This window comes from Lolium rigidum, chromosome 7 (genome assembly GCF_022539505.1).
Source record: "Lolium rigidum isolate FL_2022 chromosome 7, APGP_CSIRO_Lrig_0.1, whole genome shotgun sequence".
Lineage (NCBI taxonomy): Eukaryota > Viridiplantae > Streptophyta > Magnoliopsida > Poales > Poaceae > Lolium > Lolium rigidum.
Window position 1 is genome coordinate 75,807,099 of NC_061514.1, and position 61,755 is coordinate 75,868,853.

At 48.6% G+C, this 61,755-nt stretch overlaps 4 protein-coding genes across 6 annotated transcripts; 1 reads left to right on the forward strand and 3 right to left on the reverse strand.

The window, feature by feature from the left end:
* Positions 1–14,355: 14,355 nt before the first annotated feature.
* LOC124671556 (putative serpin-Z8) lies at positions 14,356–15,752 on the reverse strand. Its single transcript, XM_047207917.1, has 2 exons — positions 15,041–15,752; positions 14,356–14,912 (listed from the first exon to the last, which is right to left on the reverse strand). Exons 1-2 carry the CDS (start codon positions 15,750–15,752, stop codon positions 14,356–14,358), a joined length of 1,269 nt encoding a protein of 422 aa, XP_047063873.1.
* A 13,533-nt stretch (positions 15,753–29,285) lies between these two features.
* On the reverse strand, positions 29,286–30,662 carry LOC124671557 (putative serpin-Z8). Its single transcript, XM_047207918.1, has 3 exons — positions 30,555–30,662; positions 29,977–30,479; positions 29,286–29,898 (listed from the first exon to the last, which is right to left on the reverse strand). Exons 1-3 carry the CDS (start codon positions 30,660–30,662, stop codon positions 29,286–29,288), a joined length of 1,224 nt encoding a protein of 407 aa, XP_047063874.1.
* Positions 30,663–31,208: 546 nt separating this feature from the next.
* Positions 31,209–34,825, forward strand: LOC124678863 (probable metal-nicotianamine transporter YSL11). Its single transcript, XM_047214718.1, has 6 exons — positions 31,209–31,647; positions 32,674–32,837; positions 32,927–33,024; positions 33,109–33,243; positions 33,457–33,646; positions 33,722–34,825. Exons 1-6 carry the CDS (start codon positions 31,209–31,211, stop codon positions 34,823–34,825), a joined length of 2,130 nt encoding a protein of 709 aa, XP_047070674.1.
* Positions 34,826–36,407: 1,582 nt separating this feature from the next.
* On the reverse strand, positions 36,408–38,125 carry LOC124678167 (large ribosomal RNA subunit accumulation protein YCED homolog 2, chloroplastic-like). 3 transcript variants are annotated; one of them, XM_047214081.1, is made up of 7 exons: positions 37,932–38,125; positions 37,659–37,847; positions 37,404–37,493; positions 37,140–37,226; positions 36,957–37,037; positions 36,837–36,882; positions 36,408–36,752 (listed from the first exon to the last, which is right to left on the reverse strand). In XM_047214081.1, the coding sequence occupies exons 1-7, from the start codon at positions 38,097–38,099 to the stop codon at positions 36,667–36,669; spliced, it is 747 nt and encodes a 248-aa protein (XP_047070037.1). In that variant the 5' UTR covers positions 38,100–38,125; the 3' UTR covers positions 36,408–36,666. The 3 variants fall into 3 exon arrangements, 2 of the variants coding, with proteins under 2 accessions (XP_047070037.1, XP_047070036.1); XM_047214080.1 differs by having other exon boundaries at positions 37,659–38,125; XR_006994362.1 differs by lacking the exon at positions 36,408–36,752 and having other exon boundaries at positions 36,957–37,042; positions 37,659–38,125.
* Between the last annotated feature and the right edge of the window lie 23,630 nt (positions 38,126–61,755).

Consider the following 61,755-nt stretch of genomic DNA (forward strand, 5'->3'; position numbering starts at 1 on the left):
AACGGAGGAGATAGCTGCCAGTTGTCGGAGGCGTCGACAGCTGGAGGTGGGCCCACGTTCTGGAGATTTAACTTTTGGAAGCCAAATTGTAATCGAGCGTTGGCTCTGATCTCCTTCCTCCCTTGCTCCTCTCAACCCAGACTACTGCTTCTATTCTCCTTCCCTTTCTTGGATTTGAATCTTGTATCTGAATTCGTGGTGTTTCCCAATGGATTAATGAGGTTATAGATCGGGTGCGTATCACAGAAGGTCAAGTTACAAGAATTCTGTCGAGACAGCAATTTCACTGTAAAGCAAGGCATCTTAAACAACAATTTCACTATTCATGTCTCAATCTATTGTGTCCCTGTAGTTTCTACATTAAAAGTTCCACAAGAATTTCCATACAACTAGAAACTTTTGAAGTCTTACTCCCTCTTTTCCATAATGTAGTATGTTATGGCAAACTAAAAATATACTAATATTATGGAATAGAGGATGTACTTCATATCCCCTAGACCTTTACTGAACAGCACCCCAGAACATGTGCAGTCATGTGTCATTTTGCTGAATTCCTACCAGCATATATGGAAAATTTCTAGAGGATGAATTGTGTATACAACTGATGTATAAACTGTTTTTGTCAACCTTGCTCTCACGGCACAACAGTGAGATACTATGATTTTCATCATGAATGAAAGAGTCGAAGCCAAAATGTACCAATAACCTCGATTGTCGTACTCTAGAACGGGTGGAACTATACCAAATTCAGAGCCCAAACCCAGCATTCACACGCCTCTGTTTACTACATGAACTGACTAATTGCAGTGATTACACAGACAACCATAACCTAAGCTTTAAGCCAAGACTGAACAATGGTTGCGCAGTTGATACTCCTGTCCTGTCCAAACTGACTGAAGACCAGGTCGATCAATTTCTACATGTTGTGGCAGAGAATCTGGTGCATGCCGATGTCCCTCTTGTTCCTTCCTGTGACCCAGCAACCTGTTTTCTTGCACACGTGGTCCCTCCTCTTGATATTGTGAGCATCTTTTAGATGCCGGCTGGCCTAAACAGAAGATAAAAGGATTAGATTCATTTCATATTGTGCTATTAGTTCACAGAATATAACGGGGAGAGAGAGAGAGAGAGAGAGAGACCGAGAGACATCATTCTCTGTATTGGCAATTTCAGGAACTTTCCTCCCTCTGCTCCAAATAGCAAATGAGGCACAGAGTTGTATCCTTGCCCTTCCCCCTGCCCCTGAGCTCCTTATTTTTGATCCAATACTTGAGGTGTAACTCTTCTTCCTCTTCTCTTTCATTATCTTCCTTCTGAGCTACTTCTTGTCCTTCAGGTTCAAACATTTTCTTGATACCGAAACCATTGTCTTCTTGGTCTTCACTTTCATCACCCTACAAAATATTATTGATTCAGAACTTGCATGGCTGTAAACAGGGCCGTGTAACTACCAAGAATGTGAGGGCTCCCATTTTGTTAATTACTACAGTAATACTTTGTATGTATTGCTAATGAATGGATTAATGAAGCAGTAGCTGTTTGCGTAAACAGAACACTCCTCTTTACCGGCAAACTAACACATCAACCTCATGATCTTTTACTTTTCAACCAGTGCTCTTTCCATCAATCAGCTGGTACGTTCTAGTACACTCTAATTAACATACGTGTGCAGTGAGTGTTTTGGTTCACATTTTTATTTTGTTCTTTTGGCCAATTGTTTTGTGTGCTATATCAATTGGACTCTTGTCCAAATCGCACCTAGCTACTAGAATAATCTCATGTGGCTAGAAGATACCAGATTAACAGTAAAGAGTTCCAATAATCTTTTTTTTGCAAGATTTAGTTCTTTGAGAAGGTTATACTACTACCATAATGTTCGATAAAAATGACTTTTAGTTGGATACTTGACAGTTAGGGCCTAAATTTTAGTTTCCTACCGAGCCCTGGCTGGCTCTAAACCTCTACTTGTGAACTGAAAGCCGTGAAACCCCAAGTACATAAACTGAACAGAGTATTCAAAATTCAACAAATCATCAAAAGCATAATCATGGATTGTGAAACCACAAGTTTCTAAATTGTGCAGAGTACTCAAGATTGACCAGAACATGCAAACCATGATGAGGGATTGTGAAATTCCACGATTCTGAACTGAACAAGTTTGAACAGAGCATCTAAAGCAGAATGAGGGATTGTACCTGAAGCACAAAAGCTGGCGGCCGAGTCGGCCTGGCGGGAGGCGAGGCACGGCGCGCAGGCGTCGGGCGAGGTAGGCGCGGCGGCGGGGGGACAGGAGTCCAGCGCGCCCGCGGTTTCTTGGGCTTGAGCCACCCATTGGAGGGGTCGGGGTCGGGGCAGACGGCACCCAGCCTTGGCTTGGGCGTGGGGACGGCGTCCAACGCGCTGGCCGGCCTTGGCTCGTTGACGGCGGCATTGGGCGCGCGCTGTTGCTCGGCGATCGTCGGCCTGAGGGCGTCGTGCTCGATGACGATCGGCTCGAGGGCGAGTTCTTGGGCCGCCCGCTCGGTACCTCCGCCATGCCGTTTCTTGGGCGCGTCTTGTTGCCGGCCTTAGTGTCGGTCTCGGCGACGACGGCGGGCGCGGGCGCGGGGCGTCGGGCGTGGGCTCGTGAGCGTCGACGACGACAGCCGCGGGCTCGATCTTCCCGTCGGGCTGCTGGGACGAAGAGGTGTTCGCCGCCGTGGGCTTCTTGTTGCGCAGCCTGCGGCGCGCTTCCTTGACCCGTTCTTGGTCTGGTTGGCGGGGATGACGAGCTCGGACGCCGACTGGTGCGCGGGGACGAGTGGCGGGGCCGAGGAGTCGAGTGTGAGCTCTTGGGGGAACTTGGCCGCGGGTGCTTCCCCGTCTTCCGGCATTTCCCCTTTCTTGGCTTCTCCCCGGTTCTTGGTTTCCGCCACCTTGACCGGCGCGAAGTGCCGCTGCAGAAGCTGGAGAAGCCGGCGCAGCCAGTTGGCCCAGCCCTCCGGTGGCTCCTGGGAGGACTTTGCCGCGGATCCTTCGCCGTCTTCCAGCCTCTTCCCTCTGCCCCGGTTCTTGGTTTCCGCCACCATGGCCCGCGCGAGGTGCCGCTCGAGAAGTCGGCGCAGCCACTCGGCCCAACCCTCCGGTGGCTCGCCATTCGCCATCTTGGCGGAGAAGCGGGAGGAGAGGAAGAGAATCGAGGAGGAGCGAGGATGATCGGTGATTTCTTGCAGGGAGACGGGCGAGGAGGAGGGAGGACAGAAGGGACAGGGTGGAGCGGGACGGTTTATAAAATCTCTTCGGGTGCTAGCCTTTGTTTGGGCCCGGCACATTTCAGCCCATTCGTTGTGTCGTTTTTTTTTTTCTGTTGCTGCCAGTACGTATGGTCGTCTCTCCGTGCTCCGGCGGCGGCGACGGCCGTGGCAGCAGGTGCGCGGCGCGGCGCGGCGATTGTTGTTTAATTTCGTGTGCTACCGGACATGTGGGCCAGCTGACTAGTTGGTCCGACCGAGCCAGCATCAGTCCGACCGAACCGAACTACCACTCCGATCGACCCGCGGCAAAAGCCCTAGAGAGATATCTAGCTACTACCCCTGCATGCTGACAAAATATTTATAGCAAAAAATTATACGAAAAATTGTAGTGCCATGAAACATGTCCCTACAACGTCCCAAGATTTCATATCAAAATCGACATGGACACTGAGAAACAAAAAGAAAAGCAGCATGAATAGTGCTACCTGCTTTTCTCTTTTTTTCTCAATGTCCATGTCGATTTTGGATATGAAATTTGGATGTTGTGGGACATGCTTCATGAGCCACTCGTATAATTTTGACATGATAAAATACGTTTTTGTACGGTAGCGTACCACCCAAAGGGGTGGTAGCACTAGATATGTTCTCAAAGCCCTAGCCTCGCGCCGCCTCCCTCCAGCTCGAGCGCGTCACCTCGCCCCCGGTGGCTGCTAGCGCCGCCGGTCCGTTGCTCTCTCCTGCCGAAGACACACGCGGTGGCGCCGGGCCCTGTCCCCAAAGGCGGGCGGGGGTGCTCTGCCCGCGGCACCCGCGGGAGGGACCGGAGGCCAGGGCGGCGGCCCATGGTGGTTGGAGATGCGGTGCTGCGGTCAGCCGCGCGAGCGGCGCTCTTGGGCGGCAGGTCTGCGGGCGCCGGGCCAGCGGCCCCGGGATTCATGGCTGCGGTAGCGGTGCACCTCGACGGCGCCGCTCTGGTTTGGTGGAGGCGGTGTTCAGCGGCTGCAGGTGTGCTGGCTCGTAGCAGGCAGCGTAGCTCTGCACTCGGTGGCCGGAGGCGTCGAGTTGGCTCCGGCGTGTGGTCTGTGGCCGGGCAGGACGCGCCGCGCATGGAGCCAGAGCGTTCTGGCGCGCAGAGCAAAGGCCTGAGGGCAGCCGGCCTGTCCTTCCTAGGTGGTGGGTGGCGTGGTGCTTCGGATGCAATTTCTTGGCTGCTGATTGATGCAGTCGGTGTATCTCTGCCCTCGTGCAAGGCTTCAAGCCCGTGGGTTTCTGGCCGGCATCGCTGAGGCAGTGGATGCCATGACGGTGGTCCGGTCTTGTCGTGGTCGTCCGGCCAGCAAATTTGGCGGCCTGATGGAGGATCTTGCTTGGTCGAGCGACGAATGGAAGTCGAGGCAGCGATGGTCTCGGAAGGCGGTGAAGAAAACCACGCAGGGTGTGGTAGTTCCTTGGATGCCGGGGCGGCGGCCACTGGCTGGTTTGTTCGTCAGCGTCTCCCCTGTGGCCGGTAGTCTTGCTTGCCTGGTGGTGTGGGCTCTCCTCGAGATAGTTCATTGGAGGCAGTGGCCATGGGTTTTCGGACGCGAGTCTTGCTCGACTTGGTCGGTACCGGCAACGGCGGCGCTTGTGGGCAATGTTTTCCTCCTTGGAGGTGTTTCGTGGAGTGTCGACACCCCTCCGTCCATCATTCCAGGGTGAAAACACAGATCCGGATGATGGCGGCGCCTTTGGATGTCGTATCTCCTTTGAGGCGTCATATTTCGGAGTGTTATGAGCCACTCTTGGCGATGCTACGGCTACAGGTTGGGTCGATGTCTTCGGGTACTGTTGGTGTGCTAGTGCTGCTGGTTTGTTTCTTGCGCCCTGCCTCCCCCACCGAAGCTTGAAAGGCCTAGCGAGTGCCGGTGTGTGTACATGTTTGTGAACTTAACTGTTACTGTACTCCTTGAGACAAACCTGCTCCTAACTTCCTATACAAATGCTATTGCGGAAGGTTGCAGCTTTTTTTTTTTTGTTTCTCTAAGTATTGATAGTTGACATCAAAATAGTTTTAGAATGAAAATGACAAACATACATATCTGTTCCAAAAAATCATTTCCTTTGGTATTACTAGTTCATAATATTGCCATTCTTACTCCATGTTAAGTGTTAACTTGACTTCAATTTACTTGACCTGTCCAAGATTGCAGAGAAACTAGCATCCAGACAGTATAAATGTTTGATGCGTGAAAGGAGTGAATGATACTTCTGCATTCATGAGACAAGATATGCAAGAGAATACATAACTAAAAACTGAAGGTACATTGGCTTCACTATCTTTGGAATGGATGCTCTCCTTTTATTGTCTTACTGCATTTGAAGGTTTGCCCTGTTAGAATGAGTTTGCCTCAGCTATGCTTGTAGTACTAGTACCTTGTCTGAATTGGTGTCCCTAACTCTCGTTTTGGGTCAAATGATCAACTAAAATAGCAGGATACAACATCAACGTTCAAGTGATGGTGTGCAAATTTGGGTTTTTTTTTTTGTTAGCTCTTAACTTGATCAAGCTAGATGCGAAGAACTGAACATGTATTCCTATGCTGTTTGACATAAGTTATGGTTAGCAAAGCATTTGGTATCATGTGTAAGTTCTCTCATTTTTCAGTATGCTGTGTGATGTATTAATCAATTGTGTGACCAACAGTTCCTTCCTTTTGCTTATTCTAGCTCATTTTCTTGCCATCTTGGCATCGACAGGAATATACGTTATCCTGCAGAATCCAAACTTGACAGAAATTTGCTTTTATGTCAGCTAAACATCAGAGGTACATGACAGGAACATTAACTTTCAGGCATAGTTTTCTTTTCCTGGGATGCTGTACCTGACGGTTATTTTACTGTCGAGTCGTGGTGCACAGACTTAGTCCTTTTTATCGTGCCACATTTGTAGACTCATATCAGACAACCGCACATCTTGACATTTGTAAACATGCATTCTAGTTATGAAATATGACTTCAGATATAGATACTTCTATGAATCAAACCTACTACTTCAGCTAATTGTTCAAGTTTCAATGTAGTAGAGTAGATTTTTGTATCTCTCTGACTGTATTTGAAAAGAATTATTCATGCATGCTGCCTGCAACTCAAACTTACTGCTTGCTGTTTTAGAACTACTCTCTTGCCTCAGTTGCAGTACACTACTGTTTTTGATGTATAAAAGGGTTCTCATAGTTGAAATCTCCTGAATGATTCTTGTAAGATATATATTTTGTGACACCAACGTCGAACATAGCTTGTGCAATCTGTGGGTTAAGCCTGAACTGAATTTATGGTTTACAAACAGAAGCATGTGTATGCAACTCCGTAAAATTCTATTCTATTAATTGCAAACAGAATTTGAGTACTTGCATCATTATGTTATCTCATGGATGAGTTTGTGAGATGGTAGTTTACTAATTTACAGTTTTTAATCAGAATTTTGTGACAATTCTGTGCTATACATGGTGGTTCTCCTTTGCATGCATAATGTACTGGTGGTTCTCCTTTGCATGCATAATGTACCAAGTTCCTTCAGTTTTGTATTACTGGACCTAACCAGATGGTCTTTTTGTTCTGTTGTTACGTAACCTGGACTGATCACCAGCAGAAGTTGGAACTAAGATCTTCGACACTTGGTGCAGGCATACATGCTTGGATGGAGAACTAACCTGAATACCTGATGCATTGTTTCTATAGCGAGTTATGTGTGTTAAGTTGCTACTCTTTTGCACGAGAGCTTTCCCATGTGTCCATGTATGTATCTAAGAGTTATGTATCCATTGAGCCCCTACCTATTTTTACTTTGTGCGGAAGGGTTTTCAGCCCTTATAACACATGCTGAAGAGCAAGGAAATTTAATTGGAGTTAAAGTGTGCCGCAATGCACCATCTGTGTCTCATTTGCTATTTGCAGATGATTCATTCATTATTCATTCTCATGGAAGCGGATGATGCTAATGCCACATGTCTGAAAAATATTCTTGATTTATATTGTGCATCGTCGGGGCAGATTGTGAGTGATGGAATCAAGTATTTTCTTTAGTCCAAATACACCACTAGACAGGAGAGTGGAAGTTTGCACAAGACTGAATATAGTAACAGAGGCTCTCTCAGATAGATATCTTGGGCCCCCTCTGTTGGTTGGTGCTGAAAGAAGTGACTCTTTCCAATATTTAGTGGAAAATCATTGCATGGAGTTCTCCCATGTCTCGGCGTATTGGCAAACAGACATATACCCACATCGGCTCAGTGCCCAATATGCAAGATACAGTGTGAATATATAAAACACACCTTATTTCAATGTGAAAAGGCAAGATTTTTTTTTTTTTTTTTTTTTAAAGGGCGATTTCATTACTTTTTAAAAAGTAGCACACCCGGCCTCTGCATAACAAGATGCACACAGCCGCACACACAGAAAGTTACATAGTATCACACACACAAGATAACAAACCCAACACTGAAGAACTAAAACACGGAAGGACAGCTAGGACACAGAGGACTCTATCCTTAGATTACGCCGCCATCCATGTAGGGTAAAAATATCCTTCGCCACATCTTCCAATCGTGTAGAAATACTACATAGAATGGGTGTCTTACGGTTCGATCTGGCTTACCACATGGAGCGAGGACCATCGAACTTGGCAGCAAACGTGAGCGGATCGGTAGGATAACACTGCATTGAACCATGATTAGAATTAGTATCATGGAGAAATGCTTGTCATTTCTAGCATAGCCAAAGATTTTCGCACGCAAAATAATAGCATGGAGTTCGCCCATGTCTCACCGTAATGGCAAAGAGTTTTATACCCACGATCGACTCCAGTGAGCCAATATGCCAAGATACATTGTGCAACACTCTGAAGCACGCCTGATTACAAGGAGAAAAGGCAAGATAAGTATGGAGATCTGTATGATTGGAGAAATTGGTGGTTGAAGCAATAGATACAGCCAGAGCGGGAAGTGCAATTTTTGAATATATGATCTGCTACAGTAATTTTATACAGTTACAGATTTCTGAACCTGACTGTAGGGAACTAATATTGATGACTGCCTGGTATATTTGGTGGATGCGAAGAAATGTGGTGAATGGTGAAAAGGAGCAGCGGATAACTGATGCAGCTTTGTCTATTAGAGTACTAACTGCAAATTTTACCATATCATTGAAAAAAGGGATCCAAGAGAAGACTAGTTCCTGGCAGAAACCACCTGAAAATTTCGTTTCAGTAAATATTGATGCTGCCTTGGACTTATTGACTATGATACAAGGAGTGGGGCTACAGGTGTAGTAATTCTGGATAGTATGGGGAAGTTCATGGCTGCAAGCAGTAGAAGAGTGAGTTTTGCATTTGATCCAGCTACTACTGAAGCCTTGGCGTTGCGTGACGGAATTGCCCTAGCAAATCAGATTGGGGTTCACAGATTAATTATACAGTCTGACTGCAAGGACGTTGTGGACACAATGGTGGAAGGTTGAGGTTCAGCGTCAGCTGCCTGTGCAATATATCAGGATATAGCTATTCAAGCATGTTCCTTTGTCAAAATTTGCTACGTTTATTGTCCTAGGGATTCAAATGTGGTAGCCCCATACTTTAGCTAAAGAATCAGGAGATCAGTCTGTTGTGTGGGTAGACGATCCACCTAGTTTTATTGTTCAAGCTTTGATAAACGATGTAATTACTATTTCATTGTTCAATAAAGCTTCCCATGGTGGCTTTTCCTCAAAAAAAAAAAAGAAGAGATTATGTGTTAAGTTGCTACTCTTTTGCGTGAGAGTTGTCCCATATGTTCGTGTATATATCTAACTGGCTGTGAAATGTGAATGGAAATAGATCACTTTCAGGTACAAAAAAGACATGGTCTTACCCTTCTAAAGCAACAGTGAATTTTGGTGAGACAATGGTCACATGGACAAAATATTATAATATACACTCCGAAACAAACCTTGACCCGACGAAACATCATGTATCAATCTAAAATATGGGGAATGGCACCTGAAATTACTGGAGTATATGATGCGACCAGGGAGCCCCCCACCTTCCCCGCCTCAGAACCCTCCCTCCTCTCCTTCCCCCGTCGGCCAAAGGCCAGGCGGTGCTGGCGGCGGCGGTTTCCCCTTGCCCCCGCGCTTGGAGGGGTCGACGAGGCGAGCCCCTTCCTTGCGGTGGGGAGGCTCGCCGGCTCCGTTCTGGGTTGACGCTACTTCGGCCATTGGGGGCCGTGAGGGCGGCGGCCATGGCGTGGTTGGGGCTTCGCGCACGGTGCTGCCTTGGCTGCCGCCGGCCGCGTTCGTTGGGCTGCCTAGAATTTGGTTCTTGGCTTCCTAGGGTTAAGTTTAGAGCCCAGCATGGCTCCCGCCATGCATGGTCGCGGCGAGGTGGGCGGATGTGTCGGGGTTGCCTGGGCGGCGCCCTGACCGCCGGTGTGTGGGTGGGCCCACGGGCCTAGATATGGGCCAGGATTGCCCAGTTGCCCCACTGCCCCTGTCGGCCATGGGTGGGTGGCCGGAGTCCATTTCCGCCACCATGCCCGGCCCGTTGCCAGCCGTGCTCGCTCTGAGCTGGTTGCTCGGGTGCTGGTGACCTGTCCGCTCAGCGCTGTTGGTGCCCTGTTGGCCTTCGTGCAGTTCTGGCATCTTTCTGGTTCATGCCCTTGCTGGCTTTCTGGGATGGGGTCCCTAGGCCGGTGCGTGCTTGCCGGGTAGGCTGCATGTTCAGTATTGCACGTACTCTCGTGCTTGCTACGCTATGTTCTCCCTCTGACTAGTTTGGTTGTGCTACTACATGTGCTTGCCCGCTGGCAATGTTGTGGTTGTCGCGGTGCCACCGAACTAGCATCGTGGACGTTTAGTTCGGGTCCGGCCTGGCCTTCCCAGCCAGCTCTTGCGTTCCTCTATGGACGAGTCTAGTTGGGGCTAGTTCATAGTGCGGTTTTGGTTGGTGGAGCGGTGGTGATTTCTGCTATGTTCGCTCTGCGTCCTCGCGATGGCGAGCAGGTTTTGGACCAGGTTTGAACCTCGGCGAAAGTCGCGCACGGCCTTGGTCCATGCCGGTGACGGCGTCACCTGCGGGTGTCCTTTCCTTGTTGAAGGCGTCCCGATGATGTCCCTACTGTTTGAGATGATGAAATCCATCCCTTCGCCTCAACCTGCTCCCCCTAGGGGGCTTGCTTCGTGCTACTCTCTCTGGTAGTGTCTTGTGGATCACCCTGTGACCTCTCGTTGGTGTCGTATCCCTCTCGCAACATCGGCCTGGCTACATTTACACGGCTCTGCTGCGATATCGCCTTGGGGGGCTTTGCTAGGTTGGGGTCTGGTTGTAGCTCCTGCCGGCGTGCCTATCCCAAATGTCATGGGAAGATGATGTGTTTTTGGTCTGGTCCTAGCCCGAGCTCCAGGGGTGGTGGTTCTCGGATCTGGGTGAAAACTTTGCAGCGTCTCTGCCGACGACAATGACGCGTTCTTGCGCCATTCACCTTCTTGGAGGCGTCGCCGCGTCTCCTTTGGTTCCTCAAGCTATGCTAGGTGGCCGACCCGTCGTTGAGTTCCCCTTGGGTTGTAGTCTTGGTGCGGTGGAGGTTTGTTGGTGTGGACACGGTCGTGATTGCTCCGGTGCAACAGAAGACAAGGCTCCCTCTTCATGGGTCAAGCTGGTGCTTCGGCTTGACATTTTTTATGTTGTCTTTTGTTGTGGTTTTTCGGCGTGTGCTTGGCGCGTGTGTGTTTTGTAACTCATGGTGTAACTTCTAACCGGTTGATAGCTTCTTAATTCAAAGCGGGCTCATTTCAAGCCTTCCATAAAAAAATCTAAAACCTGGCAAATTTCAGTGGATCTTAAACATCTTAGTAAGTGATGCAGTCCGACCTTCGGTCTTATCCGCATCATGGTCGTCATCAAGAACTACGCTCAAGTCCGATGTCACGGAAGCATGGAAGAGGAGACGGAAGAAGACTTGGCGAAACCGGCGCACAAACCGGCGCCGCCGGCCCCCACGCCGATCCCAACCGGCACACCGAAACGCTCGCCGAACGAGAACCGGCGCCCAGCCCGGCGGTCTTATGGCCGGAATGCCCCGGACATGCTACTTTACCCCCTATGCTATTTGTATGCCTAAACTATCCATCCTTTAGTGGCTCCCTATATATAGGCTCCCACCTCCCCTTCATGAGGTTAGACATAATTTGAGTGAGAACTTGGCTTATGCCTCCACAATCCTTTTGGGATCAGGGAAACTGTAACACCCCGACCACCCCTGGCCGTGCCTATTACCCCTGGCAGCTCTCTAGGATCTCTAGACTAGCCCCACAGATCAACACATGCCTTTCTTGCGCACTTTGTCATCACTCATGCGCACCCGGGAACTACTTCCCGGTCGGTCACCCATCCTCAAATTACTCCGGGCCAAGCACACTCAACCTCGGAGTTCTTTGCTAATAAGCTTCCGGAAAAGAAGTTGCAACTTGTTGGTATGGGTATCCTATCATCCTATTAAGCCATGGGCCAGGATGTCACACTCATCCCCCTTTAGAAGATCGACGCTCTCGTCGATCAGCCCCAAGCCAGGAACGTCCCCTCTTGGCACACGTATGTGCGTCCAGTGCCGTCACATGTGCCATGCCGTGTGCCACGACGGGCCACACCAGTAATGCGCCACATGCCCGAACCCCTGACCCGCACACGCCCGTGTAACCGCGAAGGTCGGCTCTGATAGAAAATGTAACACCCCGACCACCCCTGGCAGAGCATGTTACCCCTGGCAACTCTCTAGGATCTCTAGACTAGCCCCACAGACCAACACATGTCTTTCCTGCGCACTTTGTCCTTACTCATGCGCCCCCGCTGGAACTACTTCCCGGTCGGTCGCCCATCCTCAAATTACTCCAGGCCAAGCACGCTTAACCTCCGGAAGCTTAGAAGTTGCAACTTGTTGGTATGAGTATCCTATCAATCCTATTAAGTCCTGGGCCAGGATGTCATAGAAACCCCCTCCTTAGATTACCAAATCTATTGTACAAGGCACTCCTCATATGATTGATCTTTCATACTTGTGATTCTACCTCGATCTCTCACTCGTGTGACTCTATCGATCGTATACCGGTCTTTCTCTCGGGGATTCAACCTCGTGTCTTTCTCTCGAGAGATTCTATCGGGATAGTGGTTCGGGCTATCAGGAGTAAACCGGAATTGTATCGGGTTGCTGTGCGTTTGCGTGTGTTCATCGTCTTCTTCGCCGTGTTCTTCGCTGTGTTCTTCGTGTTCATCCCTCTCCTCCTCGTGTTCTTGGTCAATCGGGCAACCGATGTGGCCTTAGGCCCCATCATATGGTATCAGAGCGTTTTGACGAGCATTTCGGCACCGGTTCTCGTTCTGCGAGCGTTTCGGCGCGCCGGTTGGGATCGGTGTGGGGGCCGGCAGCGCCGGTTTGTGCGCCGGTTTCGCCAAGTCTTCTTCCGTCTTCTCTTCCATGCTTCCGTGACGTCGGAGTTGAGCGTAGTTATTGATGATGACCATGATGGGGATAAAACCGAAGGTTAGATTGCATCAGTAAGAACATCCAGATCACCTTCATCCGTGTCGTGTACACTCTATGTCTCTGGATGTTTCGGAGTTACCTTGTATAATTTCTTCAGTGTGTAAAGACTGAACTATGTAAAGCACAACGGAACTGACTTCTTTGAAACTTTACCTCTATTGTCATACGAAGCACAATTTCTCTTCGAATTACATTCAACACAAGGGAATATAGATAGGAAAATGATCTAATCCCCCCGGGGGACAAGACGCGTCGCAACCCCCGCCTCCGTGGCCGTCGGATGAGTCTCATCGTGCACGTGCACGCCCCAGCATCCCAGCACGACGCCTCATGGGTGGGCCCCCACCACAACCTTATCTCCTACGACTATTCTCTCTCCCGCAACACTGCTCGCCAGACCGAGAAATCCCCATCAAGCTCCACCGGAGCGCCCAGCCATGCCATCGCGCTCCGCCGTCGCGCCATCCTTCGCCTTCCCTCCGCGCGTGGGCCGCCTCCCCTGACCTCTTTATCAGTCGCCGCGCCGTGCTTCGCCTTTCCTGCGAGCGACCGCCGCCTCCCCCGGCCTCGCTCCCCGCCGCCACGCCGTGCTTCGCCTTCCCTGCGCGCGTCCACCGCCTCCCCCGACCTCGCTCTCCGTCGCCGCGGCCCGTCCTCGTCGGCGCCCACGGCGAGCCTCCCCTGTGCACGGTCATCGGCTCGCCTGACCCCTCCACGTGCAACTCTTCGAGGTCAACGCCGTTGCTTCTCCGATTTCGGCGCTGCCCAAGGTCCCGTCGGCGCCGGTGGTGGTGCTGGTGTGGAGATGGCTACTGCTACAAGGGTCGGCTGGGCTTGCTACAAGGGCGGACGGGCTTCGCTACAATAGGCGTCCGGCCTTGCTACCGGTGGTGGGCGGCGGGAGCCGTTGCTACAAGGGGAGGGAGGTCTTGCTACATGGGGTGCAGGGCCTTGCTACCTTGGGTGCTAGGCTTTGCTACAAGGGGGCGGCCGGCCTTTGCACCGGCAGTGGCTGAAGTTGCTACTATGGCGGGAGGCCTTGCTACAATAGGCACCTGTCTTTGCTACCTCTGGTGGATGACTTTGCTGCCAGCGCTTGGGGTCTTCTCCGGCGACGGCTCCTCCGGCCACGACGCCATTTTTGCTGCAAGCAGTGGGTCGCTCGATCTGCTACCAGCGGTGTAAGGCGCTGCTACAAGGGGTGTCCAGCGTTGCTACATAGGCGACGATGTCTTCTCCGGCGGCGACGACGACGACTTTTCCGGCGATATCGTCTTCTCCAGCGAGCACCTTCTCCGTCGACGATTGGGTTGGAGAAAGGCGGCCAGGATAGGAGTAGACGACGGTCAAAGTTTTCTATGTGAGAGAGTGGGGATGGTTCGTTCGGAACGAATCGTTCCTTGACCAAGTGCAAGGGACACGTGTCACCTCCTGGATCCGGGGGCTGAAAATTCTAATCCCCCGGGGGACGCTCAGCATCTTCCATATAGATATCTGATAAAAACAAACGTAGCATGAGAATATCATTATTTATACTCCAACAAATATCCAAATCAAAAGAAAATCGAGACGGCCTAGTTCTCTCTAGATGGGTCGAGGACATGCCCTGCAAACACAACTGCACCGGTCGTCTCCTCCACTATGAAGTAGGCAAACGGATGGTCAGCGACAAAATCTACTTGGGGAGGTGGCGGCCGTGGTCTCATCGAACATCCTATCCTTATGCTCATCATGGTGACAGCCGCAGCTTGGGTGCCTTCCTCGTTTACCTCGATAATTGCCTTATGAAAGACATCACTCAGGACCAATGGCAAGCCGGATTCATCAGGCTCTACCATGTCAGACAGGTCGGCTTGGTCACTGAATGGCAACTGAAGCCCCAGCTTTTTTAGAATGGTGACGACGCTGTTTTCGAAGGACAACTTAAACTTTGGGACCCGGAACTCGTCGACTTCGACCTCCTTCTTCGGCAGGTGCTCGTGCAGGAAGTCGGGCTGGGATGCTATCATGTCAACCAGGATCGGCAAGCCGTCGCGGGCATCAGGGAGGAAGATGCACATAGAGAACTGTGTAGGCTTGACAGAGGACACCTTGGTGCGCTTGTTACGATCAGAGGACTCCTTCGCATAGCCTGTCAACACTCAGCAGGTCAGCATAATGTAGTAATTAAGATGTTGGAGAAATACGGATGGCCTCCCAGAGTATGCGATGAATGTATTGGAGGTAGAGATCGACACGTAGTGTGGCCTGATGGATTACCTTGCGCTTGTGCCATCTGGTACCGGAGTTTCAGCACCTTGAATCCGTCGTGCACCGCGATGAACTGGGACGACCGGCTCTTCATGAAGGGCACATCGTCGACGGTGCCGCCGTCCAGGCGGTAGAAAAGCTTGTTGGTTGTGCGCTTCTTGTCGAAGGGCCTTTCCCACTTGCCCTTGAAGTATATGGCGTTGCCGAGCACGACGCGGGTGAGCGGGGTGATTGATCGCGGACCGAAGACGGATCCGATCAGATTGCTCGTGGCTTGTGCGACCCACGCATTGATCTGGCCCCGTGCTGCCTCCGGATCATTGATGAAGTCGACGGTGCTAGCCTCGGCCTTGTAGGTGCCCAGGACGGCCTCCCGGAAGGCTGGCTTCAGAGGGCGCGTGAGCTCGCTCCAGATGCCGCACGCGAACGCGACGCACGGACCGCCGGAGTCGGATTGGTCCTTGAGCGCGTCCCCCGTCACACGGGCGACGATCTCCTCGAGCTGGCCGCGTGATCGGGCGCCGACGACGCGGAGGATCTCGTCCAGGGTGGCTCCCCGAGCGCCGGCGCCTAGGAGCGCGAGCGCGGCGTAGATGGACAGCGGCGAGAACACCAGGTTGTTTTCAGCGTTCTCCTCGGCCAGGGACCTCGCGAGGCCGGCTGAGAGCGCCGCCAGGCCGACAAAGTCAGTCTGCGCCATCGGGTTCCTCGTCGCTTCCATCGCTGACTCTCGAGACACAGAAAATCTCGTGGAGAAAAGAGTAGGTGACCACTTCTTTTCCCTAAGTACACGCTATTTCCCCTAATAAAACTCTAACAAGAATCGGCTTTATTTAGGTCGGTTCTCAAGCGAGGTAAATTTGGGACAAAATGGAAACAATTTAACATTTTCGTAAATTGGAAACAATCTATATTGGCTGGTTTTTTTTTTTTGAGAACACAGTACAACGCAGACGCTCACAAACACGCACGCACAAACACCCCTATGAACGCACACACGCACACCCTACCCCTATGAGCACCTCCGAGGGACTGAGCCGGCATATTTTGAGGTTGACGAAGTCACCACTGGCGCCTCGCTGTTGACGGGCACGTCACCTACCACTGAAAGCATAGCGCCGGTTAAATCCTGGAATAAATCCAGGTAAATGCAAACACCCATGTCAAGTCTAGGACTTGAACCTGGGTGGGCTGGTTCCATCACAAGGAACCTAACCACCAGAGCCAAGCTCTGTTTGCTATATTGGCTGGTTTTGTTTTCTTCTCTGAATCTTTTGGCTTTTAGTTTCCTTTCGTGCTTCGTATCTCTACTACTCGTAGTGTGTTGATGAAGGACATGTCTCGGACAGAGATTTGATGCTCATGATGATCTCTTTTCAGAAAACTAATAAAAATCATATTTTTTTAAGTGTTATAAAAATCTGAAAATAAATCATGATGTAGTCACTATTGTATCCCACAAACGTGTAAATTTTCAAATAAAAATGATATGTATTTCGGAATGCACAAAAATAACAAATATGTGAATTTGAGTATAGTGATTTAAATCTCCAAAGAGATTCAGACTTTGTCATTTTTGTGTAGCTCAAAAAATAAAACGTTTGTAATTGAGATTTTATACATTAGTGGAATACATAATTATCTACTTTTAGAATTTTGTTACATGATTTTTTGAAATACATAAATATAATTTTCAATTTTTTTAATACAATAAGAACAGTGTTGCCCATGATCCAAAAGGACTTTTCGATGTCTCTCACGTTATTGCCAGTGGTGTAGTACAAAGGCAGACGCTTACATACACACGCATACACTAACCTCTATAAACGTATACACGCACTACAGCTGGGCATGGGCAGCCCGGCCCGACCGAACCCGACCCGAAAATCCCGGGCCGGGCCGGACTTTTGTTAATTCGGGCCGGGTTCGGGCCTGATTTGCAAGTCCGAATGTCGGGCCGGGCCAGGTTCGGGACTAGGAAATTAGGTTCGGGCTTTTTCGGGCTTGGCCCAAAACCCGGCCCGGCCCGAGGAATGCCTAGATGTAACACGCACACACTACCTCTGGGTGGACATCTTTAGGCTTACCCTGATGCAGTCCAAGATTTTCTTACTAGTACTTGTACACTAATTGAGTGTAGTGCATCATGTTAGGAATAAAAAAGTGCACCAGGGGCATAAATTCAGTTAGCAAAGGCTGCAAACCTAAACATGCATCAAGGAAAAAATTTCTCTAGCTCTGCTCCTACCTATGAGCACTTCTGAAAGACTGAGCCGACGAATCAGATCTTAAAATTGACGAAATCATCTCTTTTTGTTAAATTTTTTTGTGAATGGATAATTCCTCCATAGGTCACTCTTGCATGGAGAAGACTAACTAAAATAGGGAGGCCGCCAATTGTTTTTTTGATTTGCTGCGTGAGTGGCTGGAGGACAAGAAGAGGGAGGAAGAAGGTAGTAATCGGCGGAGCAACGATAAATATAAGAAGCTCGCGCAATGGGTCCGCCGGAGAAGATATGTGTTGTTGACATGTGTTCTGGCTATGCTAATGAACTATCTTCGTATAACCCATGTAGGACGAAATGGGGAAGCGAACTTGGAGCATGTTGCAATACTTGTTCGACCATATGAACATAATCAAATTTCAATGCCCCTTTTCATTAACTTTTTTATGGAACTATTCATCTTTGCTTACTCTTGCATGTAGAAGATGAAAAGCAAAAAAAAAAGAAAAAAGGATGTCATGAATGGCTTCCGATTCATTGGGTGAGCGGCTAGGGAAGAAGAATATGGAGGGTAAAGGTAATAATGGAGGGCTGAAGAAGATCGTCACCTGTATGACAAAGCCTTTACCCTGATGTAGTGCAACACATGTATGACAAAGCGATGGAGGGAGAGAACTCGGAATGTTAGCTATACTCGCTACAAATTAAAGGGATCGCATGAACTCAAGGAAAAATCAGGTATTGGATCGGGCAGCTTGGTTAGCCATAAAAGTTTAAAAAGAATGCTTACATATACAACTTATGCATACGCAGTCTCCGCAAAAAAAAAAAGTTATGTCCTTCGTTCCATTAAGGAAAAGTCGGCAAATACTCAATTAAGAGATTTTCTGATTCAAGAGGATTTCTTAGTATTTTAGATGACGTGAACCTTGCAATTATTTATGTGAATGTTACTAAGAATTCATTTGCACTATATATAATATGAAAATATGTTCTATTATGGCTCTAATATTGATTTGATATTGTAGATTCTTATACCTTTTTATGCATAGCTTGTGAACTTTGCGACATTTGACTCTGACTAAACCTAATAGACCAAGTAATATGGAACGGTGGAAGTATGCATAACACAGATATAAAACTAGCTATGGGGTTGCCATTATTGGGATAAAAAATCTAAGCAAAACCACACATTCGGAACAGACTAGCTACCACGGTATGTCGCAGTGGGAGCGATCCACATCCCGTTCTAGACGGGCCACGGTGAAGATTTGGCCTGTTGTTTGGTACCTGGTCGAAGTTTTTAGCCCAGCACAAATGTAAGGATCAGTTTATTTGGTTTCATACGAGCCCAGCTTTAGCCTCACCACTTATCCACATGGTGACCTTACCTCTCACCTCCTCACCTATCACAAAGCCTCCCGCCGCTGTCACGAAGCATGGCACCACACCGGTGCGCGGAAAGACCACCATGTCACTCTCGCCGATGGTGTCCAAGGCGGGTTTACGCTACCTAGGCGCAAGACTGGGATAGACCGGAACTTTCGGTGTAGCACAACAAGAATATCGCCGCCACTAGCTACACCTACACGGTTACCACCATGGATTACTGTCTATCACATACCATAACCATCACCACCATGGCACCGCCGGTCATGCCCGTGACATGCATCACCACGTCGCCGAACACGAAGACGAACACCGCCATGACACTATCGTTCATGCCCCGTCAGACGCATTACCATGTCGCCGACGACGTCGCCGAACACCACCATGAGACCGCTGGTCACGCCGGTCACACGCATCACCACATCACCGAACACGAAGACGAACACCACCATGACACCGCCGTTCATGCCTGTCACGGGCATCACCATGTCGCTGACAACAAAGCTGAATATCACCATGACACCACCGGTCATGCCGGTCACAAGCATCACCACGTCACCGACCGCAAAGACAAACATCACCATGCCGCCACCACCATGGATTATCATCTCTCACTTCTCACCTATCATCACCACTGATAAGGGGTGGCCCGATCTTCTCAGTAAGCAACGGTGGTGATGATGATCACGGGGTGATGGCAGCGGAGAAACACGACGATGTAGTGGATGATAACTTGTATGACGCAACGAGATCTCTCGATTGGTCCTCGTCGCCGGATGCAACAGCTCTCAACCCTGCAAGATATTCGCAACTCCACACACTTGCGCACGTAGCCGCCGACCACGAAGCGGTAAGTTGCAACCGTCTAATTCCCAATGGAACAACGAGATCACACAAGACTTAAACGGGATCTACACAATATCCAAGCAATATGGTGTAGGGAATTCAATAGTTTTGCAGAGCAAACAACTAAGAACTAGGGTTTATCTTAAACGTGGTCTAAAGCAGCTAGGGGGCGTCCCGGGCACTTATATAGGTGTCCGGGACGAGTTCTGGTCGAAAAGATACAAAAATAACCGACCCGGAATAGATCTGGTCGAGACGGACTCGGACTGGTCCGGTCTGGGATCCGGTCGACCGGGCTGTGGACCGGACGGTCCGGTTTGTGGTCCGGTCAACCGGGCTGTGGACCGGCCGGTCCGGTCGGTGGTCCGGTCAACCGGTCGGAAACCGGGAAGCTGCGAAGATTTCCGGTCTCGCCCCGGTACGATAAATTTCCTCCGGTTGGTGGCCGGTTTACGACCGGTCGACCGGGCCGAGGACCGGGCTGGCCGGTCCGGGGGCCGGTCGGACCGGGTTCCGGACCGGCCTGGACTTCTTCTTCTCCTCTCGCGCATTCCTCCCGCTCCTCCCTCGCGCGTCCATGAGATATCTTCATGTCCAGCTCCATGTCCGGCTTCACGGCCTTCTTGACGTCCGAGCCTGCTCCTCTCCTCGTGCGATGCATGTCTCCTCTTGATACCCGATGATACATAAGTAATAGGACTTAGGCAGTATAAAGTTCTCATCAATCAAAGTACCGTTTAGAAACAAGTTCACCTGTTGTTTAAGTAGCTTCGCACGAGCTCTTGTAATTGGTCCAATCCGAACTTCATTGGACTTGAGCTTCACGAGCAGGTTCATCTTCATTTGTTAATGACGGAGGTAGTAGTGAGGTAGGGATGTCCTCATCATCTCCCCCCTTCAAAAGGCGTCGACCCCGACGCTCCAAGGTCTTCTCCGTCATATGGTGTCAAATCAGCAACATTGAAAGAATTACTGACACCAAACTCATCAACTGGAAGATCTATCGAGTATGCATTATCATTGATCTTGGCAAGCACTTTGTAAGGACCAGCACCACGAGGCTTCAACTTAGACTTCCGCGGCTTCGGGAACCTATCCTTGCGAAAATGTACCCAGACCATATCACCAGAGTCGGAACAACATCTCTTTGCGCTTCTTGTTCATCCTTGCAGCATTGCTCTTGCCTTTCTTCTCGATCAACTCTTTAGTCTTCACATGGATCTTACGCACAAAATCTGCCCTCTTGGATGCCTCCATATTAACTCTCTCATGTATGGGTAAAGGCAACAAGTCAAGTGGAGTAATGGGTTTGAAACCATACACCACCTCAAAAGGACACAACTCCGTGGTAGAATGTACCGCCCTGTTGTAAGCAAACTCTACATGCGGCAAACACTCTTCCCACTCCTTCAGGTTCTTCTTGATCATGGATCTCAACAGTTGTGACAAAGTTCGATTTACCACCTCAGTTTGACCATCGGTTTGAGGATGACAAGTAGTACTGAACGGTAGCTTTGTCCCCGGCTTTCCCCAAAGTGTCTTCCGAAGTAGCTCATGAACTTCACATCACGATCGGAAACAATAGTCTTCGGGACTCCATGTAATCGAACAATCTCCCCGAAAAACGAGGTTAGCAATATGCGACGCATCGTCGTTTTTGTGGCAGGCAATAAAGTGTGACATCTTAGAAAATCTGTCCACTACCACAAATATAGAATCATGGCCCCTTTTAGTACGCGGCAAACCCAACACAAAATCCATACTAATATCTTCCCAAGGTGTAGTAGGTGCCGGTAACGGAGTATACAAACCGTGAGGCTTCAGCTTGGACTTGGACTTGTTGCAAGTAATGCACCTCTTCACATACCTGTCCACGTCCCGCCTCATCTTTGGCCAATAAAAATGATCAGCGAGCATGAGTAGCGTCTTCTCACGCCCAAAGTGACCCATCAAACCTCCGGCATGTGATTCCTGCAATAAGAGCAAACGCACAGACGATTACTGGAACACATAGTTTGTTAGCTCTAAACAAGAACCCATCATGTATGTGATATTTTTCCCATGCTTTACCAAGAGCACATAAGCGATATGGTTCAGCAAAATCATGATCAGTAGCATACAAATCACATAGTATCTCTAAACCAGGAATTTTAACATCAAGTTGAGTTAATAGCATATTCTTCCTAGATAAAGCATCGAGCAACAATATTATCTTTTCCCTTCTTATGTTTAATAATGTATGGAAAAGACTCAATGAACTCAACCCACTTAGCTAGACGCTTATGCAAAGTAGATTGGGCTTTCAGTGTATTTTAAAGCTTCATGATCGGAATGTATGATAAATTCTTTTGGCCACAAATAATGTTGCCAAACCTCAAGAACTCTAATTAAAGCATACAATTCTTTATCATATATAGGATAGTTCAACTTAGCACCGAGATAATTTCTCGGAAAAATATGCAATTGGGCGACCCTCTTGCATCAACACACCACCAATTCCAATACCACTAGCATCACATTCAATCTCAAATTGTTTATTGAAATCAGGAAGTGCAAGCAACGGTGCAGAAGTTAACAATCGTTTCAGTTCATCAAAAGCATGATCTTGGGCAACGCCCCACTCAAAGACAACACCCTTTTTAGTCAATTCATTCAAAGGTGCAGCAATAGTAGAAAAATTAGGCACAAAACGGCGATAAAACCCAGCTAGACCATGAAAACTTCTAACTTGACTCACATTCATGGGAGTAGGCCAATTTTGAATAGCTTCAATTTTAGACACATCTACTTCTACTCCATGCTTAGAGACAACATAACCCAGAAATATGACCTTATCTTTGCAAAATGTGCACTTCTCAAGATTACCATAGAGTTTATTATCACGCAACACTTGCAAAACATGTCGAATATGTATAGTATGATCAGATTCATTGCGGCTGTAGATTAATATGTCATCAAAGTATACAACCACAAATTTGCCAATAAATTCACGCAAAACATGGTTCATTAGTCTCATGAAAGTGCTAGGTGCATTAGTTAACCCAAAAGGCATTACTAACCACTCATATAAACCAAATTTTGTTTTAAAGGCTGTTTTCCACTCATCCCCTTCTTTCATCCTAATTTGATGATAACCACTACGCAAATCAATTTTAGAGAACACAGCGAGCACCACTCAATTCATCTAGCATATCCTCTAAACGGGGAATAGGATGACGATATCGAATAGTAATGTTGTTTATAGCTCTACAATCTACGCACATACGCCAAGTACCATCTTTCTTAGGAACTAGAATAACAGGAACAGCACAAGGACTAAGGCTTATGCGAATATAACCTTTGTCGAGTAGCGCTTGTACTTGCTTCTGTATCTCCTTCGTCTCTTCGGGATTAGTGCGATATGGCGCCCTATTGGGCAGCGATGCTCCGGGAATCAAGTCAATTTGATGCTCAATACCTCGCAATGGTGGTAGTCCTGCGGGTACCTCCTCCGGAAACACGTCGCCGAATTCCTCGCAAAACACTAGAAACACCAAGAGGAAGAGGGGTCATGTCGTTAGAAACCAAAACCGTACCCCCTGTACAAAAGCACAAGAGGCATGGCCGTAGGATCCTCACTAAATTCTCTCATGTCTTCTTTGGTGGCTAATGAGACTAAGGAATTCACTCTCTCACTTTTCGTTATATCACTCACGGCATTACAATTCTCTCGCCTATCTATGGATGCATCCTCCAAATTCACTTCAATCTTCTGACGAGACTCATTGACAATCCGTTGTGGTGACATAGGCCGTAAGTTAATTTTCTTGCCCTTGTACTCCAAGTGATATGTATTGGCTCGGCCATTGTGTTGCACAGAACGGTCATAGAGCCAAGGCCGACCCAATAAGAGGTGACAAACCGTCATAGGAACCACATCAAAATCAATGCAATCCTTATACGGTCCAATCTCAAACTCAACACGCACCATATGGTTTACCTTCATCTCACCATTGTCGCTCAACCACTCGAATATAATATGGATGCGGGTGCGGTAGGTACTTCAACTTCAGCTTGGTGCATAACTCCTTGCTTGCTAAATTGCGGCAACTCCCGCCATCAATAATGACCTTGCAAGCCTTGTCAGGACCAACCAAAGCTTTGGTTTGGAACAAATTGCAACGCTGAGTAGATGCACTAGGCAACACATTAAGAGCACGCTGCGACACAACAATGGTACGAGCATCAGAAGGATATGCATCTTCACCATCAGTGTCATAGTCATCATCATCTGGAGCATTTGGATCAACATCATCTCCGAGTCTCATACTCATTGTCCTCATTGATAAACATGACTTTGCGGTTAGGACAATCTCTCTTGAAGTGACCCTTGCCACCACATGTATGGCAAAGCATATCGCGGTTGCGCGTTGTAGACACACCGAACCACTCGTACTTGCCGCAGATTCGGACTTCTTTGCATTAGATACATTGGAGACCGGTTTGCTAGGCGGAGTAGAATAAGGAACGGAGCGCGTCGATGGTGCCGGCGTCGTAGAGGGCGCGCGGGGTGTAAACGCCCAGCTCCCGTAGCACGTCCTTTAACCTTTGCTTCTTCAACCAACCGTGATTCAGCTTCTCTTGCATGATGTAACAATTGATTCATATCGGTGTAGGTGTAATGACGAACAATGCCTTTAACGTCATACTTCAATCCATTGAGAAAACGCTGCATTGTCATCTCTAGAGACTCACGGACACGACCACGCTGCATAAGCATCTCCATCTCCATGTAGTACTCATCAACAGTCTTCACACCTTGCCTCAATAGTGTTAGCTTATCAAATATATTCCGCATGTAATTGGTAGGCACAAAACGAGAAGTCATAACCTCCTTCATCGCACGCCATGTACGGATAGGTTGTGCACCATCTTCGTCGCGGTTACGAATCAAAGAATCCCACCAACGCAATGCATAACCATCAAATTCGGAAGAAGCAAGCTTGACCTTCTTATCTTCGTAGTAGTTGGGATGTAAGCTCCATAACTTCTCAATCTTGAGCTCCCAAGTGAGATATTCTTCAACATCAGCTCCTCCTTCAAACTTGGGTATGGAAAACTTGGGCTTACCCAATCCATCTTCTTCATCTTGCCCACGACCATTACGGCCAAGTGGAGCCCGACCACGTGGACGATAATCACGAGGCGCACCACGAGCATTGTGTGCGTCATCGGCAAGCTCGGGATCTTCATCATCGTCTTGTTGTTGTTGTGCGGTCAAATTCTCAATAGCGAGGCGCATATCGGCAAGATTGCGCCGTATATCGGTCATTTGATCAGCCAAACCGAGTGACGGTGACATTAGTAGCATCCAACGTCTGTTTGATCTCGTCAAGCTGTACCCTTAAGCTCATCATCCTTAGTGCGGAATTCACGCCGCATCTCGTTACGAAGAGCTTCATACTCCCTCCATGTGATGATATCCGCCGAATTCTTGTTTTCCTGATTAACAATCTTAGTATCACTAGCGAGACATGATTAGTAGGTTAGTGCACTAAATCAAAAATATATGGTGGTACTCTCACAACTCACTCAAAACCGATAAGAAAAGGAAATCTCACCGTTCCAAAGTAAATTAGTGTTGCTTACCACTTGTAGTAACAACTAGTGCACGGATGTAGCGAAGCGAATATCAAGGGTATAAGAACAATCACACGACAAAGCAGGATATATGTGGGGCTGTAGGTAGGCTACCTATTTGCACCAATAACAAGCTCTAGCGCTGACCGTAGACAACCAAAGATACTCACACAAGGCGAAATAATGGGGCAATGCAACTATATGTGGGAAAGGTTGCAATGCACAAGAGAGACGCTAGCAAAGCTCAATGAGACAGGCACAAGATTGCTCAACTACAAGTGCAGTAAAGAAAACTGAGGCCTTTCACTTGATTCAACTAGCACGACACTTTTCTTTTTGTATTTTTCTTTTTGTATAACACACGCAGCTATGTAGCTCTTTTTGCTTCTTTTCAATTTTTTTTTAAGACTCAACTCCTTGATAACACGGCCAACAAGATATGCAAAGCACCAAAACCCTAATGAGCAGCCTGTCGAGCGGTAAAACTAGTCTCTTCTGGGGAAGTTCCTAGTCACGTATATCGAAAGGCTGTAGCTATGGTTTGGACAAACACACTGTATGCTATGTGGACTCGGAGTAAACAAAAACTGACTCTAGATGACAAACTAGACGAAAAGAAAACACAAACCCTAACAATTCTACTAGAAGAAAGAGAAAGGTACGCAAAAACAACTACGAAAAGCAACTAAAACTCGAAATTAGTGCAATCTAAGGCTATGGCAAACCCTAACCCTAACTTTTTATGGCTTTTTCTCGGATAGGAAAACACTCACAACTCAACTATGGGGTGGATTGTGGATGGCTTACCGAGGAAAACTGGAAATCTGATACCAAGATGATAAGGGGTGGCCCGATCTTCTCGATAAGCAACGGTGGTGATGATGATCACGGGGTGATGGCAGCGGAGAAACACGACGATGTAGTGGATGATAACTTGTATGACGCAACGAGATCTCTCGATTGGTCCCCGTCGCCGGATGCAACAGACTCTCAACCCCGCAAGATATTCGCAACTCCACACACTTGCGCACGTAGCCGCCGACCACGAAGCGGTAAGTTGCAACCGTCTAATTCCCAATGGAACAACGAGATCACACAAGACTTAAACAGGATCTACACAATATCCAAGCAATATGGTGTAGGGAATTCAATAGTTTTGCGAGCAAACAACTAAGAACTAGGGTTTATCTTAAACGTGGTCTAAAGCAGCTAGGGGGCGTCCCGGGCACTTATATAGGTGTCCGGGACGAGTTCTGGTCGAAAAGATACAAAAATAACCGACCCGAATAGATCTGGTCGAGAGCGGACTCGGACTCGGTCCGGTCCGGGATCCGGTCGACCGGGCTGTGGACCGGACGGTCCGGTTTGTGGTCCGGTCAACCGGGCTGTGGACCGGCCGGTCCGGTCGGTGGTCCGGTCAACCGGTCGGAAACCGGGAAGCTGCGAAGATTTCCGGTCTCGCCCGGTACGATAAATTTCCTCCGGTTGGTGGCCGGTTTACGACCGGTCGACCGGGCCAGGGACCGGGCTGGCCGGTCTGGGGGCCGGTCGGACCGGGTTCTGGACCGGCCCGGACTTCTTCTTCTCCTCTCGCGCATTCCTCCCGCTCCTCCCTCGCGCGTCCATGAGATATCTTCATGTCCAGCTCCATGTCCAGCTTCACGGCCTTCTTGACGTCCAGCTGCTCCTCTCCTCGTGCGATGCATGTCTCCTCTTGATACCTGATGATACATAAGTAATAGGACTTAGGAAGTATAAAGTTCTCATCAATCAAAGTACCGTTTAGAAACAAGTTCACCTGTTGTTTAAGTAGCTTCGCACGAGCTCTTGTAATTGGTCCAATCCGAACTTCATTGGACTTGAGCTTCACAGCAGGTTCATCTTCATTTGTTAATGACGGAGGTAGTAGTGAGGTAGGGATGTCCTCATCAACCACGTCGCCGTCCATGAAGATGTACTCCAAACTATACTCACATATATGTACACATTACAATATACTAGCGAGTTATTTATCCATCCATGTATGTACACCGAAACAAAAACCTGTCAACATAAAAATCATGCAGAATGATGAGGTGAACCTACTCCTCAAAGGAAATTTCAAAAGGTTGAGCGTGTGCGATGAATTTTGCAAAATTCGCTTAAAACTTCATACACAAAATTGACGATTTACGACCCACCAAACTCGAAACTGATTATGGAAATTGATTCATATCATCGAGACGCATCTTTTTCATGTACAACTTATTTTGATTCGGACTATGTTTGTGTTGATTGAATAGAGGGTGTGTAGAGTAATGTAAGGGAGATTGAGCCGTGCATTGGTTGCATCGAAAGATTCTCTTTTGCATGGGTTGCTTACGAGGTTTGCCTGCATCGCTAGAAACGGCCGAATCGGGCGTTCCTCCAGGGCCTGAGGGTGCTTTAAGAACCGTGCAATGCAAAAGCGCGAGTGAGTCCAGGCAGCCAAACGAACAGAAAAATACTGGACCGATGCGAGCCAAGAGGCGTCCATCCTACCAAACGCGCCCTATATATATAGGAACCGGACGTGGAGTCGTTTCCGTCGATGGGAGAAACCGACGGGGACACATTGAACCGATCGGTTTCCAACACGAATATATCATGAGCATATAGGCGTAGACGTACGGAGGCGCCAATAAAGATGGACGAAAGCGCACTTTTGACGGACCAAACGACGGAAATATTAGCTCATTTATTTGTACGGTATAGATATAGATTTAGATTTAGATTTCTTTGTACAATCTTCCTTCATAGGGGACCTTCATCATAGTGGCCTTGACTATTTGAAAGCAAATATATGCAAACACTGGCGGAGCTTAGTGCAGTTCAGGGGGCCAGTGCCCCCCCCCCCCACCCCCCCCACACACACACCAGCGGAGCTTACTTGAGTTCCTTACTATATAAAAAATGATGCGTCTTTTCTCATTTATTACATATATAGATCAAGTTTGCACTTAAAATCTTCCCATGTAATTATTGATCAGGAGCTGGACTAACATTTTGTTGGTTGTTATTTTCAGATGAAGCTGTCCCATGACATGAAGATAGCAGTTCTTTTACCTGCTCCGACTGCTCTGCTCGGTTTCACAGCTATTATAACCCAAATCCAACTTCATACTTGCTTTGGTAGAAACTACAGTTCATCAAGTAGTTACCACCAACTGCCTCAGAAGGTATCGCTGGCTCCTAGATTGTTCGCCATGACCTAGGAACAACATTGTCATAGGTGAGGCCACATATGCCCTGGCTAGCGCAGTGCCGGGGCGATATATAACATGTGAAATATCTTAATAGGTTTACTCTCTTTTTTTATAAAAGTATAAGACGCGCAACAGTTTCTAAAAAGATGCACAACATGTAGCAATGTACTTTGGCTCGCTCAATCGCACGAGGAATTGCCTAGACTGCATGTTATTGATTGAGCAAACAACCTATGGGTCGGGATGTAGCGATTGATCCTTACGGATGAAAACGGCTAGCAAATATCCAATTAAGAGATTTCATGATCCAAGGGGATTTCTTAGTTTTTTTTAATGAAACGGTGTCTAGGAGGAACTAGAAGACTATTGATATAGTAGAAGCGGGACTTGGCATGACAATTCCAGTAATTCGTCCCTGATAGGGATCCAACTCTGGTCGTTAAGGTGCACCACTGCGACCCGAACCATTGGGCTAAGCCCACGACGTCTTTCTTAGTATTTTAGATTAGATGATGTGAACCTTCCAATTATTTATGTGATTTTTTCTAAGAATTCATTTGCACTATATGTAATATGAAAATATATTCTATTATGGTTCTAATACTGTTGTTTTGATATTGCAGATTCTTATACTTCCATTTGCACTATATGTAATATGAAAATATATTCTATTATGGTTCTAATACTATTGTTTTTTGATATTGCAGATTCTTATACTTTTTTGTGCATAGTTGGCGAACTTTGCGACATTTGACTTTGACAAAACCTAATCGTCCGAGTAATATGGAACGGTGGAAGTATATATAATGCAGTGAAATTAAGCAATCAGTTAAAGTACATAAAAAAGGAGAGTTCCGAGAATAAACAGCATCAAAGTACTCCTATGAAACTAGCTATGGGGTTACCATTATGGGGATAGAAAATCTAAGCAAACCACGCGTTCGAAACTGTCTAGTTCTCTTTAGAGGGGTCGAGGACATGCCCCGCAAAGACAACAACGCCGGTATCCTCCTCGACAATGAAGTACACGAAGGAATGATCAGCTACAAAATCCACTCGAGGAGGCGACGGTGGCGGTATTGCGCTACATCCATACTGAATGTTCATGACGGAAGCAGCTGCAGCTTCGGTACCTTCCTCGTTAACCTCGATGGCCGCCTTGTGGATGACCTCACTCACTTCCAGTGGCAAGCCAGACTCGTTGTCCTCCACCATATCAGACAGATCGGCCAGATCGCCGAACGGCAATTGAAGCCCCAGGTTCTTGAGGATTGCAACGATGCTGCCTTGGAATGACAGCTTGAACTTGGGCAACCGGAACTGGCTGACGGCGAGCATATTCTTCGGCAGGTGCTGGTGCATGAAGCCAGGCTGGGATGCTATCGTGTCAACCAGGCTCCGCAAGCCATCGACGGCGTCCGGGAGGAAGATGCACATGGAGAATTGTGTGCGTTTGTTACGACGATAGGGGACATAATATGGCGTGGGAGTGCCGGACGGAGTAAGGTTGGAGAAATACGGATGGCCGGCCGGATGGGCGGTTTCATCGTACTGGCTGTGGTCACTCAGAAGGAATGCACCATCACGAGTGTAGTGGACGGACTGACCCGCGAACGCGAAAGGATCGCTCTGCATCTGGTACTGGAGCTTGAGGACCTTGAACCCGTCGTGCACGGCGATGTACTGGCGATCCCAGCTTTGCATGAAGGGCACGTCGACGGTGCTGCCGTCGAGCCGGTGGAAAAGCTTGTTCGTCGTGTCCATCTTGTCGAAGGACTCGGCCCAGCTTCCCTTGAAGTACATGGCGTTGCCGAGCACGACGCGGGTGAGCGGCTTTATCGCTTCCGGACCAAAGACGGAGCCGATCAGGTTCTGCGTCACCTGCGCGACCCAGGCGTTGATCTGGTCCCGCGCCGCCTCCGGCTCGTTGGTGAAGTCGACGGTGCTTGCCTCGGTCTTGTACGTGCCCACCACGGCCTCGCGGAAGGCTGGTTTCAGCGGGCACGTCAGGTCGCTCCAGACGCCGCACGCGAACGCGACGCGCGGCCCGCCATAGCCTGAGTGGTCCTCGAACACCTGCTCCGCCACGCCGGAGACGAACTCGTCGAGCTCGCCGCGTGACCGCGCGCCGAGGACGCGGAGGATCTCGTCCAGGGTGTCGCCCCGGGCGCCGGCGGCCAGGAGCCCGAGCGCGGCGTAGATGGACAGCGGCGAGAACACCAGGTTGCTGCCCGCGTTCTCCTTGGCGAGGCTTCTCGCGATTCCGGCGGCGAGCATGGCCAGGCCGCGAGAGCCGGGCTGCGTCGGGAGGTCCCCTGTCAAGTCCATCGCCTGCTTTCGGGACTGAGAGAAACAAGAATCGGTTCTTCTCTTTGATTGGTTTGATTTGATTGATGCACGGTGTCGGTGGGTGATCGCCAGCAAGAATCGGTTAACTTATATGCACGCCGGAGCGGTGATTGCTATAGGCGGTATGCTTCGGTTCTAGAAGAAGAAAATATGACGAACTTGGTAGGTTTTGTGTTCCGGACTTCCGGTTTCTGTTCCCTTCCGTTTTTCCTTCTGCAATTCTATAATTTTCAGACGTTTACGACTCGGTCTATTTGAGAGAGATATAGTAGACGCACACGAGATAGGATTTTGAAGACGGAGTTGTATCACCACCGGAGATCGACCTCCGATAAAAGAGCAGAACACAGTTGTATTCGAATCTTAACGGAAAAAAAGAAAGCTGTTTTCGAATCGGAAAGTCGGTAAACCCCGGAGATCTCAACCACCATCCATATATACGCGCACGCCGGCCCAGCTCCTCGTCCAAACGCAAACACTCGTTCAATAGGCAGTACACCGAGACGCCCGATCGAGAGAGAGCCCATGGCGACGGACGCCGCGGCGGCGGCCGCAGCCCTAGCCCACGATGCCGACGCGGTGGAATCGGGCAACCTCCTCCGCCGCCGCAACGTCGGGAGCAATGCCGACGACGACGCCCACGCCGAGGAGGAGGAGGAGGCGTCCGTGGAGCGGGCGTTCCTGGACAAGCCGGTGCCGACCTGGACGGAGCAGCTGACGGTGCGCGCCTTCGTGGTGGGGTTCATCCTCTCCATCCTCTTCAGCGTCATCGTCATGAAGCTCAACCTCACCACCGGCATCATCCCGTCGCTCAACGTCTCCGCCAGCCTCCTCGCCTTCTTCCTCGTCCGCCTCTGGACGTCGGCCATCGAGAGGATGGGCTTGCTCAAGCAGCCCTTCACGCGCCAGGAGAACACCGTCATCCAGACGTGCGTCGTCTCCGCCTACGGCATCGCCTTCAGCGGTAAAACTCTAACTAACTTGGGCACTTCTCGCGCGCCCACCTTTTGCTCCTTCTTTTCCGGCTAGTCAAACTTTCAGGACTAGTAGGAAATCTGGTGCGTCTGTTATGTTTCCTTGATTTATTTATTTTTCAAGGAAAATATATCACAGATTCACAGCTCGATCTGCAAACTACAAAATAGACCTACGGTTTATGTTTTTCCCCTAAAAAAATAGACCTAAGATTAGATTTAGTTTTGCAATTGCATGAAGATAATTTCTGCAGAAAATTTTTTATTACTACATAACGTTGTAATACTGACTAATAAGCCACGGTATAACCATGCTGCAGTGTTCTTTCTTCTTTGCGATTCCAATTTACAAGATACTTTTTTGGAATGTATCCAATTTACAAGATTTACACACACCACTACACACGTAAACAATGCACAGTACACGCGCGACTGTATTAGACCCAATCGAACACTAGTAGTGTTTGGTTCAATATTCTTGTTTACAAAAGACATTCACAATACATTTTTTTCAGTGCTTACGCGACCGAACATGCAGATTTTCTTCTGCTCTTCCTGGCACCACATAGATTTAGTTTTCCCTTTACACATAATTCTGCAACCAAAAAAAAAACTGTCATAATGTTGAAACACTGATGTGCAATATAAACAATCATCTAGTGTTGTTCTAGTTTAGTACTCCCTCCGTCTCATGAAACTTGTCTTAACTTTGTCCAAATTTGGATGTATGTGACACTATTTAGCATCTAGATACAAATTTTGATAAAATTAAGACAAGCTTCATGGGATGGAGGGAGCAGTATTGATTACTGAAGACATCTGCAGTGCATATCTTTTTCGAGCGTTTATGCAAACAGAGATCATAGAGAAGGCTTCGTGCTGCTCTTCTGACACAACGAAATACACTTAGTTTTGCCGGCGCATTAATATTTCTGCAAAATAACTTTCTGCTTATGTAAGTATACTTGACCCACAATATAATCATCTCTGACTCAATATTGATTCTATTTGATCAGGTGGGTTTGGCAGTTACCTGTTTGCTATGAGCGAGACCATTGCTAAGCAAGCAACAGAAGCTAACGATGCAATGAATATCAAGAACCCCCAGCTCGGATGGATAATATGTTTTCTGCTTCTCGTTAGTTTCGTTGGGCTTTTTGCTCTGGTTCCCATGAGAAAGGTAGAAACTTCCCCTGCCAATGTTTTCTTCATATACAGCACACGAAAATATCCTTTGCCATGGGTGCCAACTGGAATAATTGATTGCAGGTTATGATTGTGGACTACAAGCTCACATACCCAAGCGGCACTGCAACTGCTTATCTTATCAATGGATTCCACACACCACAAGGTGCTGAGCTTGCAAAGTAAGTAACATGCCTATTTAGATGTTGTTTGCATAATAGGTAAAAGTCAAGCAGTATGACTGACAAAATGCTAACATATTTCAGGAAGCAAGTTCGGACATTGGGCAAGTACTTCTCGCTAAGCTTCGTCTGGGCCTTCTTCCAGTGGTTCTACACTGCCGGGGATGATTGTGGATTCAATTCCTTCCCAACACTTGGCCTTGAAGCTTACAAGAACAGGTTAGTGTAGCTACATCTTGGTTCGAGCATCAGCGACACCTCTTTACGGATCAGATCCTAAATCCCTAGGCCTGAAAGTGAAAATTGCATCTAAGCTTGTTTTATTATTGGTCTTAGCTATTTGTATTCTTTTATTCTTTGACCATGTTCTCCTCATGATTGGTTTCATGTTACATCCACTATCCTCAAATTTCACTAATTTTTGTCTTCCAGGTTCTATTTTGATTTCTCGGCTACTTATGTTGGTGTGGGAATGATCTGCCCCTATCTCGTAAATGTATCTCTTATGATTGGAGGCATCCTCTCGTGGGGCCTAATGTGGCCACTCATAAGCACAAAGAAAGGAATTTGGTACTCTGCCTCTCTTCCAGCAAGTAGTCTACATGGACTGCAGGCTTACAAGGTACTTGGCATTTAGGCAGACTTTTGCTTTTGCAATCACATCTAACTCTTGAGAACTAACATCTTAACACCGCAGGTGTTCATAACAATAGCAGTAATTCTTGGGGATGGCCTGTTTAACTTCATGATGGTATTCTATAAAACAGTGAAAGCTTTCGTACAAATGTATAAGAACAGATCAAAATCACTTCCCGTCTCTGACAATGGTACTCCTGTCGCCACTGTGGAAGCTGAGTCTTTTGATGACAAACGTCGCAATGAATTATTCATGAGGGATCAAATTCCCAAGACAATTGCATTCGGGGGTTATGTCATCCTAGCAGTGGTAACGATTGTTTGCCTTCCACACATCATCCCGCAGCTCAAGTGGTACTACATTTTGGTTGCATATATCTTTGCACCTATACTGGCCTTCTGCAATGCCTATGGATGTGGCCTAACAGATTGGTCCCTGGCCAGTACCTATGGTAAGGTTGGAATCTTTGTGTTCGGTACGTGGGCAGGTGCTTCGCACGGTGGCGTGCTAGTAGGATTGGCTGCCTGCGGTGTCATGATGAACATTGTGGGAACAGCTGCTGACCTGATGCAAGACTTCAAAACTGGGTATATGACTTTAGCCTCACCAAGGTCCATGTTCGTCAGCCAGGTGATAGGCACTGCAATGGGCTGTGTTGTTTCACCATGCGTCTTCTGGCTGTTCTACAAGTCCTTCAATATTGGTGCCAGTGACAGCGCTTACCCAGCACCATATACCATTATGTACCGTAACATGGCAATCTTGGGTGTCGATGGCTTCTCTGTTCTCCCGAAGCACTGCCTCACGCTGTGCTACATTTTCTTTGCTGCTGCATTCGCCATCAATGCTATAAAAGAATGGCTGCCCAAGAAGGTGTCGAAGTTCATCCCAATCCCCATGGCAATGGCGATCCCTTTCTACCTTGGACCATACTTCGCCATCGATATGTTCATCGGCAGCACCATACTCTTCTGCTGGGAATGGATGAACAAAGCGGATGCACAGGCGTTCGCACCAGCAGTTGCATCTGGATTAATGTGTGGTGACGGAATTTGGGCCCTGCCACAGGCTGTTCTTTCTCTTGCCAACGTGAATCCTCCGATTTGCATGAAGTTCCTGTCAAGGGCTGCCAATGCCAAAGTGGACGCCTTCCTCGGGAACTAGCTAGTCAAATAATGTTAGAATGTTTCTTTTTAAGTGATAGCTTGTCTAGTAGTAATGTTGGATATTTTGTTTAGAAGTTGGTAGATTCAGCATAGCTGTCTGTGTAAATATAGCTGGTCCAGAGTTATATGTAAAGGAATTGTCTTAGTTTGCTTTTGTCTCCTGCAGTCAAATATATTCACTCGCTTATAATACTGCAAATTATCCGATTGCCAATGTTCGTATATGTCTGATAAAATCTTACACGGTGGAAGAAGTATGCTGAAATTTACTGTCTTCCGTATCATAATAATGTCTGATAAAATCTTACACGGTGGAAGAAATATGCTGAAATTTACTGTCTAAGGTTTCACATACAGACGCTTCAGTTACAGTATGTAATTAGGTTTGAACAAAGTATGGCACTTGCAGTTCGAGGTTACTCTCCGGTCTCCGCATTTGCAAATCAAACAAAATACAGAGGGAGAATGGCGGCACATTGGTATGTATTTGCAGAGGATAGAGGCTAGAGCAACGTACTTGCTTCGTCTTGAGCTCAATCTTTGCCCCCGCGCGCCCGCCGTTCCTCTGCCCTTTCTATCACCGCCTCTGCATCCCCACATCTGCCAGAAGTGGCGGGGTCAGCGGCACAGGACTGCTGGAATCGGGCTCCAGAAGGTGGGATCTATCGTCTCGACGGGAAACGGTTGCCGCTGCGTCGCCCCCGCCGCCGGCGCATTGCGGTTGGCCGGTCGGGCTCCGGCGGCCGGTTGGCCGCAGAAGGGACGTTGAGATGGGCCTATTTGTTTGGGCCTGGGCTTCTTAGGCTTAAGGCTGTACACTTGATGTAGGGTTGTAAATGGTACGGATAATTTCCGCTCCGAATCCGCATCCGTATCCATTTTTGAGGATATGGTATGCATTTTTAGCAATCCGCCGGATATGGATGCGGATGCGGATAGTGCTCAAGCGGATATCCGGCGGATACGGTAGAGGATATGGTATTGATACTATCCGACGGATACGGATTATCCGCCATTTTTTGCGGATTATCCGAGGTCCTCAATGAGGATAATCCGAGAAAATTATCCCAACCCTAAATATTTAGACAATATAGTTAGTTCATGGGCTAAAATATGTATGCTATTAGCACGCAATTTGCTTTGTTGTACAAACATGTGTGTACATTTAGCTATAGCCTATAATTACAAACATATTATACATAAAAAAGCATACTTCTATTTTTTATTTGTATATTTGCTTAATAATCCGCTTCCGATCCGAGTCCGATCCGAATCCGCTCCATATCCATAATCCGATATAATCCGCATCCGAATCAGCATCCGACCATTATCCGCTCCGATCCGAATCCGTCATAAAAATATGGTAAAGGATATGGTAATAGAAATATCCGATCCGATCCGACCCGTTTACATCCCTAACTTGATGCCAGTATTATCTTGATGATACTCCACAAAAATGTGAGTATATTGATTGGGTGACCAGGAGTGGTACATAAGTTTCTCCGAAATGAATGCTTACATCTTTGAATCCCCTCATTTTTTTTTTGAAAAAAACAGTAGTCGTGAACAGGTTCATCTAATGCAATAAATCCTTACATTTCTTCTCTAGAGGAAATAAATTTGTAGAAACGCTTTGTTATGTTCACAATGTCTATGAGTATACAGTTAACTGTTATGGAGACGGGCACTCGATCACTGGGTTGACAGGTCCACTAATCAATCATGATCTCACATTGCTTTTTGCAAGATACACATAAGCATTCATATAATCATATCAGAGAACCATCGTGTTGCCAGGCAGCAACAGGCTCCATCGATATGGTCAGCTTATGCAGTATTTCAGCTAGGTGCTTTATCCAGAGTTCTCTTCAGATCCAGAAGTTTTGACCAACTTTGGCTGTATCTTCTCTTCTGGTTGCCACCAGCTGTGGATTCACAAGACAAGTAATGTGTTACAACGATCTAAAGACATGGAATCCATAGTAGTTGGAGCTGGTCTTCGTACATACATTTCCATACGACAGTAGATTTTTCACACGCCTCTGAGCACGAACTCTGCATGACATCCAGAACACAATCAGTGGGAGGTTTTCTGTCGACAATCAAGGTGACATGCTGAAAACACAAACCTTGGCTGACGCTGCTAATCGTATCGTCTCTTGGATTGATGAGTCGATGTCAATCTCGGTTCCTGGCTTCACGGAGATGACCTACTCTAAAAGTGGAAACGGTAAGGTGTTGAATTAAGTTGAGTATAAGAAGTAATAACAAAATAAAATGCACTGACAGTCCGCAAGCATCGTAACACGTACTGATGGATCATTGTCTCCGATTTCAGGCATCCCACTGTGATCTTTCCTGGAGGAGGACAGCACCGTGATATCAAAGTGATCATCAATCTGCAACAGAGTTACAGAAACACATTAGCTGTTCCGAATGACCAAGTTGAACCAAGTTTCGTTGTTCCTTTGGAACGGGTGAATCAAGTTTCTATCAACGTTGGCATTCAGCAGTTTCCAAATGCACCGTGTTGTCATATTGAACATTGAAGAATCCAAGTGAGCACTCTGATGTACCTTTGTGAGGTAGGGGGTGGAGCAGGAATCGCATATCTTGCCGAACGAAGTGACGACCCGCCCTTTAATTGACATCCCGAACTGGCTGTGCTGAAATTCAGATGAAGATCTCACAGCTATCAATCAGTTGCTCAGATGAAGATCTCACAGCTATCAATCAGTTGCTCACTTAGTACCTACGTACTTGATCTTACTCCCTGCATGTTTTCAACTTTTCATATGGACACGTAAATGTATGCGGCGTCAGTTAACTACCTGCTGGACCAGAAGGTGCACTACGACGTCGGCGTCGCTCTGCCCGTCTTCGATCAGGTCGTCCAGCCGCAGCTGCCGGAGCGTCAGGTCGAACTCACTGCTCCACTCATCTCCTCCGCCGCGAGACGTCCCGACGGAGACCAGGCTCTGCCGCGTGCCGGTTCCCCTCCGGCGGCTCCTCCTGAGGCTCTGGGTAGAAAGCATGAAAGCAGCAGATGGTGTGTGATGAGCAGCTCTGCATTCTAGTTCCGGAAGTAGTATGCCAGTATTCACCTGTGTAACTTGAACTCTCTTCGGTGACTCGGCAGCGTAATCATCTTCGGTTGGAAGCCGCGCGTGAACGGCCAAGCTTCTGCATCTGCCGTGGCTCCAGCTGCTCGGAAGCTGCTTCGTGATCGGATTGGGCAGCAGCCTCAGCGCGGGGCTGCAGGCTCTCTCCATGGCTTCCAGCTGAGAGCTCGGCCAGGTATGCATGCCGTGGCTATTGACAGCCGGGCGTCTTATCCTTTTGCCCCACCCTGCAGGCGTCAGTGATGCTTGGTTTAGGTACGTGACAGTTGCTGAGCCACACCCTGCTCTCCAAGTCGAAGAACGCGACGGCTAGACATCTGGGCCGTGTTTGGCCCGTCCAGCTAGCCGGCCGGTCGGGCTCGACGGCAGGTTTAGGACATCTCCACTCCTGCAATCTATTTGGAACACGAAATAGGTCCGTTTTCGTTAGTTTGGGTTGAAACGTAGACACATACTCGATCGTGTCTTTCCGAGTGAATAGCATAAAACCACCACTTTGTTGGTGAAATTTACCATCTACCACCACTTTACGTTTGCGGGACAAAAAACCACCAGATTTTGCTCAATTTTTTGCGGAATGCGCTAAACGTGAATTGAACGCGAATTGACAGGGCTGAGGTGGCATAATTTGGTGATGTGAACTAGGTCCCACATGTCAGCTCAATTAAAAAAAATTAAAATCCTAAAAAACTAATGTGGGAAGGTCATCTCCTTCCCCATCCGACAACCACCACCACCGGCCCCTGCTCCGCTCTAGCGCCACCGGCCCTGCTCCGCTCGCGCGCCGGCCGTGCTCCGCTCGCGCCGCTGGCCCTGCTCCGCTCGCGCGCCACTGGCCCCTTGCTCCGTAGTCGCGCCCCTCCGGCCGCTGCTACGCGCGCCGCCAGAGCCCTGCTCCGCTCGCGCCGTCGGCCGTGCTCCACTCCCGCGCGCACGCCGCCGGCCCACCGCTCTCGCTCGCGCGTGCCGGCGGCCCCCGCCTCGCACGCGCGCCGCCGGCCCCCTGCTCCGCAGTCGCTCGCCGCCGGCCCCTGCTACGCGCGCCGCCGGAGCCTCGCCGGAGTGCCGTAGTTGGGCGGCAGGGCCTGACCGGAGAAGCGCAGCGGCGGCCTAAGAAGCACGGTCGGATCAGCAGATGATCTCTCTTTTTTTTAATTTTCCATACTTTTATTTTTTTTAATGTTGCTCGACAGGTGGGACCAAGGTCCACGTCGGCGGGTTCACTAATCGTGATGCCACCTCAGCCCCGACTAGTCAAATTCCCTGTCAATTCGCGTTCAATTCGGGTTTAGGGCATTCCGCAAAAAACCGAGCAAAATGTGGTGGTTTTCTGTCCCGCAAACATAAAGTGGTAGTATACGGTAAATTTCGTCATCAATGTGGTGGTTTTATGCTATTCACTCTGTCTTTCCCTTTGGTTGTTTCGGTCGGTTTGCGAGCATTGTGGGCTCATGTGATTAGCTCATTCGCATTCTTCTTTGAGATATCCATAGCGATGATCTCGCTAAGGACCTCATTTTATGTCATGGCGCGGTAGCAGGAGTTTTAACGGATGGCGGTCAATCTTGGTTCCTCATAAGGTAATAGGGCATTGTAGGTAATAGGGCATTGTACAATTTTCTCTTCACCCATTGGTCACCAGCAAACGAGGCACCAAGATCTCTTAGTTACACGGTAAGCGCGGTGAGGCGCCGGTACATGTATTCGGCAGATTCTCCTTCATTCATCACGAAACCATCGGCAGCGGTGTTGACTTCATCGTATTTAGAGCTTTGGGTGCTCTCATTTTCAAGGAATAACTCGTCAAGCCTATCCCAAGCCTCCTTGGCAGTCTTGAGGGTGCGAATGTGATCACGGTCCTTAGGAGACACCGCCAAGTGGATCATGTGGAGGGTAGTGGCGTTGAGTTGGCCGTCCACCACCTCCCTTCTCGAGAGATTGCTTGGGTCGTATGGCTTGAAACCTTCCTTGATGAGCCGTAGATGAGCTGCACACATGAGATTGCATCAAAAATTGTCAATTCTCGAAACTTATTGTTATCACCAGAATTTGACCGGATCAGAGGTGGGCCGCGATTGAAGATGGGCTTGAAGGATATACATGGAAGAAATGCATGAATCGGCCTTATATGCAAAGTTTCGGCTAGTTTGCCCGTGTATCTGTAATATAGTAGGATACGTGTCGGTTAGATAGAGTTTGGCTCGTGCCCGGTTGGGATTATTCCCACGTTAGAAAGTCTACGGACTATAAATATGTATCTAGGGTTTATGAAATAAACAACAATCACGTTCACCACAAACCAATCTAGGCGCATCGCCAACTCCCTTGTCTCGAGGGTTTCTTCCGGGTAAGCATCATGCTGCCTAGATCGCATCTTGCGATCTAGGCGATACACGTTTATTCGCTGTTCATGCGTTGCTCGTGCTTGAAGCCTTGTTGATGGCGAGCAACGTAGTTATCATAGATGTGTTAGGGTTAGCATTGTTTCATAGTATCATATGCTTTCGTCCGTGCAACCCTTAGACGTCTAGCCGTCCTTACACCTATCTTAGGTGTAAGGGCGGCACCCCGCTTGATCATTATTTAGTAGATCCGATCCGTTATGATTGCTCCACTTGTTCTTCAAGGATTATTTTAATATCTGCATAGTTAGGCCTTACAAACGGGTTGAAGGATCCAGTGGCGCGTAGGGTGTAGTTTGCTAGCCCTAGACAGGATGTTCTGGGGATCAACTTCATGTTGGTTTTTAGGCCTTGTCTAGGGTCGATTTACGATCACCGTGCGTGGCTGCCAGGCTCAATCACGAGTAGGATGTTCTGATTATGTGGTGAAAACCCTAAATCGTAGTAGGTCGTTTTAGCTTTATTTTGATCAAGCAGGACCACCATCTGATCGTACACCTCGTACGGATCATTGGTGGATCGGCTCCTTGAGCCGATTCACAGGACAACCTGAGAGCCGATCGAGGCTCGTATTTAATGTTTACGTGTATGCCATGCAGGAAACTAAGCGAGGCAAATCCAACACCTTCCCGACCGGGTATAGGTCAGGTGGCACGCCCTTGCACCGAGCATCGGACGTGCGTGCCGAGTCTTTGCGGGCCGTCGCTCGGAGGGACCAGGGCCAGCCGCAGATCCCGGGAGCCTCCGGCTCTCTTGTGTTGCCCGTCGCCGCTCGCCGGTGGGTTTCGACCGCAACACATTCCGGCACGCCCGGTGGGACGGTCTTCGACATCAACCGCATCGCCATCTACATCCGAGATGGCGGAAGGCACTCCGACCACGTACGAGGATCTGACCGAGGAGCTCAAGAAGAAGTATGACGAGGTCAAAGCAATCCTCGAAGCCGACCTCATCGGCTCTTTTCACAGAACCCGCTCACACGGCATCAGGTGGAAAGGGTTCTCACCTGAAAGTGCGCTCGATGGAGTGGACCTGTCCGCCCCGTCAGAAGAACGCACCAGGTCTCTGCGTCATGAGATTAACTTCATGGTAGCTCATTCGCTGCACCGCCATTCTGAGAACCTGGTGACAAGGGATTAACTTGTCAATGCCTATGGATTGTAGGCTAGGGTTTAGTTAGAAGTAGAGGGCAAGTAGATCTCGAAGGTTTCAACCGAAAAGTACTCGACGAATATGAAAACTAGGGTTTGCGTACAATGATTCGATGATCTTCTCGTCCCTCGACCCCCCTTTATATAAGTGGAGCCGAGGGATTCGTGCTATACAAGGATTACGGAGTCCGGGATGGTTTCTAACTCATCCCGCCGCATTACAAATAACACTTCCTATTACAACTCTATCTTTTCCTTAAATACATCTTGGACTCTCGAGTCTTCTTATTCTTCGGGTAGTGGGCCTTCAATAAACCCCGGTACTATATTAGGCGAGCCCATTTGGGATGCCTATGTCGAGAGCCCCCGAGATTTTGCTTGAATCGTAGAATCGTGGAAAATCTCCACCGTTTATTTTTACTCGAAAGCTCTAACTTTTATACTTTTTCTCATAAAATTCTATATTGTACAGGGATATTGGTAGTTGGGGCTAGTTCATCCGACGGATCGGTACTAGTTAACTGCTCTAGTGGCAATCCGCAAAAACCTACTTCAAAATCACGTCCCCGGACATGATTTCGGATACCGGTGTAAACTTCGACAGCGCCGCTTAAGGTCTTACCATTCCGTCGAGTCCCGGCTAAATTTATCGAGTACCTAACGCGTCCGTTAGGATTTTTCTTCGTATCTCGTTGATACGGATAAAAGTAGCAGAGCGCAGTCTTCGGCGATGCCACGCCCAGCGAGAATAGGTCCGGGGTCTTACCTTCGCAATTTTGCGGCATTCGGAAATTGATCGCAACTTCGGCGTTCTGAGAATATATTGTCGAGTGCTTTTCCGGCTGTTGGAATGGCACATTTTATCGAGTCAAATATGACTTATATTACTTTCCCGATGGGAGTATATGGAGAGTTTAACGATAACTCGAAATATACTCTCTTGCTTGTTCTATTTTTCCTTTGTTAATTTCATCGGGCACGCGAACAGCGTTCCCGATGGGAGTAGCCCCCGAGGCTACAGCCAAGAACTTGTGCTTGGTTGTAGGCTCAACATTTTAGTCCACCTTGTCGCTATATTGCCATTATCTCCTGATATTCTTTCCTCCTTCTTCTTCTCTCTTTCTTTTTTCTCTATTTTTTTTTTTTTTTATTTGTCGGGTGCGCGAACAGCGCTCCTGATGGGAGTAGCCCCCGAGGCTACAGCCAAGAACTTGTGCTTGACTGTAGGCTCAACATTTTCTATATTGTCATACTCGAAATTTTCCTCTTTTTTTTTTTCAAAGTAGCCCCCGAGCATTTGGGCAAAAACTTGTTTCTGTCCAAAGGCTCCCGAAATATTCAAATAACGTAACCTGTCGCCATTCTTCTTTTATTTTTCTTGTCGACGTATTTTCCCTTGTCAAATTTTCTTCAACTGTATCAATGGTCGAGATTTTTCTGCTTTGTGGGTCCATCGTTTCCACCACGTTGGCACATCGTGCAAGTGGGGGACACACGTCCTCCGCTTTTTCTGGCGCACGTACGGTAACGCCTAGAAGATCCATTCTCACCACACGATTTCCTCATCCAACGGTACACTGCGACCCCTAATTCTTATATAAACCTATCTTCAACCTCCGTTCATCCCCTTGCTTGCGCCGCTCACCTGTTCCTCTTCGCAAAACTTCCTCTGCGCCCAAGTTTCTCTGATTTTCCCGCACTCGCATACATCGCTCCACCCATTGCCGTTGATGCCACCGCGCGTGCGCCTAACTCGCCACAGCACTCCGGAATCTAAGATGGCCGCTGAGGATCTTGAGTGGGAGAGATCGAAAATCTCCAACCAGGATACCAACATGCTGAAGAGGCTCGGCCTTATGAAGAAGGAGGACGCCATCCGCTTCCTAGCGAAGAAAGCTATCCCAATCCTCCGATGGAGTACCGGGTTAGTTTTGTTGACCATCTGATCCGCGGCCTTTCGCCTCCAATTCATGATTTCCTCCGCGGCCTTCTTTTCGTTTATGGGATTCAATTGCATCATCCGACCCCCAATTCCATCCTTCACATTTCTATTTTTATCACCCTTTGCGAATGCTTTCTTGGAGTCGCTCCTAACCGGGCTCTTTGGAAACGCATCTTCCGCATCCGCCGCAATGGCTCCCACAACGTCACTTATAACATAGGTGGCGTTGTTATCTCGTGTTCGTACCGATGTCGATTATTTCGACGTCAAGTTTCCGATTCCGTCCAAGGATGGCGCAAGAGGTGGCTTTACATTCACGAAGAAAGCGCCAACTCCGTTGAGCACAACATAATTCCCTTCGACGGGAATGCCAAAATTCAGCGCCGTCGCTCCCGGGATGCCGAAGCTTCGAGGAAGAGAAAAGGCGACAGAGGCGCTCATGTCTCGCGATTCGCCAGCCTTCAAAATACTCGAGGCAAGGAGCTATCTCGGTGTTCAAATCACCGCCTACTTCCTTAGGATTAGAGTGCAGCCTCTTCAGTGCTCGAAAAATCCCCTTTGGACGTACTCGGTGAAAATGACGCCAACAGAATCTCCGGTGACCTTTCCACCAAGGACTTGGAGAAGTTGGTTCGAAGGCTTTCTCGCCTGGGCAAAGATCCAGTTCCTTCTTCTTGTCGCGTAGAACCATACAGCTCCACCAATCCACTCCCCAAGGTATTTTGTCTTTCCGCATTTTTATCTTGTTGCGCCTTTTTTCTGCATCTCATTGTATTGTCATCTCTTTACGTTTTCTTTGGTTTCTATTTTTTCAGGACCATCCTAGTATAACTTCCCTTCCTCCTCTTCCCCGAGGGTGGAGAGGTCGAAGAAATGACCATCGTTGCCGACGATACTCAGGGCTCTTCTATTCCTGAAAGTGAAGTCGCGGGTTCTCACAAATCTGCGGCTTCCCATGGGCAAGAAATTGAATCTGAGGCCAGTGAATCAACTGAGTCCCTTCCTCCTGCTGTCTCTCCCAAGAACAAAAGGAAAAGGACTGATGCCGAGGATTCTGGCATTTCTAAGGCTGAAGAAGTTGTTCCTTCTCATCCGAGGTCAGCTTACGATCCTTATGTTGAATCCCTCATCAGCTCGTAAGTCGACTTTATCTCTCCCCCTTTTTTTGTACTCGAAATATTTATATTGTCTTGCTTTTTATGCTCGTCGACTTTTTTGTTCACTAGCGATGAGGAAGAAGAAGTACCGAGTCATCGACGTGGCTCCTCGGACAAGCACGTCACGTATCGTACTTGTTTCGTACACGCTAGTTGAAGGAGATGAAACATCGACTCCTCAACAAAACGTCGTCACCACTACTCCACCGTCAAGCCCCCTTGTCCCTTCGCCAAAAAGGGCAAGGGTTGAAATGATCGTTGAGCCTCCTCCTCAATTGGGCAGCTCTTCGTCGCAGCCTCTTGGATGATGTAAGTTTATCGAGATCCATCTTTACTCTTTTTAGCTTTTATGGAGCCTTACTTTTTGTAATGCCGAAGTTTTTCCCCTTCTTTTCTTCTTCTTTGATAGCCTATGATCAAGGATCTTATCCGCATCGGGTCCCAATTTATTGGGTACCGCGAGTATGCCGGCAGAGCCGAAGGTAACAACTTTGATACTCGCCCCTTTTTTTTTTTTTTTTTTTTTTACTCATGCTGCCTGTCGCTGTTTTTGATCTTTCTTTTCCACATCTCAACAGAAAAACTTGCGGAGGCTAACCAACGTGCCGAGACACTTGCTCGAAAACTCGAGCAAAGTGAAACGGCTCGCAAGAAAGCTGAGCTTGCTGCTAGCGAAGCCAGAGCTGAAGCCGATGATGCCAAAGCAAAGGCTGCTAGTGTCGAAGAATTGCAGCAAAGGCTCAAGGATGCTGAATCTGCCTTGCACGAGCAAAAATCTGCACAAGTTGCACGAGAACAAGGGATCATCAAGCGTTTGAATTCGCAAAGTCGACGTACACTGAGTAATATCACTTGTCCCTTCTATTTTGTTTGTACTTCTTGTTTCTTGGTTTTTGACTAGTGTTCTTTCTTATGTGGCAGCCCAAACCAACCAAGATTTTGACCTGGAGAAGCCTCGTCAATGACCCTCTTCTTGACGCACTTTCTCTTCTAGAGTCCCATGGACGCGAAATTCGTGAAGGCGTGGCCAATGCCGATGGGGCTTTGTCGGCGTTGTTCCCCTACTTCTTCCCGAAGAAAGAGGAACCCTCGACTTTCCTTGACCTTGCCAAGCTTTTCAATACATCGAAGATCTTGGGCTGAAGATGCGCCATGAGAATATGAAGGTGGTCGTTGAAAATACTCGTTGCTCAGTTGCCGACGCCAGCAGACTCGACTGGACGAAGGTTGGCGACACCGATCAGATAGAGCAGTCGAGGTGGAAGTCACTGATGAAGGCGGCCAAGCCCAATACGAAGAAAATCTTGGCGTATCTCGGGATCAAGCCAACGTCGACTCCTAGTTCGTCAAGGCCGGAGGTCTAGTTGCATGCCTCTCGTTTTTCTTTTGCTTCTTTGCTCTTGTCGCCAAAGTAGTCTTTTGGCGACACTTATTTCCCTAGCTCCACCGTAGTGCCCTTGTAATTATTCTCAAGAGATTAATGAAGAACTCTATCTTTGCCTCGTTTTTTAATGTTGTTCTGTTTAAATTTCAGCTTGATATTTGATAACTATACTCCAATTCCTACTCCTTCCAATGCTTCGCCTTCTTCCCGCCGGAGAGAACTGATATCGATATCGCACTCGTCGATGATACCTTGTCGCAAGAATTGAATGATCTTCGACAACAACTTCGTATGCGAAAAGCAAACACTTGTGATGATGGAGCAAGTCTCGTAAATCATCTCGAAGCCGAAAAGTTGCCCTTCGAGCAAGCCCGCGAGGCCGTGGCTGCTAAGGAGATTGCTGTTTCGAAGCCGAAAAGCGGTCACTCGAGAAAATTTCATGCTCGAGTTAATGAATGACGCTCTGTGCGGATATGTCGGGTATGTTTGTCTCGTCTTGTGATATCTTTCATCTTCATGCTATTGTCTCCTAAAGGTTGTCCCTTCGTTGCGTTGATAGGTGCCTTTATTGATGTCGCTGCCGAGGAAGAGAGGGTAAACACTAGGACAAACTTCCTTGTCAATCTTTCCTTGGACCATGGTTCTTTGTTTTGGGCCACTCCGGAGAGGACCCGCCAAATCACCGGATTTCGGGATCGTACCTCTCAAACCCGTGATTTCCTTCACTTCGTACCAAAACCTTATCCATGGTTTACAACTCCATGTTTCCTCGGAATGTCCAACCAAAAACTCTTCCCGAATTGATGGAAAGGTTCAAGGATGCTCGCAGTATCCACGATTTTGTCAAAGCACAACCGGTAGTCTGGTGCCGATTTGCTCTTATCATGCTCCGGATCTGTCACTCGAAGCTTGACCTTGCCCAAGTTGTCGAGAGGGTTCATCAAAAGGTAAAACGTCGGAGAGTTGGTGTTGATAGGATTAACACGAAGGTTACACCTATAGCCGAAGAAATGATTGAGGACCTTCTTCGGATGGATGCCGACTTTTTTGCCGATGGCCATTATGCCGACTTTCTTGGTGCTGCTCCCGAAGAGAACGAGTTACTCTTGATGACATACTCGAATCAAGACTAGTTATTTGCTTCTTGTAGAAATTTCTTCTTTGTAGTCCCTGACTATATTGTAAAGCAACCATTATATTTCTATGTTTGCCTAGCCCCCGAGTGTTTCGGTGACTTTTTACTATATTTGTATATTTGCGAGGTTGTGGACCAAGGCATTTATATATTGAAGGCAAATATGAGCCCCGAGCTTTTACCGAGTACTATTTTGTATTTTTATTGACTCACGAGGTATTTGAATACCAAGGCAAGATTTTTTTCTTCTTTTATCGATGAACTATATTGAAATTCGTCGGAGCGATGACTTTGGTCGCGTTGACAAAGAAAAAGGTGATATAGCCACTATCTTTATTATATTGCAAAGCACCGCGAGCCCGCCTCATTAAAAACCTTCTCCGGCCCCACTCGGTGCCCCGAAAAAGGAAAAGAGTGCGTCTGAAAACTCGCGGGCGTTTCAGGACATTGAAGTTTTACAAGGACTATATTTCGACTCTAGGCGTAGAACCGCCCGAGTTGCGCCACGTTCCGTGGGTTTGGCTCCTCCACCCCCGTCTTCTTGTCCTTTATCCTGTATGCTCCTCCTCCGATTACTTCCGTAACGATGTAAGGACCGAGCCATGGTGACTCGAGTTTTTCATGACTTTTTTGCGTGAGCCGAAGAACTAGGTCGCCCACCTGAAAAGATCTTGGCCGCAAACGTCGACTGTGGTAATTCTTCAAGTCCTGTTGATATTTGGTTACTCGAGACAATACTTCATCTCGAGCTTCATCGAGTGCGTCCACATCATCTTCTAGCGCTTTTCTCGACGTTTCTTCGTCATATTCCGCGACACGTGGAGAGTTGTGCTCTATCTCGATTGGCAATACTGCTTCTGCTCCATGTACCAGAAAAACGGAGTTTCCGTGTCGCCGTATTTGGAGTTGTTCGGATGCTCCACAACACACTTGGTAGTTCCTCGTGCCGTGTATGTCGAGCTTTTTCTAGTGGTCCTAACAAGCGCTTCTTGATGCCATTGCAGATGATGCCATTGGCTTTCTCGACTTGCCCATTGGTTTGAGGATGTGCAACTGATGCAAAGTTCAGCTTGATACCCACCTCTTTGCAATAGTCTTTGAATTCATTGGACGTGAAGTTGCTGCCGTTGTCTGTGACGATACTGTGGGGCACTCCGAATCTGAAGACGAGGTCTTTTATGAATTTTACTGCAGATGCTCCGTCTGGTGAATTTATCGGCTTCGCTTCTATCCACTTTGTGAATTTGTCGACAGCTACTAGCATGTATTCCTTTCCTCCTGGCGACGATTTGTGTAACTTGCCTACCATGTCGAGTCCCCATTGTGCAAAGGGCCATGACAAAGGTATTGGTGCTAGCTCGCTGCTGGAGAGTGAGGTTTTGCGGCAAACCTTTGACATGCGTCGCAAGTTCGTACTATGTCCTTAGCGTCCTCTATTGCTGTTAACCAGTAGAATCCTGCCCGAAAAACCTTGGCTGCGATAGCTCGACTACTTGCGTGGTGGCCACATATTCCTTCATGTACGTCCTTTAGGATTATTCTTCCTTCTTCGGGTGTAACGCACCTTTGCAAGACGCCTGAAATACTTCGCTTATATAATTCTCCCTTGACCACCGTGAAAGCTTTGGAGCGTCGAATTACTTGCCTTGCCTCAATTGGATCATCAGGTATTTCTTTCCTGAGGATATATGATATGTATGGCTGCATCCATGGTATCTGTATTACTAGGACCAGGTCTTGCTCCTCTTCTTCTTCCTCTTGCTTCTCCTTGATAGCCCCCGAGGGTTTCTTCTCTTTCTTTTTTGATTTTATCGTCTCGATGGATCTCTCTCGTTATCTCCTCCCAAAATACACCCGGTGGGACCGCAAGGCACTCGCGACCCGATGTTTGCAAGAACGTCGGCTTCGTCGTTGCTCAATCTGCTAATATGATTTACTTCGCATCCATCGAACAATTTCTCGAGCTCATTGTACACCTCCTTGTATGCCATCATGCTATCATTGATCGTGTCACATTGGTTCATAACTTGCTGAGCTACCAACCGTGAGTCGCCAAAGATTTTTAGTCGAGTTGCTCCGCAGTGCTTTCGCCATCTTCATCCCGTGTATGAGAGCCTCATATTCCGCTTCATTGTTAGATGCGTTAGGGAACGTCATCCGAAGGATGTACTTCAACTTGTCGCCTTCAGGGTGATATGAGTACTACTCCTGCGCCAGCCCCTTCAAGCCTCTTGGACCCATCGAAGTTCATAGTCCAGGTTCTCGATAAATCTGGGGTCCCGTATTTTGCAACTCCATCCACTCTGCGATGAAGTCTCGGTAGTATTTGCGACTTTATTGCTTTTCTTTTTCGTACGTGATGTCCCGAGGGGAAAGTTCTATTCCCCAAAGGGAGACACGACCCGTGGCTTCGGGTTGTTCAAGTATGTTTGACAAAGGAGCTTCATTGACCACTATGATCGGGTGTGCCGAAAAATAGTGACGCAATTTTCGTGTCTGTCGTGAACACTCCATATGCTAGCTTTTGGTACCGAGGGTACCTTTGTTTTGAGGGCGACAAGACTTCGCTCACGAAGTATACCGGTCGCCGCACTCCATGGATTTTCCCTTCTTCTTCTCTTTCGACAACTAACACCGTGCTAACCACTTGGGGTGTAGCTGCAATATATAGCAGGAGAGGTTCCTTTTCCTTTGGAGCTACCAGGATTGGTGGTGTCGAGATTTTTCGCTTTAGATCCTCGAAAGCTCTATCGGCTTCTTCGTTCCACTGGAATTTATCTCCTTGTTTTATCAGCGCATAAAATGGTAACGCTTTCTCTCCTAACCTGGCGACGAATCTGCTTAAAGCTGCGACTCGCCCAGTTAGCTGTCTGTATTTCCTTCAACTTCGTTGGCTTCCTCATTGTTACTATGGCTTGTATTTTGTCGGGATTTGCTTCAATCCCTCTTGCTGAAACTAGAAACCCCAGAAGTTCTCCTGCTGGGACGCCAAAAGAACACTTCGTCGGGTTCAGCTTGAGGCAGAATTTGTCGAGGTTGTCAAAAGTTTCTTTGAGATCCTCGATCAACGTTGTTCCCTTTTTTGATGTTATGACGACATCATCGATGTATACTTGCACGTTTTTCCCAATCTGTGTTGCTAAACACTTCTGATCATCCTTCGATATGTTGCTCCCGCATTTTTAGACCGAAGGGCATTGTCTTGTAACAAAATACGCCGTAAGGTGTAATAAACGCTGTTTTGACTTCATCCTCTTCTTTTAATCTGATCTGGTTATAACCAGAGTATGCATCCAAAAAGGAAAGACGTTCACAACCTGCCGTGGAGTCGATGATTTGATCGATCCTTGGGAGGGGAAAGTGATCCTTAGGGCAATGTTTGTTGAGACACGTGAAGTCGACGCACATGCGAAGGACTCGTCGTGTTTTTCTTTGGCACCATCACTGGGTTAGCGACTCATGTGGCTTCTGTAGATATCTCTCTGATAAAACCAGCTTCCTCTAGTCGATTTATTTCTGATAGCATGGATTTGCGGTTTGGTTCCGAAAACGCCGCAAAGGTTGTCTGATTGGTTTCGCTGTTGGATCCAAATTTAGGTGGTGCTCGGCAAGTTCCCTGGGTACTCCTGGCATGTCAGCTGGACACCATGCGAAGATTTTCCAGCTTCTCACGGAGGAACTCGACGAGCGCGCTTTCCTATGCGATATCCATGTTGTTTGCAATGGATGTCGTCTTTTTGGATCCGTCGGGTGAATCTGCACCTCCTTAGAATTTTTCTCTCGTGTTGAAAGTTGATTCTTTATTTGGCCTTCCGACGTCCGGCAATACGTCGTAATCGGTCATGCTCTTCGACGCCAAGTATTCCGCTTGCATCCCGAAGGTTTCGATAACCGATGGAAATCCTTGTCGCACTTATCGGCTAAGGCAAAACTCCCTTTGACCGTGATTGGTCCCTTGGGTCCAGGCAATCTCCATAACAGTGTATGTATAGTGTGGTACTGCCATAAATCTAGCGTATGCTGGTCGTCCCAACAAAGCGTGGTACTGCGATGGGAAATCCACGACTTCAAACTCCGGTCTCGATTCTATAATTTTCTCGGGTTCCAAACCGAACGTCGAGGTTGATCTTCCCCAATGGGTAACTTGGTTTCTCCGGTGTGATGCCGTGGAACCTTGTGTCTCGTTGGCTTCAGGTTTGCTAAGGATATGTTCATCTTCCTCAATGTATCCGCATACATAAGGTTTAAGCTGCTGCCACCATCTATGAATACTCGAGAAACATCAAAGCCCGCAATAACCGCCGGCAGAATAAGTGCTCGACCGCCCTGGTCGAGGAACTTGCTCGCGGATGATCTGCTATTGTGAAACCGATATCTTGTCCCGACCAATTGAGGTACTCAATCGTTGGTGGAGGCATTTTCTCTCGCCATAAACACCTGTCGTGAGATTACTTTTTGAGCTCTATTAGATGGCCTTCCCTTCGAATCATCGACACCGCTCCGTTGGAGTTAGGATCAACATAGGGTGGTGGTGCGAGTGCTGCCGCTATTCTGAGCTGGTGTTGATTGCCTTCCGTAATCGCGGGAGGTGGCGGTAGATGAATTTCGCTCCTAGGCTCCCGAGGGTTTCTCTCGTGCTGCTCGTGCGTGAGCGTTTCTCGCACATCTCGAACATTGCTTGAAAGTTTCGACAATCTTTCCGCAGTGTCCCGACCGTCTTTTCCCATTGCTGTCGAGGAAGAAATGCATCCGGCACGGTCCGTTCAAGCATTTCTTCGGGAGACATGAAAGGTCGTGGAAACCTTGGCCCGCTATTTTGCCTCGTTACGGAGTCGTCCCTATTATCGCCTCGCTGCTCATTGCTTCTCCGATAATCATCTCTCGTTGCTTCCTCCTGTATTTGACCGAAATCCTGCCGAAATTTGCCCCGGGGCGTCGTAATTCGGATACCGCTCGAGGAAATCGTCGCCTCGTCTCGATAATTTCGACCACGGTCCTCCTCCGGCGACCTGTGTCGTTTATTGTGGACAGCGTCTTCTCCGTCTCGCCCATCTATTTGCTATCTCCATCAACGCGGATACTCGTTTTTGGATTGGTCCTTCCCAAGTCCTCGACAAAATCTCCGCGCCCGATTCCCGCGACAAACGCATCTATTGCTCTCTCGTCGATATATTTTCTCGCCGAGTTTTTTATGATGTTCCACCTTTGGATGTATTTTCTCATTGACTCATCTGGCTTTTGTCGACACGCCCTCAGCTCTTCCAACGATGCAGGCTTCTTGCATGTGGATCTCGAAGTTCTTGACGAAAACGTCCTCGAAACTTTCCCAACTGTCGATGGATCCTCGGCGGAAGTTTTTTGATCCAAGATCGTGCGGCTCCACTTAAGTGCACCTGAATACTTTGCATCGCTGTTGCTCTAGTTCCTCCAGCTTAGCTTCACCGTCTCGAGGTAATCAATTAACCAGCTCTTCCGGATCTTGCAGTGCCGTCAAACTTTTTGAAGTGATCGGGTAACTTGAATCCCGAGGGGACTCGAGTTTTTCGGACTCTTCTCGTGAAGCACGGTAGACCGCACATATCCTCGTCATTAAGCTCCGGGACCGCCGATGATCTCTCCCGCTTTGCCTTGCTCGTCGACCCTTGCTTGTACTCCCGTGTCTCTTGCTCCACTTGGTCCTTCCGGAGCTGCCGCCGTTATCGCCGCAGGTCGTGGACTATTTTGCCTTGCTCGCTCCTTCCGGGAGGCGTTGCTACGAACGCCGTCCCCATAGCTCCAACTCCCGCCAATGCCATGTTGTATAATGTTTCCCTTGGATCTCCCGGGGGTGGCTTGGATGCGAGGATGTAAGCTTGTGTCGCCATATACCCAGCTTCCGGTGTCCTAGGGATAATATTTCCTCTTGTATCTATCGACATAAAGGACATGTCGAGGTTTTGAACCAAGTATTCTCTCGTCCGCTTCGGGTATGTGTTGTAGCCTTGATCTTCCTCTCGTTCCGAGCTTCCCCGTGGCTATCACCCGAAATTCTAGACTGTCCACTTAGATCTGCCCTTCTCCTGCTGGATGCAGAAGCTGCCGCCTTTCTCCTGTTCAACTCAGCCGTCTGTTTTTCTATTTCTCGGGCAGTTCGTGCGAGCATATATTGATAAGCTTGCAGTTCTTGAGCTGTAGCTGTTGTCGTCATTGGTTCTGAACCATCTATGGCTTTTGCCGCTCTATCCCAGTGCTGCTCGTGGAAGTTGGACTCGACGCGTGGTGTGGTCCCGACATATTTAGTGCCCATACCTCTCCTTAGATCTGAGGGATCGACAAAAGGATTTCCCAATTGGTCGAAAGCCTCCGATGTTTCCTCTTGATCTTCGATAGCATAAATCGATGATATTTTGTACTCAGATCTATGTTGGGTTTGGTGACATCGTTGTTGGGATTGATGAAGACCTTGCCCACTGTGAGAGATTTGTCGATGAAGTCGTAACTGTCGACATCGCTTGAGCCATCGCTTATATATGAGTCCGCAGATGACTCAAACGATGCGTTGCTGAAGATCTTGGCGAGTTTCTCTCTTGCTCTGATGTTGACGTAGCGTGTTGCCGAAGTTTCTTCTTCTGACTCAGTTGATGATGCATAGCTTGAAAATTCGGAATCGACCGCCGACGATCCCGACGAAATCGGAATTTCGACACGATACGATCCTTCCTTCTCGACGCGAAAGTGGAACCTTCCGAACGTCATCTCCAAGGGCTCCGCCAGATACGCATATGCATCCAAACGGGAGGGTGGGTGAGGAACAAAATCGACAGGACCAGTAGCGATCTGTTTACCTCGATCCATAGTGTTGCTTCCGTTGACGATGTCGAAGATCTTGAACGTGCCATCGAGATCAGATCCTTACGCCTCTAATTCCCACAGACGGCGCCAATTGACAAGGGATTAACTTGTCAATGCCTATGGATTGTAGGCTAGGGTTTAGTTAGAAGTAGAGGGCAAGTAGATCTCGAAGGTTTCAGTCGAAAAGTACTCGACGAATATGAAAACTAGGGTTTGCAGACAATGATTCGATGATCTTCTCGTCCCTCGACCCCCCCTTTATATAAGTGGAGCCGAGGGATTCGTGCTATACAAGGATTACAGAGTCCGGGATGGTTTCTAACTCATCCCGCCAGATTACAAATAACACTTCCTATTACAACTCTATCTTTTCCTTAAATACATCTTGGACTCTCGAGTCTTCTTATTCTTCGGGTAGTGGGCCTTCAATAAACCCCGGGTACTATATTAGGCAGGCCCATTTGGGATGCCTATGTCACCTGGTGAACACTTTGGAGCGTGTCGCTCTTCGGGTGATCCAGGAAATCATGAGGCATCAGTACTCTCCGTCAGGACCAGCTCTAGGGACTCACCAAGGAGAGATGCCACTCTAGTCCCGTCCACCGCTGCCATTCGCGTTGGCAGCACCAGAAGTGCCGAGTTCACCGGCATACGTCGTCTACAAGATCGGTGGTGACCCTAGTGATTACCAGTTCTTGCATGAGGCGCCTAAGGAGATCCCTCACGGATACACGTGCACATACATGCCAGACTGCAGTAACTGGGCACTCACAAACCAGACTGCAACAGCAGGGACTTCTGGAACAGCAGGAGGAACTTCGGGAACCGATCTTGAGAAGCAGACGTGGCTAGCTAAGTATGTCACCCCGATAAACCTCCAGAGCCCAACTCCTGCAGTTGGCTCAGAGCTTGAAAAGCAAGCATGGCTGGCTAAGTATGCCACTCCGGCAAATCTTCAGAGTTCGACTCCTGCAGCCCGGCACCGCGGATCAGATCAGTACAATCTTGAGAGACCAGTTCGGCATGGTGCCGAAAGGAGGGCAATCGGCTATTCCAAGCCGTACCCCAACGAGTACGAGTTGATCCCACTACCACCCAAATATCGGCTCCCTGAATTCTCCAAGTTTAGTGGATCGGATGGTTCCGGCTCAATCGAGCATGTGAGCCGATATTTGGCACAGCTGGGCACGATCTCGAGCATCGGATGAGCTGCGTGTGAGGTTCTTCGCACGGTCCCTCACGGGATCGGCTTTCGGGTGGTACACATCGCTGCCACCGGACTCAATCCGGACTTGGAAGCGGTTGGAGGAGCGGTTCCACATGCGGTATCACTCGGAGGCTTCGAGACCGGCATTGCCGATCTAGCACAAGTACGACGAAGCGCGGAGAAACAGTGTCAGAATACATCCAGCGCTTCAGAACCGTTAGGAACCGATGCTATTCGGCTCGTGTGACTGAAAAAGAAGCAGTCGAGTTGGCGGTGGTGGGTCTCGCATCACCGATCAAGGACGTGGCCTCCCAAGCAGAATACCCTTCACTGGCGCACATGGTGCAGAAGCTGTCATTATATGAACAACGCCACCCAGATGTATACCAGGATAAATTCAAGCGTGCGGTGGTCCTGGTTGAGGCAGATGAAGACGAAGGCTCTGCGGGAGATCAAGAGGTAGCAGTGGCTGAATGGACTCGGGGGCAAGCCCCGTGTCCTGTAAGTGGGTTAAGCCACAAGGTCCTCCAAGAGGGTTTGACTTCGACGTCACCAAGGCTGAGCAAATTTTCGACCTCTTACTTAAGGAGAAGCGACTAAAGGTACCCGAAGGCCACAAGATCCCCACGGCTCAGGAGCTGAACGGAAAGCCATACTGCAAGTGGCATAACACGTTCACCCACGCCACCAACGACTGCAGGGTGTGGCGGCAGCAGGTCCAAATGGCGATAGAACAAGGGCGTCTAATTTTCAGCCAGTACGCCATGAAGGTCGACACACACCCCTTCCCCGCCGTTAACATGGTGGAGTGCACTTACCCTGGAGGGTGCCAGCCGAGATTCTCGTTCAACATCAACATGGTAGGACCCGGGCACCACTCGGTAAGGACGGAGACGAGGGCGGCTACTCTCATAGCAAGGACACGGAGGAAGCCGTTCCACGCGATCGGCTCCGTCACGATGGCAAGCGCTACATCACGGAGGGAGAAGTGAGGAATGTGAGATATCGGCGACCTCTCTCTCGATCACCTCCTCAACAAATATGTGAGTCAATACGACCAACGCCGACGATACAACGGCGAGGACGAAAGAGATCGTCCGGCTAGGGACGCCGAGGAGACATCATCGGCATGATCACGACGAGGAGAGATATGAGCGCCACGCCAAGGAAAAGTCGAGAGAGCAAGACGACGTGGATAGGCACTCGGGACCGTCCCTTCTTCGGACACTCGCTGGGATTCGAGGAATGAGCCGATTGCCTACAATCGGCAAGCGCCTGTAATGTAGACAGAAGAAGAAGGATGCAGCTAACGTGTCCGTGTTCAAACGTCTAGGGCCTCTCCCGCCTCGGAACAAGCACGCTGAGTCCTCTCAGGTAGAAGATCTCGAGGAACTAGAGGACGATGATGAAGAAGAGGAAGATAGGTACCACCGGCCAAGGTGGTGCCCCGATGGACTCAGCCGTTCCCAAAAGCGTAGGGCTCAGCGACTACGTGGTTTGGAGGAAGCCGAAAAGTTATACCTGCACACGTTAAGGAAGGCGCGGCCTGATCTGGCCGCGAAAATTCAGCGAACCCTGGACGAAGAAGGCCGGCCACAAAGGAAAGAGTGGCGCCCCAGACAAAAGAAAGCCGATGATGAGACATCGGCTGGCACAAACATGGTGTTCATCCTTCCGACGGAGTTTAGTGCTCCAGGATTAGACGAAGCACCTGTGGCACAACTTGACTGCGGCCCACGGCCGGTTATCTTTGAGAAGCCACGAGAAAGAAGTTACTGAACACCGAAGGCCCCGTACTTGCGAGGCTATATCAATGGGCAGCTCGTCAACAAGATGCTCGGTAGACACCGGAGCGGCAGTCAACATTATGCCATACTCCATGCTACGTCGGTTGGGACGCTCTAGCTCGGATCTGATCAAGACCAACGTGACACTGAGCGATTTCAACGGCCAAGCATCTGACGCACAAGGTGTTTTGAACGTGGATCTGACCGTAGGAAGGAAAACCATCCCTACGACGTTCTTTATTGTCGATAGCAAGAGCACCTATGCTGTCCTGCTAGGAAGAGATTGGATCCACGCCAACTGTTGCATTTCATCCACGATGCACCAATGCTTAATACAGTGGGATGGAGATGAAGTAGAGGTCGTCCACGCAGATGATTCAGCCGAGATTTCAACGGCTGGCATGAACGTTTGGGAGACAACAGGCCAAGAGCCACTCTCAGGCATCAATTTGGACGACTGCGAGCGCATCGACGTGACGAAGGACGGGGTTAGGCTGCTCTTATCCACTGGCCTGACCGCATAGCAAGAACAAACCTATGGACAAACGTGGCGAGGCCGATCCTTGGGATCGGCCCCAAAGATCTATGGACGAACATTGCAAAACCTTCATCGAGCGATTCAATCAACATGGAGGCCGATTCCAGCAATCGGCCAAAATTATCCTCACCATACGTTCTGCCTGTGTTCAACGTCGATCTAATGGGCAGCGGTTTTACGTCGACTGATGAGCTGGAAGAAGTCAACATTGGTCCTAACGGAGCCGACGTTCAAATACAGTGCCTTGGCTAACCACAGAGCCGATATCCGCAGTTACCTGGCAGATTCGGCTCGGGGGGCACCTAATCAGATGAACATGTGCGATACATGTGCAGTGAAATATTGGGGGCCGATAGAAAAATCGGCCGATAAAAAAAATTTCCACGATGTACAGACCGATGCACGTGACATCGACTTTAGAGCTAAGGAACAAAGCCGATGCACAGCCATCGACTTTAGTACAAATTACACAGGATCTACCAGCTGCGTGTTCAAGACGCGGGTTTCAACCAAGTCTGTCTTCAGTTCAGCTTCGAGGCCTTCTGCTTCCTTGAGGGAGTGAACAACGAGCTGATTTTTGTTGCCCGGACCTTCTCTTCGAGGACCTCCAACCCTTTGCGCAAGGTCGCCAGTCCAGCAGTGCTGTCAGAGGTCTCAGTAGTGGCGTACAGGGCAGCCTTTTGCTCATTAAGTCGTTGGTGTTTCGTCTGCAGTATCGGCTTTCGACGGAAGAAAAGGTGATCGGCTTTGGTGTATCTACTGTCGGCTTGGCCAAGTTGGCCACCTTCTCAGCTACACTCGTTTCTTGGACCAGAGTGGCTGACCGTTTCTTGGAGGCCAATGGTAGCAAGTCTGGTTGGCTCTGCGTGGTGGATTTCTCAGATTTGCTCGAGCTCGGGTCCATTTGTCTGAACTATGTGTCCTCACCGCTGTTCTCGCCTTGACTGAGGCTCGGGGGGCAGCTGACCTGGTAGATGTTCTGTTTTTAGAAGCCGATTGGGGTGTCATCGGCTGGTCCTGCGTCGCGACCTTCTTCAAAGATGGTGAGTTCTTGCAGAAGAGGCTCACTGGAGCTGGTGGGAGGAATTTAAGGGCTCTCTTGAAGGCATGGGTCTTCCACATTATCCACCAGATCTCAAAGTCGTCAGTCGAAGGACCGATGCGTTGCCATCGGCTCATTGAGCATTGGCTAAGTGGACAATCGGCAAAGTCAGTATGAGGGGAAATTGGCTAAATTAGCATAAAGGAAATCGGCAAAATCAAATTGGGGGAAATTCTTCATTGATAAACGGGATTTCTTACATAAAGAGCTGATTACTCTCAAAAGGAAGTACCAGGGGATACATTGCCCCATATACTACTACTGATCCTATGATAAGGGTCCTATCTACGGGCCGTCGCTGCCCTCGTCGTCGCCGTCGTCGCCGCTGTCGGCGCTACTCCCGGCGGGCTCGTCGTCGCTGCTGCAGCGGCCGCCGGCAGGGCCCTCGTTGTCCTCGTCTTCCTCGTCAGCATCATCGTCGTCGTTGTCGAAGTCGCTGAGGTTCCCCGGCCAGGGGCAGAAGCGCTTGGCCGGCGGTTCATCGGAGGAGGTGTCGTCCTCCTCCTCCTCCTCGGAGGAGGAGGAGGAGGTGAAGTCGTCCCAGGAGAAGCGATCGTCATCGCTCTCCTCCTCCGTTTCCCCGTCGGCAAGGAAGCGGAGGTCACTTTCCCCGTCGGTCGAGGACTTGTCGTCCTCAGACCAGACGGAGAAGTCGTGACTGGACTCGTCCCCGTCTTCTGTGGCGCGGCGGATGTTGGCCTCGTGGGCCTCCTCCGGGTCCCACTCCGGCGTCGGCTCGCGGGAGAAGGAGGACTGGGTGGAAAGACCCGACGAGGCAGAGGAGGAAGAAGACATGGTGGCGCAGGAGGGCTTTTGGAGTGCTAATGCGAAGGGGATGAAGAAGCAAACTGTTTGGAGCGGTTAAATAAAAGGGGATATAGTGGAGATTCAATGCCACAGCAGTTTCCGAGGAAGTGGTGCCCAAAGAAAAAAAAATTTGCCAGGTCACGCGGAGAAGCGGAGGAGGCAAGGCATCATGATGATGGATACTGCGACGGTTCTGCTCTGCCACGACATGACCCGACGAAGGAAAAGCAGAGTGATTTTGGAATTGTTATTTCCAAAACCAGGGGGGCATGTGTTATCACCAGAATTTGACCGGATCAGAGGTGGGCCGCGATTGAAGATGGGCTTGAAGGATATACATGGAAGAAATGCATGAATCGGCCTTATATGCAAAGTTTGGGCTAGTTTGCCCGTGTATCTGTAATATAGTAGGATACGTGTCGGTTAGATAGAGTTTGGCTCGTGCCCGGTTGCGATTATTCCCACGTTAGAAAGTCTACGGACTATAAATATGTATCTAGGGTTTATGAAATAAACAACAATCACGTTCACCACAAACCAATCTAGGCGCATCGCCAACTCCCTTGTCTCGAGGGTTTATTCCGGGTAAGCATCATGCTGCCTAGATCGCATCTTGCGATCTAGGCGATACACGTTATTCGCTGTTCATGCGTTGCTCGTGCTCTGAAGCCTTGTTGATGGCGAGCAACGTAGTTATCATAGATGTGTTAGGGTTAGCATTGTTTCATAGTATCATATGCTTTCGTCCGTGCAACCCTTAGACGTCTAGCCGTCCTTACACCTATCTTAGGTGTAAGGGCGGCACCCCGCTTGATCATTATTTAGTAGATCCTATCCGTTATGATTGCTCCTTATTCTTCAAGGATTAGTTTAATATCTGCATAGTTAGGCCTTACAAACGGGTTGAAGGATCCAGTGGCGCGTAGGGTGTAGTTTGCTAGCCCTCGACGGGATGTTCCGGGGATCAACTTCATGTTGGTTTTTAGGCCTTGTCTAGGGTCGATTTACGATCACCGTGCGTGGCCGCCAGGCTCAATCACGAGTAGGATGTTCCGATTATGTGGTGAAAACCCTAAATCGTAGTAGGTCTTTTTAGCTTTATTTTGATCAAGCAGGACCACCATCTGATCGTACACCTCGTACGGATCATGGGTGGATCGGCTCCTTGAGCCGATTCACAGGACAACCTGAGAGCCGATCGAGGCTCGTATTTAATGTTTACGTGTATGCCATGCAGGAAACTAAGCGAGGCAAATCCAACACCTTCCCGACCGGTATAGGTCAGGTGGCACGCCCTTGCACCGAGCATCGGACGTGCGTGCCGAGTCTTTGCGGGCCGTCGCTCGGAGGGACCAGGGCCAGCCGCAGTCCTGGGAGCCTCCCGGCTCTACTGTGTTGCCCGTCGCTGCTCGCCGGTGGGTTTCTGACCGCAACACTTATAGAGTCAAGTAAGGATAGCCATATATCAAGGTTCGAATGGATTTGCCATTACTCACGACCAAGATAGGGTACTTCATGACTTTCAAGGTCCTCAAGGGCTATGTCTACAAGCTCACAGTCAGGTCCGGTCCTGGGGCAGGGCGAGCGGGGTGGCCGCCCTGGGCCCATGAAACCAAGGGGCCCTCCAGGTGTGTTCTGTACTGTACTACATTGGGACGGCCCAAAATAAGCAGAACTCGAACGCAGGCCTAGATGTTGTGTAGGAAGACGGCCAGGCGGGCATGTTTCCAGGCTGAGTCATTGGATGGACTGGAAAAAAAAAGATCGTCAGATCCGGGTCTCGACAGCTCAAGTGCGTCGGTTGATGATATCATCTGCGCGGCGGCGTCGGCCAGAAGTTGTAGACGCCACCCCCGACAAAGGCCCCCCATCTGTGCTCTCTGGTCAACTGGTACGCATCTTTCCTCTCTCTCTCTCTGACATTTCTACATGATCCTGCTATGTGGGGGCATTAGGATGTAGTAGGTAGGATTCAATGGTGGTTTAGTTGTGTTCGCGTTCATTGGGAACGGCCTCGAATGATTTAGATTGTCATAGCCACTGGTTTGGCATTAAAAGTTTTTTAAGGTTGGAATACTTTCATTTTCGGAACGCTCTTTGATCGGAAGGATTTCTAAAGAGGCAAATTTTAGAAATAAAAATTGTACAAATTGAATATCATGGCATTTGTTCTTTGCATGAACTGTAAACGCCATGTATTTTCAGGTGTTCCACTTAATGCAATTTTATTCCTTTGAAATAAAATACGAATTAACACAACGGAATTTTAAAATCCTATAGTAAATCAAACAATTTCAATAGGAAAAATCTAAACGGTTGAAATGCTACTCCCTTGGACTCAAAGAAACATTTTCTGACTTAGC

Coding starts and splice junctions, on each gene's coding strand:
- LOC124671556 (XM_047207917.1), bottom strand. CDS start 15,752: ATGGAAGCGACGAGGAACCCGATGGCGCAGACTGACTTTGTCGGCCTG. Junction 14,913..15,040: donor CCAGATGGCACAAGCGCAAG/GTAATCCATCAG, acceptor GAGTGTTGACAG/GCTATGCGAAGGAGTCCTCT.
- LOC124671557 (XM_047207918.1), bottom strand. CDS start 30,662: ATGGACTTGACAGGGGACCTCCCGACGCAGCCCGGCTCTCGCGGCCTG. Junction 30,480..30,554: donor AGAACGCGGGCAGCAACCTG/GTGTTCTCGCCG, acceptor ACCCTGGACGAG/ATCCTCCGCGTCCTCGGCGC. Junction 29,899..29,976: donor TTCAAGGTCCTCAAGCTCCA/GTACCAGATGCA, acceptor ATTCCTTCTGAG/TGACCACAGCCAGTACGATG.
- LOC124678863 (XM_047214718.1), top strand. CDS start 31,209: ATGGCGACGGACGCCGCGGCGGCGGCCGCAGCCCTAGCCCACGATGCC. Junction 31,648..32,673: donor CTACGGCATCGCCTTCAGCG/GTAAAACTCTAA, acceptor CTATTTGATCAG/GTGGGTTTGGCAGTTACCTG. Junction 33,244..33,456: donor CTTGAAGCTTACAAGAACAG/GTTAGTGTAGCT, acceptor TTTGTCTTCCAG/GTTCTATTTTGATTTCTCGG.
- LOC124678167 (XM_047214080.1), bottom strand. CDS start 38,099: ATGGAGAGAGCCTGCAGCCCCGCGCTGAGGCTGCTGCCCAATCCGATC. Junction 37,494..37,658: donor TGCACCTTCTGGTCCAGCAG/GTAGTTAACTGA, acceptor TCTGAATTTCAG/CACAGCCAGTTCGGGATGTC. Junction 36,883..36,956: donor GATTAGCAGCGTCAGCCAAG/GTTTGTGTTTTC, acceptor GATGTCATGCAG/AGTTCGTGCTCAGAGGCGTG.